Source organism: Rhinopithecus roxellana, chromosome 11 (genome assembly GCF_007565055.1).
Source record: "Rhinopithecus roxellana isolate Shanxi Qingling chromosome 11, ASM756505v1, whole genome shotgun sequence".
In the NCBI taxonomy this organism is placed as follows: domain Eukaryota; kingdom Metazoa; phylum Chordata; class Mammalia; order Primates; family Cercopithecidae; genus Rhinopithecus; species Rhinopithecus roxellana.
This window is the reverse complement of record NC_044559.1, coordinates 140,796,208-140,868,296: the sequence shown is the minus strand read 5'-3', so window position 1 is coordinate 140,868,296 and position 72,089 is coordinate 140,796,208. Positions and strand designations below refer to the sequence as shown.

The 72,089-nt window shown below is 39.8% G+C and overlaps 1 non-coding gene and 2 pseudogenes across 2 annotated transcripts; 2 read left to right on the top strand and 1 right to left on the bottom strand.

The window, feature by feature from the left end:
* Positions 1 to 308: 308 nt before the first annotated feature.
* On the top strand, positions 309 to 3,242 carry LOC104670849 (annotated as a pseudogene).
* Positions 3,243 to 26,817: 23,575 nt separating this feature from the next.
* Positions 26,818 to 68,297, bottom strand: LOC104670535 (annotated as a pseudogene). The gene is made up of 3 exons (XR_004060137.1): positions 68,180 to 68,297; positions 67,809 to 67,904; positions 26,818 to 30,085 (listed from the first exon to the last, which is right to left on the bottom strand). The product of XR_004060137.1 is annotated as a zinc finger protein 33A-like (transcript).
* LOC115900538 lies at positions 40,362 to 40,467 on the top strand. The gene has a single exon (XR_004060222.1). It is a non-coding gene; the product is annotated as a U6 spliceosomal RNA (small nuclear RNA).
* Positions 68,298 to 72,089: the final 3,792 nt, after the last annotated feature.

The window sequence follows — 72,089 nt, the reverse complement described above, 5'->3', positions numbered from 1 at the left end:
CTATTTTCTTTACATTCCCAAATCTTTTTTATTTTCTCCTCTAATTCAGCATTCACAGATGTGACTCTGTTTTCTAGTTTTTCTTGCGTTTCACCACTAAATCTTAAATTTCATATGAGACAGGCAATGATGAAATTCCTGAGTCACTGGACATGTATATATATATGTTTATGATGGTGCCTTACACACACACACATTTTTTAATCTAGCTATTAACCATTAAAATTCTATACTCAGAGAGAGGAAATATTACACGTTCCTTCCCATACCCTGTCAACCACCCCGTCAATTAAATAATCCCTGAAAAAATGGTAACATCTATATTAATGCAGTATTTATATCTAATCGATGACCCATTTGATAAAATAGTTCTAGAAACTTGCAACCAATCAGCAGTGATGCAAATTTGTACTGAACTATTTCATATCTAAAAGGCTATCTACTTGGTTTTAGACATGACAACTCTCTCATGTTTATTTTAGAAATTTTATTGTTGCGTGCTTAAAGGGCTTGTCAATTCCCTTCCCTTTCCTAATTCTCATAACCAGATCATAAGAATGTGTGTGATGAGGCTGACTGATGTGCCACAACACATATTTAATCCTGGAATTTAGGGTTATCAGAAGTCTCCATTTAAAAAAATATTAATTATATGTTTTCAAACAGCCGGCTGGTGAACAAATATTGCTTCATTTTTCTTAATGTCTCAGTGAATAGCCAGCCTTTTATGTATACATGAATAGAGAATCTCTCAATAACTTCAAAGAGATTCAGAAATAAGTACATAAACTTAGTTGCATAAAAAGTAGGTAATATACATAAGTGATAAAAGACCGTTTTATATAATTACTTTTTAAGCTAAATTTATAATAATGCTTTTTAAACTAAATCTGGAACAAATTTTAAATTATTTAATCTAGAAATGTCCAGTGATTCAGGAACAGCAGAAATGGGCGGGGAGGGCATTTCAACTCAAGCATGGAACTCCTTTTATTCTCAACATGTTACCTTTTTCTCTCTTCACTCTGAAATGTTCACTATCAAATATATTTGAGAGGTCCTTTTTCCTGATTTAACATTTATTTCATACACAGAGAATAATACTGTGGGTCTGGGATTCAGTTTTTGAAATGCAACATGTACTCTAAGCGACCCTTTTACCCATGTCAAAATAGCAGCAGTTGGACCCCATAATGTGGCGTGTATTCATTTGAAAATTCTGTGGTGACCTATCACTGTGATCATGTGATGAACCATATCTTGCCTTCCATTCTAATCATCACACTCTGTGAGCTTCGAGGTTCAAGTTTGACAGCATTTGTCAATTTTGGAATGTCATACAGAGAACGCTCAAATATGGGGAATTTTATGTACTGTTGCTGAGGTTTCACTTTCATCTTCTAATTGTGGTTTCTTTAAATAGGCCAGTTCACTTGTACTCAAAATGTCTTCCTCATTTTTTTGTTTTCCCCACTCCAATTTGTCTATGGATTTATGAGCATGTTTTATAGTATTATTACTGATTTGTACTTTTGATTCTTCCACCAAGCTTTTTGTCTTAAATATTTTCCTATTTTTAGAAAAATGTACTGTTTCCCCACACCACTTTTGTACACAATCTTTAATAGAATAGATACAGAAAAAAATACAACCACACTGCCTTCAGCAGATGAGGAGGATCTTGATACCAAATATAGCATAAGACATTCCATGAAAGGGAAATTATAGACCAAAGCCTTCTGAGTATAAATGTGAAAACCTGAAACCAAATATTAGAGTGGCCTAAATCTGGATATTTTTAGGAAAAAAAACCCTGAAATTTCATGGTGGGAAACATAATTTTGCTTAGTTTAGAGGTTTTGAGTGATTGTTTTAAAGAAAAATTTAAAAGATAAATAGCATTAAATGGATATAATAGTTATAAAATAAAAACATGAAAAGTCACAAAACTTAAAACATATTAATATATTAATATAAAATTATAAAAATATTATAAAAGGTTATAAAATTCTTTTGTAGTCAAGATTGGGATTAGATTTGTTTATAAGGTCTTATTAAAATTAGCCATAATATTAAAAATACAGCCAGGTGCGCTGGCTCATACCTGTAATCCCGCACTTTGGGAGGCCGAGGCGGGCGGATCGCGAGGTCAGAATGAGACCATCTTGGCTAACAAGGTGAAACCCCACCTCTACTAAAAATATAAAAAGGAGCCAGGCATGGTGGCAGGCGCCTGTAGTCCCAGCTACTCGGGAGGCTGAGGCAGGAGAATGGCGTGAACCTAGGAGGCGGAGCTTGCAGTGAGCCAAGATTGTGCCAGCCTGGGCAACAGAGTAAGACTCCGTCTCAAAAAAATTAATAAATAAAATAAAAATATTAAAAATACATTAACATTCAACTAAAAGTTTTTTTTTTAATAAGTTTAAGATTTGTTCTCCATCGAACTTAACAAAAAGAGTATGTATTCCCATGTGCCAGAGTGCCAGATCACCACATACTATTATGTTGGCTTTGCATATTTGATGATGTGTTGCTACCAGGATGCCATCTGGGTCTTTACCAGCATCCTCCTCTACATCCAGAGGACCAAGAGCATGTTCCAGAGGACCACATACAAGTATGAGATGATTAACAAGCAGAATGAGCAGATGCATGTGCTGCTGACCACTGCCCTCACGATGTACCCCATGAGTACCAATGAGAGTATTCACCTCCAGCTGCAGGAGAAATACAGGGACAAGATGCTGCACATGCAGAAAGGTGACCCACAAGTCTGTGAAGAACTTTTCAGTTACTCCTGACCCAAGTTCTGTCGTCTGTAGTGCCCAACTATGATAATGTGCACCCCAACTACCACAAAGAGCCCTTCCTGCAGCAACTGAAGGTGTTTTCTGATGAAGTACAGCAGCAGGCCCAGCTTTCAACCATCTGCAGCTTCCTCAAGCTACACCACCATGCCTGTGACCAAGGTGGCTGGCTTCCTGGACCTCACAGAGCAGGAGTTTAGGATCCAGCTTCTTGTCTTCAAACACAAGATGAAGAACCTGGTGTGGACCAGTGGCATCTCAATCCTGGATGGTGAATTTCAGTCAGCCTCAGAGGTTGACTTCTACATTGATAAGGACATGATCCACATCGCGTACACCAAGGTCACCAGGCACTATGGGAATTTCTTCATCTGTCAGATTCACAAATTCGAGGAGCTTAATCGAACCCTGAAGAAGATGGGACAGAGACCCTGACGACATTCACACACATTCAGGAACCTGTTTTGACATATTATAGGCAGGAAGTGTTTCTGCTACCATGAAACTTTTACCTAGATCAGCCATCAGCCTGTCAACTCAGTTAACAAGTTAAGGACCAAAGTGTTTCAAGTGGATATCAGTAAAGGATCTTTGGAGCCGGGGGAAAAAAAAATTGTTCTCAATGAGATTACACACAGTAATAATTTTTAATTCTCAAATCTGTTTCTTTTTAAAACTTCTGAGATTCATATCTCAGAAGTTAACCTTTACTATATTTTTTTACACATTATTTACAGATCACACGTCATTACCCTCTGTTTCTTTTCCCCTTCAAAAGGTGTATCTTTTTACTTGGCTAGAATGGTAACTTTGTCCTTCAACTTTTCCATCAGCTTTTAACTTTTCCCTCACATTCTATTTCTGCTTTTATAATATTAAAATATTGATCTCAAAGGTCAAAAAAATTTTTTCTCAGATGCAACATTTTATACTCTTAACTTTTTCATATGTCTGAATTGTTGCATGTAATCAGGAAACTTACCATGCTATTATTAGGTTGGTGCACAAGTAATTGTGGTTTTTGCCATTACTTTCAACGGTATTGTAATTGTAATCCCCATTACCTTCAATGGCAAAAACTGCAATTAATGCACCAACCTAATACTAGGAGCCATATATCCACCTGCTCAAGGTGCTAGTTTTCATGTTTACATTCCTCTATAATACAGTGTTCACTCATGACCTTGAATACATTGTGCCTGTGTCTAATTAAATTCAAGTATCTTTTTCATCAAGTTTGACTTCCAAATTATTTAAATAGACTTTATTTAGGCACTTCCCATTCTCAAGTATGCCTTAGTCCAGGTTGTTCAGATAGTTGTTCAATTAAGTCAGTGAGAGAGTTGGGGCCATAGATTTAATTCATTAAACCAATAAAGCATCAGCCCAGATAGCCGTATTTTCAGTTAATTTCAATTAGCTGCTCATGAAGGGTTGGCCAGTTGAATGGAAGTTCATTCTTGGCACAGCCTTCAAGTGGCAATTGGTTTAAAATGTCCTGAGTTCTGAGCCATCTTGGGGGCTGAAACAGTTTGGATATGTGTCCCTGCCTAAATCTTATGGTGAATTGTAATCCTCAGTATTGGAGATGACTGGGTGAGAGATGACTGGGTCACAAGAGTATATGTCTCATAAATGGTTTAGCATCATCCCCTTGTTGCTACTCTTGCAACAGTGAGTGAGATTTGGTTGTTTAAAAGTGTGTGACCCCTCCTCCCACCTTGCTCCTGCTCTGGCCTTATGATGTGCATGCTCCCACTTAGCCTTCTGTTATGATTCTAAGTTTCCTGAAGCCTCCCCAGAAGCCACGCAGATGTCAGTATCATGCTTCCTGTAAAGTTTTCAGAACACTGAGCCAATTAAATCTCTTTTCTATATAAATTACCCAGTCTCAGGAATTTTTGTTGTTGTTTTTTGTTTTTTTTTGGGGGGGGGTTGTTTGTTTTTAGACAGTCTTGCTCTGTCGCCCCAACTGAAGTGCAGTGGCATGATCTCAGCTCACTGCAACCTCCACCTCCTGGGTTCAAGCAATTCTCCTGCCTTGGCCTCCTGAGTAGCTGGGATTACAGGCGGGTGCTACCATGCCCAGCTAATTTTTGTGTTTTTAGTAGAGACAGGGTTTCACCATGTTGGTCAGGCTGGTCTTGAACTTTTGACCTCGTGATCTGCCCACCTTGGCTTCCCAAGGTGCTGGGATTACAGGCATGAGCCACCATGCCTGGCCAGGAATTTCTTTATAGCAATGTGAGAATGGACAAATACAGAAAATTGGTACCAAGGAGTGGGGTGTTACTATAAAGGTACCTGAAAACGTGGAAGCAGCTTTGGAACTGGGTAATGGGCAGAGGTTGAAAGAGTTTGGAGAACTTGGAAGAAGACAGGAAGATGAGGGAAAGTTTAGAACTTCTTAGAAACTGGTTAAATGATTGTGACCAAAATGCTGATAGTGATATGGAAAGTGAAGTCCAGGCTGATGAAGTCTCAGATGGAAACGAGGAACTTAGTGGAAACTAGAGCAAAGGTCACGCATGTTATGCCTTAGCGAAGAGCTTGGCTGGATTCCATCCATGTCCTAGGGATCTATGGAAGTTTGAACTTGAGAGTGATGTTGTAGAGTATCTGGCAAAAAAAATTTCTAAGCAACAAAGTGTTCAAGAAGTGGCATGGGCCAGGCATGGTGGCTCACACCAGTAATCCCAGCACTTTGAGAGGCCAAGGCAGGCAGATCGCTTGAGCCCAAGAGTTTAGCCTGGGAAACATGGCAAAATCCCATCTCTGACTAAAAATACATAAAAAAAAAATACCTGGTGTGGTGGCATGAGCCCATAGTGCCAGCTACTCAGGAGGCTAAGCCTGGGAAGTCTAGGGTGCAGTGAGCCATGATCATGCCATGGCACTTCAGCCTGGGTGACACAGTGAGACCTTGTCTCAAAAAAAAAACAAAACAAAACAAAAAAACTGGTGTGACTGCTTCTAACAGCCTATGCTTGGATGTGGAAGCAAATAAATCAGTTTGAACTCATATTTAAAAGGTAACCAGCACAAAAATTTGGAAAGTTTGCATCCTGCAGCCTGGCCATGGGGTAGGAAAACAACAAAAACAAAAACAAAAAAACAAAGCCCGTCTTCAGAAGAATTCAAGTGGGCTGCTGAGTAACCACCTGCTAGAGAAATTTGTATAACTAGAAAGAAGGCAAGTGCTGATAGCCCAGACAATAAAAAGCCTTGAAGGTATTTTAGAAATCTCAGAGGCAGCCAATCCAAACAGAGGATCAGAGGCCCAGGGAAGAATTGTTTTGGAGGTCAAGCCCAGGTCTGCACTGCCCTGCTCATCCTCAGGACACTGCTCCCTATCTCTTGGCAACTCCAGATCCAGCTGTGGCTTAAAGGGATACAGGGGTAACTTGAGCTGCTGCTCTGACAAGAGTTAAAGTCATAAGCATTGGTGGCTTCCACATGGTGTTAAGTCTGCTGGTGCACAGAATGCAAGAATGAATGAGGCTTGGCACCTCCACCTAGATTTCAGAGGATGTGTGGAAAAGCTCGGGTGTCCAGGCAGAAGCTTGCTGCAGGGTTGGAGCCCTCACAGAGAACCTCAACTAGGGTGCTGTAGAGGAAAAATGTGGGGTTGGAGCCCCCACAGAGTCTGTACTGGGGCATTGCTAGTGCCATCCTCCAGACCCCAGAATGGCAGATCTACTGGCAGTTTGCACCCTGCACATGGAAAAACTGCAAGCACTAAACTCCAGCCCATGAGAACAGCTTTGGGGGCTGAACCTTGCAAAGCCACAGAAGCAGAGGTGCCCATGACCTCAGGAGCCCATTGCTTGCACCAATGCCCTGGAGGTGGGACATGCAGTCAAAGGAGATTATTATGGAGCTTTAAGATTTAATGATTGCATTGCTGGGTTTTGAATATGCATTGAACCTGTAGCCCCTTTCTTTTGGCCTATTAATCTCTTTTGGAATAGGGTTTGTAACCCAATGCTTGTACTCCCATTGTATTTTGGAAGTAACTCTAACTTGTTTTTTATTTTACAGGTGGAAGAAATTTAAGACTTTGGACTTCAGACTTTTCAGACAATGCTGGAATGGGCTAAGACTTTGGGAGACTGTTGGGAAGGCATAACTGTATTCTGAAATGTGAGAAGGACATGAGATTTGGGAGTGGCAAGGGGTGGAATAATATAGTTTGGATATGTGTCCCTTCCCAAATCTCATGTTAAAATGTCATCCCCAGTATTGGAGGTGGGGCCTGATGGGAGGTGATTGGCTCATGGGGGTAGTTTTCTCATGAATGGTTTAGCACCAGTCCTTTGGTGTTGTCCTTGCAAAAGTGAGTTCTCATGAGATCTGGTTGCATAAAAGTATGGGGCATCTTGCTCTCACTCTCTCTTGCTTCTGCTGCTGCTATGTGAGATTCCTATTTCCCCTTCACATTCCACCATGATTGGAAGATTCTGGAAGTCTCCCAAGCAGCAGATGCCACTATGCTTCCTCTACAGCCTGCAGAACCATGAACCAATTAAACCTCTTTTCTTTATGAATTACCCATTCTCAAGTATTTCTTTACATCAATGCAAGGATGGACTAATACAGGGCCAAGCAGACCATGGTCTCTTAGGATGGTCAGCTGATTATAAGGTGGCTTATATTGCAAGGTGAGGTCAGGGATTAAAACCTAGAAATTGAAGAATTAAAACCTAGAAGCTGAAAACAGCATCTTTGTTCAGGGTTCAGGTAATTATTTCAAGGTCTCGGGTCTTCAGAGACCTCAGTCCCCAGAAAACCAATTACCTTCTTGTGCCAGATCCATCACTCATCAGTGCTGTGACTCTGGGCAGACTACTTCAAATCTTTCCATTTCACTTCCCTGGGCTGTCAAATATGGGTTGTAGTCCCTGCTCTGTGCATTCCTCCAGGCTGATGTAAGCATCACAAGAAATAACAGATACTCTCCATGAGCTGTAAAGCATCATACCCACGGAAAGAAAGAAAATTCCATCCTCCACTGCCCTGGAGCCACCCACATTTCTTATCTGTATTCAACCACTACCAAGGTTCTGGCATACTATTCTAGACATATAATCATTGAACACTTTAGGGCACTTATGAATCACCAGTCTTCTAAAGGCTTTACCTCCATTTCACTACTTTTAGCCTCATAACATAACATAGGCCATATTAACATTTCAGTACCTCAGAACAGGGAACTGAGGCACAGAGAGGTCTCTATAACTTTCTCAGGTTTGTACATCTTCTAAGTAGGACTTGAACCCACACCTTTATGCACCAGGCCCAGTGTTCCTGGTCACTCCAATATTTCTATATTGTCCCATCTCAATACAGATATTTGCATACACAGTCAGTCTGTTGGTTATTAGTGCAACTTGCACTGCAGGTTCTTGTTAAAATCCAACTGAGATTCAGGGGGCTTCGCTATGCAGATGGTGAATAATAGGTCAAATATTTAAACTGTCAATAAATGATTACTCATTTCTCTATGGTCCTTGGCAGGAAGATGTCAACAGCTGTCTTTTTCATAGTACATTTCCCAGCATCTTGCCTCCAGGATATGAGAGTAGATCTTGAGGGATCAAGACAACCTACTGTCCACACCAAGCTGAGGAAGAGAATAATCTGCCACTGACCTCATAGTTCGGTGCACCCTGGAAAGGAGTCAACTGAAAGTACTGTGGAAATTAAATTAAGTTCATTCGAGCATAACAATTCTAGATTATTCAGTGTCTCATATTTCAGACTACTCTAAAACTGCTATGCTATATTCTTTATTTCATGTGTGCAAATTTAAGTTTATTAAGTCAAATACTACTGCTACAACTACAGAAGATATATTTACAACTTCAAAATTGCTTCAGCTTTAATAGCATAGAATATCTCAATGTAGTATTTATATATTTTGCTGCTTGTTAACCATTAGCTAAAATGAAACAGTTGAACAATGCTGCCATATTTTTTAAATTAAAGGACATTATGTGAAACTGTTTTGAATTAACATAAAAACTGAAGCAGTGTATAAAGTTCTCATATACCCTTCCCCCACCTCAGCATCCTTTTTGTAATCACATCTTACATGAGTGTGGTAAATGTTACAATTACTGAACCAATATTGATACATTCTTATTAATGAAAGCCTATAGAGTTTGGCACAGAGGTAGAGATGGACAATCATGATGTCCAGTTTTTTCATAACTGTATGTATCCAGTGATTAATTTTCCATTTGGTAGAAGCGTAACAGTTGTATCTTCATCAATATTTGTATTGTATGTTAGTGTATGTAACATTACTTCTCCATTACATGCTGGCTTCATTTCTTGTTGTACTTGAAATTAGACTTCTCACAGACCAGCAAGGGGCCTGCAACCATTCACGGACTACTCAGTGTTGCCATGGTTATGCTGGCCCTACAGGAGCTTGAAAAACCATAGGTGGTCTTCTTATCAGGAGAAAGTTACTGAAATCAGTCTCTTGACCAATCAAAGCTGCAGTTACATCTTATGGAACAGGGGTTGGAGGTTAGTCAGTATCTGGTGGTGAGCTACAATTATTTTAATACTGCTAATCTTGAGGTCAGTGCTTGTTTAGATGCTAGAGAAAAATTAACTGTGGCAGTTAGAACACAGTTTATTCCTTAAGTTTAGGGTGCACTGACTTAATCCTTCCATGTTGTGGTCTTCAGTCCTGTTTATGATTTGGTATCTCATTGCCACAAAGAGTCCATTATGTCTTATGATCTCTAATTTCACATTAATGCTGGGCAGCTGTGTCTAAACCATAAACATGAGTGGGTATAATGAGATGTGTCTGAACCTCCTCCCATCTCATCATGGCCAGAAACTCAGTTTTAAGGTTTTCCTGGGGTCTCTTTGACCAAGGGAGGGCCTGTTCAGTCAGTGAGGGGTTAGAATTTTATTTTTAGTTTACAACTCTCACAAAGGCAAAGGCTGCTGATAAGCATCTGCACTTGTGCTTCAAAGCAACACACACACTTTTTTTTTTTTTTTTTTTGAGATGGAGTCGAACAATAGGGCACACAGAAGTCATGCAACATGGTGGTCCTACCACCACCTACAGCCTCTCCTCCTCATTAAAGTGGCCTGTGGAGGGCTTAGCCCAGCAGGCTTAGAGCTTCTACACAATGGGTATCTGCTCCCTGGGAAGGTGTTCTCAGGACAGCCTTCATTTGCCTGCAGGGATTTTGGGGGTTGTTTTCAAAGCACAAGTGTGGTCCCAGCTAAGAGCAGCCTCATCAGCACTCTCCTCAGATGTGTTGGTCTCCTTGATGGGCCAAAAGGAAGTGAGAAGCCACTGAAAACACATATACTTATTTGTCTTCCCTTTTTATGTTACCCACTCCACCATCACATTTCCTCTTCCTCTTTTTCTCCATCCTTCATATCTTCCATATCTTCTCCGAGATAGAGGACAGGAAGTAAGCAAGTTTGTGCCTCAGTGAGTTATTTCAAGGTACATACCACTCTCCCCTGAGGCTGATGACATCTGTAATAATATTTTAAAAGCACTGTGAGGATTATATTATGCTGTGCACTTCACACAGGTCTGTTTTTTCTCTTGATGACTTTAGGAACCCAGAAGGGTACAGTGGTTAAGTCAAAAATCAAAGGTCCCCAAAACTAGCACAGAGGATACCTGTGGAAAAGATAAGACCTTTTCCTGTCACATTTATCTTTCAAATTGATTTAGATTCACAGTGGCACAGTCCTTAATTCAAGGGGGAAAACTGGTGCTGAGGGAAATGCCTCTACATTACAGTTTATAATGGAAACTGTCAGTTGGTAAGAGATGCCCACCTAATACCACCTCAACCAAGGGTATTGTGTGTCTCCCGTAATGTACATTGTCAGATTTTTATCTCTAGATTTGATTGGAAAATAAATAAACCAGGAAAGCAAAATTTCTGTATAAGAAAGAAGCGTGGTCTTACATTGACAAAGTCTTCTTTATTTGGAGATGACTTGTCCAAAAGTTTCTCCAAAAGCTGGGAGGACACAGAGTGACTGTCGGTGCCCTGGAGGTTGGAGATTATGGATCACTCAGGGAGCTGTGCTTAATGTGGTGCGTAGAGGTGGTGGGTTCACATGCACGGACTGAGTTGACACAGGGCCATCCTCCTGGGTGGAGGAAGGATGGCAAAGAGGAGCAGCAGGAAAGAAATGAGAAACCACCAGGAGCCAGGAAGGACAGGTTTCCCCTAGAAGCATCAGAGGGAAGCTGGTCCTGCCTATGGATTTTACACTACTGGCTCCAAGAACTGAGACATTTCTGTTATTTTAACCCACTCAGTTTACGGTCATGTGATTTCAGGCCTAGGAAGCTAACATACCAACACAAATCAATATACCTATATTTTGAATTTGCATGCATTTCTTTCATGTATGTCCCTAATATTTACACAATTATGATTATTTTTATCTTTCTATATTTTATATGCCACTAGTGTCATTTTAGGTTAATTTAAATAATTTCCCTGGTCATGAAGACAATATAAGTATATAACGCCTGCATAATTATACACACACACACATAATTATACACACACACACACACACACATATATATATATATATATATATTTTTTTTTTTTTTTTTTTTTTTGAGACCGAGTCTCACTGTGTAGCCCAAGCTGGAGTGCAGTGGTGCAATCTCGGCTTACCGCAACAGCTGCCTCCAGGGCTCAAGCGATTCTTATGCCTCAGCCTCCCCAGTAGCTGGGACTACAGACATGCACCACCATGCCTGGCTAATTTTTTTTTTTTTTTTTTTTTTTTGAGACAAAGTCTCGCTCTTGTCCCCCAGACTGGAATGCAATGGCGCAATCTCAGCTCATGCAACCTAAGCCTCCGGGTTCAAGCGATTCTCCTGCCTCAGCCTTCCAAGTAGCTGAGATTACAGGTGTCTCCCACCATGCCCAGCTAATTTTTGTATTCTTAGTAGAGACAGAGTTTCACCATGTTGGCCAGGCTGGTCTCAAACTCCTGACCTCAGGTGATCTGCCCACCTCAGCCTCCCAATAATTTTTTGTATTTTAGTAAAGACAGGGTTTCACCATGTTTCCCAGGGTGTTCTCAAACTCCTGAGCTCAGGTGATCTGCCCACCTCAGCCTCCCAAAATGCTGAGATTACAGGTGTGAGCCACTGCGCCCAACCACAGTATGATTTTTAGCATAGGTTCTAACACATATTGATTTTTAGCTAATTCTAATTGCTTATTAATATCAATAAAAATGTGCAGATCATCTTGTTACTGAAGCTCTATGGATCTGTGAGCTCAGGGAGATGCCTCCGTGTGCAGTGGGAAGCCTCAGGTGCAGCATGACTGGCATCTCCTGCTCAAGATAAGAGTGCAGGCAGGGAGCTTGCTGGGCATGTTTGCAGGAAGGAGACTAGACTGAGGCATGAGAAACAGTCTGTCACCAACACCCACCAATGCTTTCATGCCTGAGTCAGACCAGAGCTTTTCAGATGTTACTGTGCATGCATACCATCTGAGATCATATAAAGTGTGAATTCTGATTCCATGGGCCTGGAATAGGACCTGACGTGGCATTTCTAAAGGGTCCTTCCCCCAAATTTTCCCATACATATTTTAATATCCTCAAATTCATAAGAACGGTGGAAAACAAGAAGGAAAGCCATGAGCAGACAGAAACTAAAGAGTAATCTCTTGCAGAGAGAACTAAAGACTTTTGACTTAAAATTTTCCCAGTCCAGGGCTGGGCGCTGTGGCTCATGCCTATATTCCCAGCACTTTGGGAGGCCGAGGCGGTTGGATCACCTGAAGTTAGGAGTTTGAGACCAGCCTGATCAACAAGGTGAAACCCCGTCTCTACTAAGAATACAAAAATTGGCCAGCTGTGGTGGCAGGCACCTGTAGTCCCAGCTACTCAGGAGGCTGAGACAGAAGAATTGCTTGAACCCGAGAGGCGGAGGTTGCAGTGAGCTGAGATCATGCCATTGCACTCTAGTCTGGGTGACAGAGCAAGACTCCGTCTCAGGAAAAAAATAAAAAAATTAAAAAATTAAATAAAAAAAAAAAATTCCCAGTCCAGGCCAGAAGATGGCTAGAGAGGACAGCTGAGAAGCTGACAGAGGTGCCACTTTAAGAAACACCAGAAATGAAAGTAAATACACTCCAAACCTCGACCTCCCCTCTGACTCCTGTTCAATCTCCCCACTGGCGCCTCCTCCAGTCTTTGCTAAAGTGTGGAACATCCTCACCCTCTCCCATTCCTCATCTCTGATTCACAATTTCCCATCTTGATTCTTCAGTCTCTCTTTCTTTCCTACCATCTCCTTCTCCCTTGTGATCTCCTCACTTAGTCAGCAAGTTCTCTACGTCCAAAAAGCCATGGGAAGTTTTTCAGATCTTGGAAGTTGTCACTCGCATCCCCTTCCTTTAGTGAATCTCTCTAACCCCTCACTTCGGAAAAAGCCCCAAGGCTTCTGATTCTCCAGTACTTTCTCTTTCTACTCCCGGGGTTCTCCTCACTTGACAGAGAATTCAGTGGATCTAACAATCCAGTGAATGTCTCCTCTCCAGCACTCACCAGACTGCTCGCTACGTGCTGATCTCCTGAGCAATCAAGTGGGGAGAGAGAAACCTGGCTTCATGAGTACCCTGGGAAGTGGATTCAGGGCTGAATCGCCCCTGCTTGTAGATAATGTATGCTTATTTCAGGTGCAGTTTGTATATGAGATAACCCTTCCCTTAAGAACTCTTTATAAAGTGAGAATTGTGCACCCTGTTCCCACTGAGGAGGCCTATATAGAAAACTAAAGACTGAGACAGCAGGAGCTGCCCTGAGGAAGAACCTCGCTCTGTCATTGGGCAGGGAGTGGACAGGGGTCCTGGCCTAGGTGGAAGCAGGAGCCTCTGTGAAAACCACCCCTCCTCTAGTCACAAAGAGGATAGCCTGTGGGCCTGCCCTGAGGGGACCTGTGGGGCTCTCAGCTGCGAAAATGGGGAAATAAGACACTGATCCTGGCCTCCACTCAGGACTCACTGGGCTAGCAGCTGAGTCCTCCCTGGGCCCCTGCAGAGCCTCAAGCCAGGCTGAGCACAGGCGCACACCTCCCAGAAATGACACCCAGCCACAGGGCAGCAGGAAAAACCCAGCGAGGGTTTGGTTGGCCAAGGATTTGCATGAAGGGCCCCTGTTTCTCCAGGGTCTGGAGGGTGGATAAGAGGCCTGCAGCAAGGCTGCCTCTGTAGAGCACTGGAGTATCTGGACTGGGGAATACACCCCACTCCTCCTCTTCATCCTCCTCCTTCAGGGGACAGGCCAAGATGGCCCTCAGCATCCTGATCCCTGGCTCATTCATGACGGAATTGTCCCCTCTTCTCCTTCCTCCAGGATATAATGAGTTTTTCAGTGTCCCTCTCCCAGCCTGGGAGCCTCAGTCAAGCTCACCTGCAAGCTGAGCAGTAAGCACAGCACCTACACCAGTGCATGGTAGCATAGTCAGGGAAGCCCCTTGGCACGTGATGTGCCTTAAGAGTGATGGAAACCACGGCAAGGGAGAGGGGATCTCTGATCATTTCTCAGGCTCCAGGTCTGAGGCTGACCACTCCTTAACCATCTCTAACATCCAGTCCCAGGACAAAGTTGACTCTATCTGTGGTATAGCTCACAGCACTGCAATGCCATGTGAGTGAAGCACAGTGACCCAGATGAATGGAGATGTGAGACAAAAACTGTTTTATCCACTACGAAGACAGCCACACAGCTCTCAGAAAATGTCTGGTGTCATAAATTTTAGGAAATGTTGGCGAGTTTTTGTTGTTCCTGTGGTTTCCTTTTCAATTTTACAAGGAGTGACATAGATGCATTCTGATTCCTGCCAAGAGTTCCCTGGGAATCAGTGTGCCACACAGATCTTCAGTAATGCTGCAAATATTACAACAGATCTTGACACCCCTGCTGGTCATTGTCCTTGCACGGGAGACGCAAGCCCATTCACTCTCCTCTCCAGATATAAACACTGGGACTCAGCTACATGCCTCCCTCCTACCACATCAAGGTTCAGCCTAATGACCACCCTTCGAAGATAACATCTTTTTTTTTTTTTGACAATTTAAAAAATAATTTCTATTTTTATCTTAGATTCAGGAGGTACATGTGTAGTTTTGTTATGTGGGTATACTGTGTGATGTGAGGGTTGGGGAACGATTGATTCTGTTACTCATGTAGAGAGCATAGACAGCAACAGGTAATTTTTCAACCCTTGCCCTATATATGTTTAACCCAGAAAGTCCATATTTGGTTTTCACATTTTGAAATTAAATGTTTCATTCATGTCCCCTTTTTCAACTGGTTTCTCAGTTGTTTGTGTGTAATGTTATGAATGGCATGAGGTTCAGTTTTGGTGTGGATCTCTGGATGAAGGCTATCACCCTTTCTAATCTGTGTAATGCCCTGCACCCAGTTAATCATGGAGTGTGTATCCAAAAAGTACAAACACAGAGTGACCACTGGGACTCAACACCTTCAACCTGGTATCAATAGAAGGCTTGTACCTGCATCACAGATATGAATCCACAACAAATCCTTCCCTTGCCTTTGACCCATTTCTCTATACCAGGCTGTCTCCCAAGAGAATCTCAACAAAGAACTGTTTTGAACTCAAGTCAAAAGGATGCCCTTCAAGCATTGTTTAAGCAGAACTCCTACCCTGGCATACCAACCAGAAAACAACTGGCCAAAGAAATCGGCAGTCTGGAGTCTAGGATACAGGTGGGCTTGTGTTTCCATTTCATTTCCTTGGGGTCAAAGAAAAGATAAGCTAGGCTAAGCAGTCTCCAATCATACCATGTTAAGAATGAACTGAAAGACTCCTATCTCTGCCTTTTACCAGTCATGGAACACATGGTCTGTTGTATTCATGGGGCGGGGGGAGTTCAATTGGGCCTTTTTCCTGATAGGAGACAATTAAATCATATTTGCATGCTCTAGAGAATATAGGTAATATCGTCACCATGATCATGATAGGTTGTCATTGATACCTGGAACCAATATTACAGAATGCTCAGAATGCTTGTTCTTTAATAGGTCATATTAAGGACAGTGAGGTCAGGGCTGCCATAAAGTCCCGTTTCTCATCCCATGGTTTTTGTTCCTTTCTACTGTTTTGTTCTGAGACAGAGTCTTACTCTGTCACCCAGGCTGGAGTGCAGTGATGCAATCTCAACTCACTGCAACCTCCACCTCCTGGGTTCAAGCCATTCTTATCCCTTACCCTCCCGAGTAGCTGGGATTACATGCGTGTGCCACACCTGGCTAATCTTCGTATTTTTAGTAGATATGGGGTTTTGCCACATTGGCCAGGCTGGTCTTGAACTCCTGGCCTCAAGTGATCCGCGCACCTTGGCCTCCCAAAGTGCTGGCGTTACAGGAGTAAGCCACTGTGCCTAGCCTCGTAGTGTTTTTATGTGGGCTTTACACACTGCAGAGTTTAATGCCTGATCCCTTTTTGGAATATTTTGAGTGGAATAATGATATAAAAATAAAACCGGCTGGGCGCGGTGGCTCATGCCTGTAATCCCAGCACTTTGGGAGGCCAAGGTGGGTGGATCACGAGGTCAGGAGTTCAAGACCAGCCTGGCCAAGATGGTGAGACTCCCGTCTCTACTAAAAATACAAAAATTAGCCAGGTATGGTAGCGGGCATCTGTGGCAGAGAACTGCTTGAACCCGGGAGGCAGAGGTTGCAGTGAGCTCAGATCATGCCACTGCACTCCAGCCTGGGTGACAGAGCGAGACTCTGTCTCAACAAATAAACAAAGTAAAACCATTCTGTTTCTCCAGTTAAGAAAGAAATAGATGGAATGATCACAATCACACAAGGAGAAGTGTATCCAGACTGTCAACAACTAAGTAAAAGGGACTGTTGAAGAAAAGCCTACAGTCATTGTTTTACATCAAATGCTATAATCCTGAGTAAGCCCTGAAATACAGGGATCTGAGCTTCAGGTAGGCCAGGTGAACACGCATTTCCTTCTCTTTATGCACCCAGTCCACGTGTCAGAGTGCTACATCAAATCCCAAAATGAAAGTGTGTCCCAGGCCGGGGGCAGTGGTTCACGTCGGTAATCCCAGCACTTTTGGAGGCCGAGGCAGGAGTTCGAGACCAGCCTGGCCAACATGGTGAAACCTCATCTTTACTAAAAATACAAAAATTAGCCAGGCCTGGTGGCATGTTCCTGTAATCCCAGCTACTCAGGAGGCTGAGACCTGAGAGAAAAGAATAGCTTGAACCTGGGAGGTGGAGGTTCAGGGAGCCCAGATTGCATCATTGCACTCCAGCCTGGGCAATAAGAGCGAAAATCTGTCTCAAAAAAAAAAAAAAAAGTGTGTCCCATGGGAAGACATGGAGATTGGCTGGACTACTGGCAACTAGCCCACTAGAATTGATGGTTCAGAAGGAAAGCACAAGAAACCATGTAGAATGAGGCTGGATCTGCCAGGGTGCTCACTAATGTATTTGTTGCCTCCACATTTCCAGCCGTGTTTAAGACTTCTTTCCTGATCGTGTTTGAAGTGACAAGGCGGAGGTTGCAGTGAGCCGAGATCCCACCATTGTACTCCAGCCTGGGCATTGCAGTGAGACTCTGTCTCAAAACAAATTCCTCTACGCCCTCCAGTAAGGAGAAGGCAGCCACAGGGTTTGATTATGGCAGTCACAACCTATTCAGAGTCAGCTATTTGATTCATAGGAGTCTCCTTATCTAGTATTGCACCTGGAATGAATGAACTCTGATGTATATATGAATGATTCCAGGCTCAGCAGTAAGTACTAGTAATTAGTGAGCTTCTCTTTAAATGAATTTTCATCAGATGTCCCTTCACATGGATTGTGTGTTATGAAATGCCTTTGACTCTGGGGAGATGACAGAGAGCCAAGGCAAGTCAGTCAGTCCTGAACCAAAGCCTTTGTGAGACCTAAAGAGGAGAGGGAGGCAGAGAGAGCAAGTGGGAGTGAGACAAAAACAAGTGTGGGGTGGGGAAGAGGTAAAGGAAGGGTGGACACACACTCGTTGGCCAGTTCTGGCTTTAGGATGCCAGTCAGTGCCTCCCTAACCCAGGAACTTTTCGTTTGGAGACCACAGATGGGACAGAGAAGGAAGTGATTCCTGGTATTGGGCTCAAATAGATACTTAAAATTATGTAGACTAAATCGGATAAAGCTGGAATCTTCTTTTCCCACTTAGATTTGGTTTCAAAACCAGAGAAGACACCTGAGGCTGAGCTGGCTGCAGTGAGGACACTCCTCGGGAGGACAGCAGCTCCAAGGACATGAGAAACCTCAGCCCTGGGCCCCAGGTGAGTCCAGCAGTGCCAGTGCACGTCCTCAGCGCAACTCTTTGAAGTAGAAACGTCTCTCCAGGCTGTTTCCAAATTTGTTGCAGAGAATGCTGATGTCTCTACCACAGCATGCTAGTGTTGGAGACGTGACCACCATCCCCATCTCATGGGAAGGTAGTTAGGAAGCAGGGAAGGCAGTTAGGAAGAAAGGAAGGCCATGGATCTTCCAGTCCTGGCAGGCAGTGCAGAGTCCTCTTCTTCCAGCACTGCAGGGGTTTAATCCAAAGGCCAGGATCAGAGCATGAGCACGTCAGGGGCCTGGGAGGGAGTAAGGGTGGTGAGAACAATATTTGAAAATGTCTGTCTTAGGGTTGATGTGAAGATGGCCTGAAAGCCCTTTTTCTTCTTCTGTTTTCCTACAGAATGCTTAACCAAAGGAGGGAGACAAAAGTGACGCCATCACGAAACCACAGACAGGTGTCCTTCAAATTTTTCAGAGGAACCAATTCCCTGGAAATGCCATCAAGGAAGAGCTGGCAAAACAAACAAGCATTCCAGAATCCAGAATCTAGGTAAGTTTTCTGTCTGTGGTGCACAATTTGTCTCATAATTTTGGAATTGGTATTGCCCGCTGAGATGGTACTAGAGAAATGGGAGCTGGTATCTTGAAAGAAGTTGAGAGTTTTGTTATGAGGGTGCTGTCTTACGTGTCTTATTCGTCTTATGTCATATTTGTCTTATGTCTTATGTGTTGTGACCTTTATCTCCATGCTAGGCTTCTAGGCACTAGACAACAGTGTAGACCTTGCCCCTCCACTAACCCCCAGGTGTAATAATCTAATCATCTAGGGTCCTCTCTTTTGTGGGAAAATCCTGACATTCTAGCAAATCAATGTGGAATCCATTCGTGGAATGGCAGTAATTCCCCTAACTCATCCATATTTTGCAGACTAAATGTTATATACAGAATCAGCAAGATAAAGCCCCACAGATGGTCACTTCTGCCTCACAGAAGAGGGAATGAAGCTGGAACCTCTTACATCTTCTGACATCTGTGTTTCCCTTTCTCTTAGATGTGGGCTCAGAACCGAAGAGCTCGGCACCCAGGCCAGAGCAGAGGCAGTCCCATGAATTCCCCGGCAGCCCCAGTCACAGACCTCGCCCTACTGCTCAGCTGCAGCACAGCAACCTGTGCAATGCCCAAGCAGCTTGCCGCACAGGCCTCCCTCCAACTCCCCCAGCAGCCATTGGTCATCTGCACCAGCCCATCCTCCACTAAGCAGGTCTGTGGAGGCTGTGTGAGCCAGGGACCAAGGGCCATGCTGCCCTAGTCTACCTGGGTTGTGCCAGGAGATCTCTCCTCTCAGGATCCATGTGTCAACAGGACCAGCTCTTGGAGGGGTGCTCTCACCCACTTGTCTCCTTTCTGGCACATGTACCAAGGAAATTGCCAGAATGACAAGGACAGTGACGGCACGAGCCTGGCAGTTCTGCCCTTCAAGGACACTACTCAGCCTCCATCTGGTCATCCTGAGAAAAGATCACAACAAGGTCAGCAAGACACAGCCCACCTTAGGCAATGGTGGCATGAGCAGCCCCAGGGCATGGTGATCAAATCGTCATCTGGGGACAGGGAGCTGCTCCAAAAAACATGCTCACATGGACACACCTGCAGCAGACTAGGGCATGGCCGAGCAAGGGGCCATCCCCTTCTTTTGAGCCTCTTTTTTTTCTTTTTTGAGACAGAGTTTCACTCTTGTCACCCAGGCTGGAGTGCAATGGTGCCATCTCGGTTCACTCCAAGCTCCGCCTCCCGGGTTCAAGGGATTTTCCTGCCTCAGCCTCCTAAATAGCTAGGAATACAGGCACTCGCCACCAAGCCCTGCTAAATTTTGTATTTTTAGTAGAGATGGGGTTTTGCCATGTTGGCCAGGCTGGTCTCGAACTCCTGACCTCAGGTGATCCACCCACCTTGGCCTCCCAAAGTGATGGGAGTACAGGCATGAGCCACTGTGCCCGGCCTCACCTCATGCCTTTTAGATGAACTCCTGACAACCTCAGAGTTTCAGAAATCAGCATCACCAGTTAGGATTAGGACAGGAGAACCCTCCATGGCCCGCAGTCAGGAAAAGTTTCAGGATCTGCTTGATGCCCTGCAGAGCTCACAAGGGCTTCGGGTTTAGGAGGGAGAAGGCGTCCTTCTCACCACCCCATCCTGCTCCTCCTCAGGATGAAGAACTAGCGTGATCCACAGGAGGATAAACAGGGGACACACCATGTCCTGGAACAAGACTAATGTAAGAGGAAACTGACCACTTGGAAACCCAAAAGGAGTATTTTTTCTCTGTCTTGTGGACACCGCTTAAGTCTCTGGCCTCCCTTCATGGCCTACGTGATTGTTTCTAAGCTCCACACTGTCCCGCAGGCACCACGGACACCAGGCAGTGGATACCTTTGCTGAATCCTAAGGAGCCAAAGAGTTTTTATAACACGACCTCCTCCCTGTGATCGTCACATCCTGGGCAGTCTGGACAATGCACAAACTAGAACTGAACTAAAGTGAAAATAGGTAAAAGAGACACATCCATACTTCACTCCCTTTGGTGAGTTCACAGGGCGAGCCTGAAGGCAGGCTGATGCAGAGAAAACGGGGGTGCTATATTTCATCTTGATATCAGTTCATCACAAAGGGTTTGCATCTTAGCTCTTACTGGGGAGATGGGAACTAGAAGTTCTCTCACTATCTATCTACCAATGATTGATAGCACAAGCTTAGATGCATAATACTGAATAGTGTTCACATGTAATCCTCCCTTTAAACATGTAGACAGAGAACATGACAAAGAAAGGCAAAACAGCAACTCCATGAAATCATTGAACAAAGCAGGATGTTCATCTTCTGACACTGTTAATATTTTGTATATATTTACATGCACCTCACTGCCCTTTTTGTTATAAATTAATTTTTGGCAAAATTTATTTTTGTCTGTGTCTCCTCTCTTCAAGTGGTACCTTCCGAGAATACATCACACATTACCAACCTATATCTGTTTCCACTGGTGCCTCAAAAATATTCTTAAAAAAGAAATGTGGTTTATCAAGATGCCTGTCTTTCCCACAGTTCCTTCATTCATTTGTGTTGTCTCTTTCCATGTGAACCTGTGGGACCAGAGTCAGGATGCCTTGCACTAGTTCACAGTTTGAATCTGCAAAGATGCCAGTCTGTTATTACTACACACAGACATAGATGCATTTTGCTTTAGGGTTTCTCTATGGTGTGCATATTCCAAACCCACTGTTTACTTCCAGATGATCGACACAGGATACTTTTCCTCAGATTTTTTTTTTTTTTTTTTTTGAGAAGGAGTCTCATTCTGTTGTCCAGGCTGGAATGCAGTGGCGTCATCTCAGCTCAGTGCAAGCTCTGCCTCCCATGTTCACACCATTCTCCTGCCTCGGCCTCCGCAGTAGCTGGGACTACAGGCGCCCGCCACAACACCCAGCTTTTTGTACTTTTAGTAGAGACGGGGTTTCGTCGTGTTAGCCAGGATGATCTTGATCTCCTGACCTCGCAATCTGCCCGCCTCAGCCTCCCAGAGTGCTGCGATTATAGGCGTGAGCCACCGCACCCAGCCTTTTGTTTTTCAAAGAGACGGAGTCTCACTCTGTCACCCAGGCTGGAGTGCAGTGGCACCACGGTAGCTCACTGCAGCCTTGAACTCCTGGGCTCAAGCAATCGTTCAGATTAACTATTAACTGGGGTATTATAAATCTCTCTCCCAGCCCCACCTCACACACACATAGGCTGCATGCACACACACACACTCATAATACTCTCACAGTTTCCCCTGAATATAATCTGATAAATGTCTTAGGCAGCATTGGGACCATGCTGTTAGGAGTTGAGTTTGATTTTTTTCAATAGTGTCCCAACATATTCCTCATGTGCAGAGATGAGACTGTAGCATGGCCAAATGCCAAATTTCCAAGAGACATTTTGTCTTCGTCCATTTGTGCTACCATAACAAACCAGCTGAGACTAGGTCATTTAAAACAATAGAACTTTACCTCTCACAGCTCTGGAGGCAGGGAAGTCCAAGATGAAAGCGCCAGAAAGGTGAGTATCTGGTGAGGACCAGATCTCGGCTTCCAAGGCAGCCCCTCCTTGCTGTTTCCTCTTGAGAGGAGTGACACTGGGCCCTCACATGTCAGAATGGGGGGGCAGGAGGCGGCAAAAAGAGGCCTAGTGTGTTCTATCCAGCCTGCTCCTAAGATCACTAATCATTCATGAGGTGGAGCTCTCATGATGACCTTACCACCTCCCAAAGGCCAAACCTTTGCAAGTTGTTGCACTGAGGATTCAGTTTCAACATGACTTGTTTTTTGTTTTGTTTTGTTGTGAGACGGAGTCTTGCTCTCTTGCCCAAGTTGGAGTGCAGTAGCGCCAACTCAACCCACTGCAATCTCTGCTTCCTGGGTTCAAGTGATTCTCCTGACTCAGCCTCCTGAGTAGTTGGGATTAAAGGCACGCACCACGTCCAGCTAATTTTTGTATTTTTAGTAGAGATGGGGTTTCACCATGTTGACCAGGCTGGCCTTGAACTCCTGACCTCAAGTGATCCTCCTGTCCCAGCCTCCCAAAGTGCTGGGATTTGTGCTTGGCCTCCCAAAGTGCTGGGATTTGTTGAGCCACTGCACCCAGGCCTCAACATGACTTTTGGAGAGGGGACAAACATTCAAAGCACAGTGGATGTCACAGTCACTCTCCCTATGCTCAGGGTAACGTCGTATAGCCTGTGGCCCAGGTGTAGGCCATCAGACCCCATGATTGCAAGGTTCACCCTGTGGCATGTTGGCAAGCAGCAGTGCCAGGCCATGCTCAGGCACACTGGCAAGGGGTTTTGCATTGGTAGAGCAGGAGAGCTACTTCCTCTGGTAATCTGGGAAGAACTGGTACCTTGTTCTCTTCTCATCAGTACCTGGACCTTGGGCCACCACGCATGTGCATCTTGACACTCTTAGGGGTCAGGAAAGCATGTGTGGTGGCAGCAAGTGAAGGAACAGCACAGGAGAGGGGTGTAGGTACTACCCTTCCTGAATGCCTCATTAGGCAACTGGAGTGCCACACTCACCTCCCTCAGTTGTCTCCTGCCTTTCCACAAACCTCACAATAGGCCATCTGCATGCACAACCCAGGCATGTTCAATAACAAACAATAGTCTGTAGGGATGCTCCATGCAGCCAGTGATGATAATCAGAGAGCTCCAGCCAGACCTTTGGAAAGTGGCGCTAAAGTGCTGATCACTTCGTGTGCAGTGTGGTCACCACTTTTACAGGTGGGAACCTTAGAGACCACCTGCCAAACAGGCTGAGCCCAAGTCAAGTCATGCAGGGACACAGTCAATGGGTGAGCACTCTTATCCTGCACACAGTGCATATTAGGATGGGAAGAGATGCGACACTCACCTTCCCCAAGAAAAGTGCATTACAGCACAGGCCAAGTGCAAACCTGCCAGCAACTGGTGGTTCTGTCCAAGAAGCCTTTGCCATGATATGGAACCTGTCAGTTAGCCAAGAGCAGTTAGTTAAAATTAGACTAGATGACACTGGCTTTGGATGGGCCATCCTGTTTATGTCAATGGTTGTAACTGCTTCCTATTCATCCTGATGGTTAAGGAAGGATCCTCACTCTGATGCTATAGAAAGATTGAACACTGAACACCTGACACTGGACAGATAAGATCTACGTGAGTTTGTCAGTCATACCAACTCTCAGAAAGGTGAGAAGTACACCACATACCGGACAGAGCCACACAGGGTTCTACTTGGGAGCAGAGTGGAAAAGGAGGAGTTGTGGTGAGCAGCTGTATTATCCAGAGAGTACAGTGACCACTGTTTGCTGTGGGAGGATGTGAGGGGTTTGGTGAATAATTCCAAAAGCTGGCAGGGAAGCAGATCTTACTACTTAGGAATAAGCAGGAACTGTGCCTGGCCCCCTTGACAGGGACGACTGTCTGCTAAGGTACCTCACCTGTGGAAGTAGAGTGGGGATGGAAATGAGGTTAGGTCATTTGAGGCCCTTTTGGCTTCAGATGTCAAGAGAACCAAGAATACTAGTCCTTAATTTCAGATCACAGTTACCATAATTTAAAATATATTAAGGATGTATAAAAGCAATTCAAATGTTCTTTAATGGTGATTTAGAGGTTCAGTCAGAAACACATGACTAACAAAAGAACACCTTAGTACAGAAACAAGATGTTCCTCAGGGTTGGTTGGTTATTTACTTATTTATTTACTTAATACACTTCATTTTTCAGAGCAGCTTTAGGGTTACAGAAAAATTGAGCAAAAAGTACAGAGAATTCTCATATAAACCTTTACCCCTCCCATCGTCCACAGGCTCCCCAATTATTAACATCTTGCATCATTATGGTTCTTTTGTTACAATTAATGAGCCAATAGTGATACAATATTATTAACTGAACTCCAGAGTTGACATTAGGGTTTACTCTGTTTTCCCTTCACTGTTTTCCATTCTCTGCATTTTGACAAATTACATTAAAAAATCACCTCTCTGCCTACCATCCCTCCTTTCCCCTCAACTCTCAGAACCACTGGTCCTTTCACTGGCTCGATAGTTTTGCCTCTCCCAGAATGTCATATAATTGCAATCATAAAAAATAGAAAGCCTTTTCAGATTGGTTTTCGCTTAAAAATAAGCATTTAGGGTTCCTCCATGTCATTTAATGACTTGACGTCTAATTCCTTTTTATCATCTACCTGAGGACTATATCCTGCCACCCTGCTATTATTGCTTATTAATGTCAGCAGGGGTTTTGTTGTTTATTTAGAATTCTCTACAAAGACAATCATGTTATTTGTGAACAAAGACAGTTGTATTTCCTTCTTCCAAATCTATGTGCATTTTATTTCCTTTTTTTTTCATCACTGCATTAGATAGCACTTCCAGTACAATGCTGAAAAGCAGTGGTGTTCCTTGCCATGTTCGTGATCTTAGTAGGAAAGTATCTAGTTGGAAACATCAAGAATGATGTTAGCTGTAGGGTTTTTTGTAGTAGTTCTTTATCAAATTGAGTAAGTTCTCCTGTATTCCTTCTGTGTTTGGAGATTTTATCATGAATGGGTATCGGATTTTGTAAAATGCTTTTTCTGTACCTATTGATATGATCATATTTCATCTTTGAGCTGCTAATGCATGCAATGGACTGCACTGAATATCAAACGTTGAACAAGCCTTGCATTCCTGATTTGCTAATATTTTGAGGATTTCTGCACCTGTGTTCACTGGAGATATTGATCTGTAGTTTTCCGTTCTTGTAATATCTTTGCCTGGTTTTGGTATTAGGGTAATACTGGGTGCAAAAAATGAGTTGGGAAGTGTTAGCTCTGCTTTTATTTTCTGAAAGAGATGGTAGAGACTTGATATCATTTCTACCTTAAGTATCTCAAAAAATGCACATCAGTGAAGCCATTTGGTCCTGGCACTTTGCTTTGGAAGGTTTTATTATTATTATTATTATTTTTGAGATGGAGTCTCACTCTGTCACCCAGGCTGGAGTACAGTGGCACAATCTTGGCTCACTACAACCTCCACTTCCCAGGTTCAAGCGATTCTTCTGCCTCAGCCTCCTGAGTAGCCTGAACTACACACATGTGCCAACTGCCCGGCTAATTTTTTGTATTTTTAGTAGAGACAGGGTTTCACCATGTTGACCAGGCTGGTCTTGAACTCCTGACCTTGTGATCTGCCCACCTCGGCCTCCCACAGTGCTGGGATTACAGGTGTGAGCCACCACACCCAGTCTTGGAAGGTTATTAATTACTGCTTAGATTTATTTAATAGATATATATGCCTACTGATGTCTACCTTGTGTGAGCTTTGAGAGAATGCATCTTGCAAGGAATTGGTCCATTTTAGCTAAGTTATCAAATTTATGGACAGAGTTGTCCATATTTCTTTCTAATCCTTTTGGTGATCATAGGATCAGCTGTGATGGCCTCTTTCCTTTTTGGTATTAGCAATATTTGTCTTCTGTTTTTTCTTAATCTAGCTAGAGGTTTATCAATGTTACTGACTTTTTCAAAGAACCAGTTTTGGGTTTTATTGATTTTCTCTTTTCAATGTCACTGATTTTTACTTTTTTTCCAGGTTACTTTGGATTTAATTTGCTCTTCTTTTTCTAGTTTCCTAAAGTGGAGCTTAGATTACTTGTGTAATCTAGGATCACCAGACTGTATAATCTTAGACTATTTGTATGATCTGATCACGTAATGTAGTGTACAATCTTCACACTGTCAATAAAAGCCCCATGCCAGCTTGATTCTGGCTCTGCTTCAGCCTCAACCCTCCTCTTCATATTCTCAAAAGTCTCTGAGGGCCGAGATCCCTGTCTGGGCACAATGAGCCTTGAAACGACAGTCCAAGGACCCTGGGCAGCAACTGGGCTGTATGTGTGGGCCTCTTTCCAGAGCCCTGTTTTGGAGATCAGCTGCTTAAAGAAAATTTGGAGTATCACTTACGCTGAAGGGAGTGTTCACATATGTACCCTAGGCACTTCATGGCATGGGATGAGCCACAGGTAGGAAGAGAAAGGGAGCAACGCAGAGGCAAGCCTAGATCTTCACATATACAGGATAGATTATTTTTTAGATAATTTGTTTTTTTGATTTATAACTTTTAAATGGATAAATATTAGCTCTGTGGTCTCCTTTTAAACTGTTTCAAGACATAACAAACATCTGGTATGGGCCTGATGATATAACAACCACTAAATTAGGATACCTACTTCCTATTCACAATTAGGTTAAATTCCACTATGCATATGAAACGATTTATATCACATACCACTTGTACATATGTAAGTCCTATGAACTTCAGGGATAATTCACAGATGTGTTTAATGCTATTGCCCTGATTATTCAATTTGTGCTTTAAAAGAAGCTTCATAGTCAAGTGGATGCAAGGGATAGGGTTGCAGAAAGGACGTGCTTATTAACACAAGAAGGGAACTACTTGAGGCTAAATTCTGATTCCTTTGTAATCCTGATACAATACAGATCTCAGATTCCTTTTCAGTTCTGTAAAGTAATTGTGCTGATGGTTACTCAAATGTAAAAGTGGTAAAAGTTTCACATAACCACACACACATACACACACACAGTGCACACAAACCATAGTAAAATCTGAGTTAAGTCTGTATCTACTAGCAAGGTAACATCGATTTCTTGGACTTGATCATATACCATGATTATATATTATCCTTAGAGGAAGTTTGGTGAAGTGTACATGGGAATTCTCTGTACTCATTACAACTTCTTGTGAGGTTATTTTAATTATTACTTTTTTTAAGTTCTTAAAGTTTTACATTCCACAATATACATCTATAAATTATTGTTAGATGCCCTAAAAACTATTATGGCATCAAACTCAAAACAGAATTTGTCATATTGTGTTTCTAAGCAAAATTTTCACTTTAGATTTCTTAAATTGACAATTTTCTCCTCGATGCAAACTCAAACATAATCTTGTTTGTATTTTTGCCAAAAACTTTCTCAAATTCAAAAAAATCTATGAGGTTTTATGCCAGTATTAATCATCTAATATTCAACAGAATATCACTTCCTAACAAAAGCTGTCCTATAATTGTTGTAGTCTTGGGTTTATCCCCTACTGTTACTTTGGAGTAACAAAAGGCGAGTTTGTGGATAGTTATTGTACATTCAGGATGTCAACAGGGCTTTCTCCACAGTGTGAATAATCTGAGGCATTATGGAGGCTCACTTGTGGCTGGAAATTTCTAATATCCATTTCATTCATAAGGCTTTTCTCCTATGTGTGTTCTCTGATGTACAATGAGATTTGACTTTTGAGAGAAAGTTTTCCTGCATGTGTTACATTCATAGGGCTTTTCCCCTGTTTGTGATCTCTGATGTTTAGCAAGGTCTGATTTACGGTAAAAGATTTTTCCACATTCATTACATTGACAAGATTCCTCTCCTGTGTGAGCCCTGTGATGTACTGTGAGTGACGATTTGTGACTGAAGGATTTCCCACATTCACTGCATTCATAGGGTTTCTCCCCTGTGTGCTTTCTCTCATGTAAAATAAGTCCTGACTTCACACAGAAAGATTTTCCACATTCGTTACATTTATAGGGCTTTTCTTGTGTATGGGTTCTCTGATGTACAATGAGAGCTGACTTATGGCAGAAAGCTTTTCCACACTCATTACATTCATAGGGTTTCTCCCCTATGTGAATTCTCTGATGCTGAGTGAGTTGTGACTTCTGGCAGAAGGTTTTCCCACATTCATTACATTCATAGGGTTTCTCCCCTGTATGTGTTCTATTATGTTTAGTTAGGTATGATTTATTGTAAAATATTTTTCCACGTTCATGACATTCATAGGGTTTCTCCCCTGTGTGTGTTCTATCATGTTGAGAGAGGGTTGACTTATGGCTAAAGAATTTCCCACATTCAGGACATGCAAAGAGTTTCTCACCTGTGTGTGTTCTCTGATGTACTGTTAGGTCTGACTTCAAGCAGAAGGTTTTCCCACATTCATAACATTCATAAGGTTTCAACCCTGTATGAATTATCTGATGCCTGGTGAGCACTGACTTGTGGTAGAAAGTTTTCCCACATGCATTACATTCATAAGGTTTATCTCCTATGTGAGTTCTCTGATGTTGTGTAAGATGTGACTTTTGACAAAAGGATTTCCCACACTCAAGACAGTCAAAATGTTTCTCACCTGTGTGAGTTCTCTGGTGTACCGTAAGGTGCAAATTCATACAGAAGGATTTTCCACATTCATAACATTCACAGGGGTTCAGCCCTGTATGTGTTCTCTGATGTTTAGTGAGATCAGATTTCTGGTAAAAAGTTTTCCCACACTCATTACACTGATAGGGTTTCTCCCCTGTATGTGTTCTCTGGCGTAATGTGAGAGCTGACTTATGGCTAAAGGCTTTCCCACATTCATTGCATTCAAAAGGTTTCTCCCCTGTGTGTGATCTCTGATGTTTAGTGAGGTTTGACTTATCCCAGAACGTTTTTCCACATTCATTACATTGGAAGCGTTTCTCTCCTGTGTGCATCCTCTGATGTCGAGTGAGATGTGACTTCTCCCAGAAAACTTTCCCACATTCATTACACTCAAAGTGTTTCTCTCCTTTATCACCTCCCCTTTATCACACAATTGTGTGACGGACACAATTTCCTCCTGAAATTATTCCCACTTTCACCACAATCATAGTGTTTCGTGGATACCCCATGATGTTTACAAAGGGTGGACTTCACACATAAGAACTTCTTACAATCACTAAATTCATAGTGATTGTCCTTTGATGGAGGTATCTGATGGAACAAGAGGGATGATCCATCACAGAAAGTTCTCCCAAATTCATTATATTCATAGTTATTCTCTTCTGCATTCTCTCTCTTTTGTGTATTGAATACTGCCTTTTCAATGAGGGTTTCCTGACATACACTGTATTCAAAATTGTGCTCTAAAGTTTGAATCTTCTCATGCTGCAAAGTGTTCTCATGATGACTCAAAGTGTTCCTATTTTTCAAAACTTCATTTTTCTCTCGAGTATAAGTTTCATCATGCTTACTTAATATTGAGTACCAACTTCCCAAAGGCATTAAATTCATCAGACTTTTTTCCTAAATAGTTCATCTTACTGTTAACCAATTGTGAAACAGTGTTGAAACTCATTCCACATGAGTCACACTGACAGAACATTATTCTGGAAGGAAAAGAACTTACGTCCACGTTAAATGGTATTCCTATTACATTACCTTGTTCCTTAGTCAGCATTTCATTATTGATGAATACAACTGCCCACAAATATTTAGATTGGTTTTCTTGGCTCCTCTCTTTCAGGTGACCAGCTGTCCAGACTTCTAGAAACAAGCAAAATTAATCTTACCATATAAATACCGAAACATTTCTTAGGGAATGAAATCTTTATACAAATGCCCTATGTTGTAGCTGACTCTGGTTTTTTGGCCAATTTCCAGAGATGAACATAACTGCAAGTGCATATTTTTTGTATGTCATGGGTTTGGGGTGAAAAAACAAAAACAAAAACCAGAAACAAAAGGCCTAGGCTAGTGGAAAAACAGAGGGGAATTTAACTATTTAAATGCACACATTTGGTTTCTAATGTAAGAAGAATAATAGCAACTAGTTACATCTGCATTTCCTCATGCATCCCCCCAAGAACTATAAACGTCAGCATAAGTGGAGCAAATAATATTATCTATAACAATCCATGACTTTAGCATAACTAGGAGATGGAGAATATTACTAATTTCAAATACCACTAAGATATTCAAATATAGCAAAAAGTGACAGCCCATGCCTACAAAGAGAGTCAGCCAGAGACTGTGGTGATCACATGGAATAGAGGGGACAGACAGCCCAGAGAGGATGAAACATGTCCCAGAAAGGGAAAGTTTCACTATGAGTGGGAAAATACTCAGAAGATGTATGAGTTCACGCAGATTAAAGCTCAGGCTACTGGGAAATCCAAGAGAAGAGACTTGGATTGCATGCAAACTAAAGAGGCAAAGGGTAATCAACCTCAGGAATGAAGTTGTAAAGAGGACAGAGTAATCACAGAAAATAAGACTTATAATTCAAGTCTTATTAAAGACTTATTAAAGACATTCCTAATCAAGGAATCTGTGATGGACTAAACTGTGCCCCCCAAAAAATGTGTATGTTAAAACCCCAACCTCCAGTGTGACTGTATTTGAAGATGGGGACTTTAAGGAGATTAACTAAGGTTAAATGAGGGCATAAGTGTAACACACTAATACAACAGCATTGGTGTCCTTATAAGAAGAGGGGGAGACTGGAAAGCACATACATGAGCTCTCTTTCTTCCCCACTCACCACCCCCAACCACTGGTCATATGCAGAGAAAAGGCTGTGTGAGGACACCAGAAGAAAATGCCATTTGCAAGCCAAGGAGTGAGACTTCACCAGAAACCAACTCTGCTAGTACCTTGACTTTAGACTTCCAGCCTCCACAACTGTGAGAAAATTTATTTAAGCTACCCAGTCTGTTGTATTTTGTTACAGCAGCCTGAGTAAACTAAAACAGAGCCAAAGGGGAAACTACATTTGACTGAAACTTGAATAAACAGCATTGTAAAGGAGAATGAAACAAGAAAAAAGAGAAGCAGCAATAATTTTTAAAGAGTAAGAAAAAAAGAAAATGGGATCAGAAAGTAAGTTCTGGACAAAGTTGGTCTACAATTAAATAAATAAAATTATAGTATTTATGTTATTACAGTCCTTAAAGAAGAAAAAAGAAAACAATGGAATAACTCTAATATTAAAAAGTATAATCTAAGAAAACTGTCCAAAAATAAAAGACCTGATCCACATATTCAAAGGAACCATCATGAACCTGGGAAAACTGTTCAGCAACAGTTTTCTCTAAAACATATCTTAATAAAACTACTAGATGTTGAAATTGAAGAAAAAGTACTCTGGACAAAAATACCAAGTCTCAGCAAACTTATACTTTGATAATGGGTCTTGAAATCAGGTAATACTATCCATACAACTCAGCTTTTATTTTTCAAAGTTTTAGTTATTCTGGTTCCCGTGTATTTCCACGTAAGGTTTAGAATTATGTACTCAATTACTACAAGAAATCCTGCTAATTACTACATGGAATTACATTATTTTAAATCTATAAATCATTTTAACAACAAAACATGTCAGCAATATTGAGCTTTCTGACATAAGCAGGGAGTTCCACTTGTTTAGGTCTTCAATTTCTCTCTGCAGTGGATTATTGTTTCAAGTGTGACCTTTCACATCTTTTGCCAGACATAGCTATTAAAAAAATATTTTTGACACTATTGCAAATAGAACTTTCAAAAGTTTCAATTTCCAATTGATCATTGCTAATATATAGAAGTAAAATTCATTTTTACATATTTTTCTCCTACCACCTAGCTACACTTAATAATTCTAGCCATTCTTTTTCCCATATCTTGGGAGATTCCATTAGATTTCCTACATAGATAATCATATCTTTTGTGAATAAAGACATTTCTACTTCTTTTCCACTCCAGTCTCCTTTCTTTTTCTTCCCTGGTTATACTAGGTAGTATGCATTACACTATCAAGTATGAGTGGACATCCTTGTCATGTTCCTGATATTGAAAAGAAATCATACCGTTTTTCACAATTATATACAATGTCAATTGTACATTTTCTACAGATGACTTTTATCAGATTAAAGAAAGTTATCTTCTATTCTTCATTTGAGAGTTTTAAGTAGAAATGGATGCCAAATTTTGTCAAATGTTTTCTCTGCTTACATTGAAATGGTCATATGGGCTTGACTTTTTTCCTATATTTTTCTTTTTAATACAGGACAGAGATGACTACATAATTGATGGGGCCAGTGGAAAATAAAAATGTGAGGTTACTCAGAATGTATAAAAAGAAGTATAGTAAAAGGTAAAATAAATTATGTTTTTTCTTTTAATATATTTTATTACTTGTAAAATGTAATAGGTATAATAGTAATCTAAAACAACATAAATTTATAATCACAAAAAAGTTTTGTTGTAATAACTTTAAATAATACAATAATTACTAATAGTTTGTTAATATATCTTGACTGATCATAAGATTTTCTGGCACTCTTTTTGCAAATTCATTTATTAAGTCATCAAAATTTATATTTTTAGCAACTTCATTTTCAATATGTAATAGAAAGTAATATGTATTCTTGGCAAATGCAAGATAAGTAATTTTTGCTATTTTGTATTTGAGAAGGTTGATTTTTTCAGCTGATGCAATCATTAGGGACCTGTTGGTTCTTTATACGTTGTGGCAATATGGGCTAAATTTCTGATTTCTGATACATTATTGTACAATAAAAGTTAAAAAAATACAAGTTTTGGTATATATAGACAAAGACTGGAGTAGCAGCTCTCTGAAATTCTTCGTGAATATTAGTTTTGTACAAAACTGAATTCAATTTTACATGTAAATTTATACAATGGCATTTTAATGTTTCCTCTGACATTTCCTACATCTTGTATAAGAAACCAAAAATGGCTTCATAATTTGCATATAATTGGAAACACCTGTTTGTGCAGTGTATTGCTATATTTTCAAATGCAAAAAAAAAAAAACAAAACTATTTTTAAAACTGATTTGTTTCAACCAGAATTTTATACGAAAATAATGTTCTCTCCCATCAAACGAAATTCCTATTTCTAAGCCCGTGGATATTTGCTTTGCAATGTTGCAGCAGCTCTTAAGACCAGAGAACCTGCACTCCAAAGAATTCTAGTAACTGCCTAGTGTCCCTTAACACAATGTCCACAAGTATGCTTTTATTTTCTAATACTTTACTGACAATGATGACTGCCTGAAAGCTGGAGGTTACTGTCCCAGTACTCAGCTCAGAAAATTAGTATTTCCTAAGAATGTCAGAGGGACAGACTTAGGAGAGAGACAAGCAAGCCAGCCTCACACTGTGGGTCCTCTTTGGGGTGCAACTGTTTGTGAGTTTGCTGCTGCTGCAACCAATGCAGACAAAGGTCATTGCCTTGGCCACCTACACACAATTCCAGGACACTCCCAGGCCATACTACACAGACCAACAGCTTAGTAGGGCACTGCCCCTCAAGTATCCTGTCTACTTGCACACATAGTCCAGTGTCCATCAAACTTCACATACAAATCACAAGTTCAAAAATAAAACTGTGAAGAACTTCAAGATGGCAACAACAGGGCACTAAGCGAAGTACAGGATCCCTTCTTACAAGAGTGTAGCAACATGTGACTGCACAGGTTACCTAACCATGAAGTTGGCTTAGACACAGGGAATTACACTGACTGTTTTTCAAATGTTGAAAAAGCCTGCCAGGGATTAACCACACTTGGTCATGAGGTATTAATAACCTTGTTATATGCCACTGGTTTCCAATCCCTAGAGTTTTTGAATTTATGTTCATGAAGGACACAGGTCTACAGCTTTCTTTCCTTGCAATGTCTCTGTCTGGTTTTGTTATTAGGGCAATGCTGGACTCAAAGAATGATTTAGGAAGTATTCCCTCTTCTTGGATTTTCTGGTGAAGTCTGTATAGAATTGGTACTGTTAATTGTTTGCTGGAATTCACTACTGAAGCATCTGGGGACCCGGAGTTTTCTTTGTGGAAAGGTTATCTATTTGTTTTGGAGTAAGCAGTAGTAGCTATTTATTTGGAGGAAACTGTTCATCTCATCAAAATCGTCAAATTGATAACTTACAGGTATAGTATTCCCTCACTTCCCTCATAATATCCATAGAATTTCAGTGATATATCATTCTTATTTTTGATATGGATAACCTGTTCCGCCTAGAAGTTTATCCATTTTATCGATCTTGATGAAACAGCTTTTGATTTCACTGATTTTCTCAATTGTTTTTCTGTTTTTACAGATTATATTGTTCTCCATTTTGTTTTTTGTTATTTCTTTTCTTCTACTACTACATGGATTTGTCTTCTTTTCTACATTCTCAAAGTGCAAGTAGCTGAGACCATTGATTTAGACCTTTCTTCTTATTCAACACAAGTTAAACTTCATAATATGTTTAATATATATTACACATAATACATTACATCCCATATATGAGAAACTTCATATATGCATTTAAATATTGTGGAAACTTCATATATGCATTTACAGATAGTGGATATATACGCACATAATACAAGCACACACAATGCTTATTTGTGTTGCGTAAGAAAGATCTCAAATTAATGACCTCAGGTGCTTCCACCTTAAAAAGTTAGAAAAAAATAAATTAAACTCAAAAGTAAGTAGAAAAAAGGAGTAAGGATCAAAATGGAAAACAATGAAATCAATGAGTATTATATGTATTTCATATTTCCTATATCTAAATTTCTTACAAGTACATTTCCCATAAATTCTGTTTTCATTAACCCAAAGTTCAAAATACTTTCTAATTTCCTCTTCTAACTCTTCTTTGAAGCATCCATTATGTAGAAGTATATTCAGTTTCCAACTATTAGGGATTTTTTAGATACTTCTGTTACTGATTTTTAATTTAACTAAATTTAAACCGCTTATGGTGGGAGAAAATATATGACTTCAATCCTTTTACATTTATTAAGGTTTGTTTTATAATCAAGAATGTGATTTACCTTTGTAAATATATTCATTCATCTGCCCTTGGAAAGAATGTATATTCCACTGTTTTATTTGGGGAGGAGGGTGCAGAAGATATTTTATAAATGTCAAGTTATTTAGGGTTAAGTCTATTATATCTTTGCTCCTTTTCCATTTCCTGTTTTATAAATTATTAAAAGGATGCTAAAACCTCTGATTATAACTGTGGTTCTATTTATCCTTCCACGTCTATCAGATTTTGCTTAAAATATTTTGCAAATCTGTAACTAACCTAAGTTTAGGATTGTTAAATCCTCTTGATAAACTGATCTCTATCAATAGGAAAAAAATCTTTATCACTGGTATTCCTGGCTCTGAAAGCTACTTCATCTGGCTGTCACAGCACTGCAGCCTTGTGAATAATTTTACCATTCTATATCTTTTCCCATTCTTTTTGTATATCTATTTGTCTCTGAATCTAACATGTTTCCTTTATAGGCAGCATGATTGGATCTTATTTTTATTTATCTTATCCAGAAATCTCTGCCTTTAAATGGGGTGTTTTAGATCATTTATATTTTCTGGGATCATCAATGTTTATAAAACCTTTAGTCAGTGCACTTTTCAGTAATAGTACATATAGGAATCTTCCAATAATATATACTTTACTTCCTTTTCATAGCCTTTTTAGGCTGTGATTGTCATATATTTTAAATATGTTATAAACCCCACAATACATTTGATGTTATTTTTGTATAAAGTCAATATCTTTTAGAGATTTACATAAAGAAAAATATCTTGTATACACATCCAAGTAGTCAACATTTCCTGTTCTTCATCCCCCTGGGTAGATCCAGATTTCCATCAGACATCAGAACACCTCTTGTGGTGCGGGTCTGCTGGAGAGGAAATCTTTCAGCTTTGTTTATCTGGAACATCCTTATTTCTTCACTGTTTCTTATAGCTACTTTTACCAAGTATACAACTCTACATTGAGTTTTTTGCTTTTAAAACTAAAATTAATATTCTACTATTTTCTCTGTTGCCTCATTTAAGGAGAAATCTGCTATCATCCTTACCTTTGTTCCTCCATAAAACGTCCTTTGTCTCTGACTGCTTTGAGGATTTCATTTTAACACTGATTTAGAGCATTCTGGTTATGATTCATGAGGCTTGGTGTAGTTTTCTTCATGCCTCCCTGTGCTCAGGGTTTGATGAGCTTCTTACATTGGTAGGTTCCCATCACATTTGGAAATTTTTTAATCATTCTTAAAATTGTTTTCTGTTCTTTTCCCACTTTCCTTTTAGAGACTCCAATTCCATGTGTGTTAGAGACTACTTGAAATTCTCCTAAAGCTCACAGGGGCTTGCTTTTTTCGTTGAGACAGAGTCTCACTCTGTCGCCAGGCTGGAGTGCAGTGGTGCAATCTCGGCTCACTGCAGCCTCCGCCTCCCGTGTTCAAGTGATTCTCCTGCCTCAGCCTCCCGAGTAGCTGGGACTACAGGTACCTGCCACCATGCCCAGCTAATTTTTGTATTTTTAGTACAGACGGGGTTTCACCATGTTGGCCAAGAAAATCTTGATCTCTAGACCTCGTGATCCACCCGCCTTGGCCTCCCAAAGTTTTGGGATTACAGGCATGAGCCACTGCACCCGGCACAAGGGCTTGCTTATTTTTCAAATATGCTTTTTCTCTGTTTCATTTGGATGGCTTCTATTACTATGTGTTCAAGTTCACTAAACTTTTTCTTCTGCAATGTTTAAACTGCCATCAGTTCTTGCCCTATGTGTTATTCTTTCTTCGGGAGTGGGGAGACAGGGTCTCACTCCGTCACCCCGGCTGCAGTGCAGAAGCGCAATCTTGGCTCACTGAAACATCCACCTCCCAAGCTCAAGTGATCCTCCCACCTCAGCCTCCCAAGTAGCTAGGACCACAGGCATGCACCAACACACCCAGCTAATTTTTTTGTTGTTGCATTTTTACTACAGACGAGGTTTCACCATGTTGCCCAGGCTGGTCTCAAACTCCTGAGCTCAGGAGATCCACCTGCCTTGGCCTCCCAAAGTGCAGGGATTACAGGTGTGAGACACCAAAGGCTGGCCATGTATTTTTCATCTCAAGCATTATAGTTTTCATTTCATTTCTAGAAATTTGACTTCTATCTTTTCTGTTATACTGAATTTTGATTTGGGTTCTTTTTTTAAATCTTTCGTGCCTCTAATTAAGTTTTAGAACATATGGAACCTAATTTTAATACTGTTTTCAGTGAACTTGTCAGTTAATTCTACTATCTATGGCAATTCTGAGTCCATTTCAATTTCCTGGTTAGTCTCTTTGAGAAAGCTCATGTTTTCCCATATGTCTGTAAGTCTGGTAATATTTCAATGGATGGAAGACTGAGAGTTTTACTTGGTTGGATGCTGGGTACTTTTGGCTTCCTACAAGCATTTTTGTGCTTTGCTCTAGAATGCACTTAAGTCTCTTGGAAACAATGTGACACTTTCAGGTCTTGCTTTTATGATTTGTTAGGCAAATCTGAAGCAGTGCTCAGTTTGGGGAACATTACTCCTCACTACGGAGAAAAGACCTTTCTGAACACTCTACCCAATACTCTGAACTATGAGTTTTTCCACTCTGGCTGGCAGGATCAGTCCTTTTCCCGGCCCTATGTGAGTACTGTGTACTGTTACCTCTGATTCTTTTTAAAAGTTATTTCACTCATTTCCTCATATACATGAGCTGATTAGTACTTTGCTGAACATTCATGGAGGCCCCTTTATAGATCTCCAGACCTCTCTCTGTGTGCATCTATCTCTTGCAAGCCAACAGCACCTCTCAATCCCCACAGCTTCAAGTTCTAAGAAAGAACTGCCAAAAGGCCTTGAGCCAGCTTCCTCCACCACCCCAATTAAAATATCCAGCCCAGTCATGGCAGTCTAGAATAGTGGAGTACAATGCCCACCTAGCTCATTGAGAACAGATTCCAAAATAAACCAAGAAGACCAGAGACTACTGCCCCAACCCAGATCCCTGATCATTAAGTACAGTGTCATCCATCCAGAGAAAAGCAAAACACTGCTGTAGCCTCCAGATCCCATATAATGGAGTAGGACTCTCACCTAGGGCCAGCTGTCAGGACAGGACAGAGAGTTCCAAAACTCTCCTCCAGAAAACTCACTTTGTTCAGAACAGAGTGTGGGTGAGTACAAGCCTGAGGTCACCCTCAAAAAGGATGGAAATTCAATGATAACCAATTAAGAAGAGGGTGGCAGTTCTATGACAGAAACAAGTTAATCCACAGACTAACTGAAAGTTTACTGGAGAGAGCAAGGGAAAGAGATGGCTAAGAAGAGACATCCAGGGCAATTAGATGTGTTCCCATCTACCAGAGACACTCATACAAATGCATACACAGATTCTCCACAGTAATGATTTTTAAATTTATGTTTTCTAGGAGGTGACTTTCAGAATGGCAACATAAAAAGCAAACTCAAAGCCTCAAAGACAACCCTCTAGAAAGAACCCAAATTTAACAACAGCAAACTAAGAGCAACATGTGGACCAGAACAGTGTTGAAAACAGCAGAGCAGTATGACAGCAATCAGTAGAGGCTAACACAGTCATCACAGAAAGAGACACTCAAAGACAGCAATGTTAACACCACTGCCATCCTAAAGACAGTGTGCATTTCTAAGGAGGAGCCATCTGACAAGCAACATCAATGAGAACCCAATGGGAGTGAAAAAGCTTCTCTCAAATAGTACAGTCAAGTCACCTAATAAGAAACAATAACAAGCCTAGAGAGAATAGAGGAACCACTATCTAGAGAAAGCACAAAGTATTCTCTAAAATGTCTATTCTTCAACAAAAAAATTACAAGACATACAAACAAATGGGAGACTGTCACCTATATACAGGAAAAACGGTAGGCAACAGCAACTGCCCTAGAGAAGATCTGGATATCAGACTTAGCTGACCTCAAAGCAGCTATTATAAATATGTTCAGGCCGGGCACAGTGGCTCACACCTGTAATCCCAGTACTTTGGGAGGTCGAGGCAGGTAGGTCACCTGAGGTCAGGAGTTCAAGACCAACCTGGCCAACGTGGTGAAACCCTGTCTCTACTAAAAATACAAAAATTAGCTGGGTGTGGTGGCAAGCACTTGTAATCCCAGTTACTCTGGAGGCTGAGGCAAGAGAATGGCTTGAACCTGGGAGGCGAAGGTTGCAGTGAGCTGAGATCATGCCTGTGAACTCCAGCCTGGGAGACAGAGTGAGACCATATCAAAATAAAAAATAAAAATAAAAATGAAAACAAATATGCTCGCAAAGAAACACTACTCAGAAAAGGAAGGTATGATGATGCCTCATCAAACAGAAAAATATCAGTAAGAAGACAGAAAAGAATACAATGAAAATTCTGGATTCAAATATTATAAATGCAATGGAAAACTCACTAGAATGACTCACCAAAAGATTGGGCTGGGTGGGGTGGCTCATGCCTGTAATCCCAGCACTTTGGGAGGCCGAGGCAGGCAAATCATCTGAGGTCAGGAGTTTGAGACCAGCCTGACCAACATGGTGAAACCCTGTCTCTACTAAAAATACAAAAAAAATTGAGCATGGTAGCTCACGTGCCTGTAATCCCAGCTACTCTGGAGATTGAGGCACGAGAATTGCTTGAACCCGGGAGGCGGAGGTTACAGTGAGCCAAGATAGTGCCACTGCACTGCAGCATGGGCAAAAAGAGCAAAACTTCATCTCAAAAAAAAAAAAAAAAAAGAAAAAGAAAAAGATAGAAAAAAAAGGTTGTAGCTGGCAAAATAATCAGTAAACTTGAAGATGGCTCAATAGAGATTAAGTAATCTAAAGAACAGAGAAATAAGAGTGATGAAAAATGAAGAAACCCTCAAAAAAATGAGGAACACCATTAACTACACCAATATATTCATAACAGAAGTACCAGAAGGAGTGGAAAAATAATCAAGTAGCAGAAAAAATATTCAAACAAATGAATGGCTATGCTCACTTTGCAACACATATACTAAAACTGGAACAATACAAAGAAGATTAGCATAGCAGCTACACAAGAATGACACACAAGTTCGTGAAGTTTTCCATTATTAAAAAAAAAAAAGACGCCAAAAACTTGCAAATCTGTTGACGAAGAGAAAATCTTGAAAGCATCAAGAGAAATACAATTCCTCACATGCAAGGGAATGTCCTAAGATTAACATATGGCTTGTCATCAGAGACAGTAGAGGTTAGAAGGAGGCAGGATGACATATTCAGTGTACTGAAAAAAAAATTTTTTAATAACCTGTCCCCTAAAATAGCAGAACTATTTGCAAAACAGAGGGTGAAAATTTAAAGTCCTCAAATTAAAAAACAAATAGAAACCAAAAAAACTTGAGAATCCACTGCTAGTAGATTAACCATAAAAGAAAGAAAAGAAGTTCTTTAGGGTGAAAACAAGAGATTCCAAACACTAGTTCAAATCCACAATTATTGTGGGTAAAGGCAGTGATACGAGAGAGTAAAAGAGGCACATTTTTCTTTCTTTTCCTACCCAATTTAATAAGCAAATATGTATAAGTCAATGTTTATAACTGTATTGTTGGACCTATAACATATAGAAACGCAATATATTTAACAATAAGGCAGGCCAGGCACGGTGGCTCACGCCAGTAATCCCAACACTTTGCGAGGCTGAAGCAGGAGATCAGTTAAGCCCAGGAGTTCAAGATCAGCTTAGGCAACATGCTGAGACCCCATCTCTAAAAAATAAAATTGGTTTAATTAGCCGGGCATAGTGGCACACACGTCTAGTCTCAGCTACTCAGGAGGCTGAGGTGGGAGTATTGTTTGAGTCCAGGAGGCTGAGGCTGCAATGAGCTGTGATCCTACCACTGCACCCAAGCCTCACAATGACTCAGAGAGACTCTGTTTCAAAAATAAATAAATACATTTATAAACAAGGAAACAAATAATAAAGCAAAAAAAAAAAAAAGAATAAAGCAAAAAAATAAACAGAGTGGCTGGGTGTGGTGGCTCACGCCTGTAATCTCAGCACTTTAGGAGGCCCAGGTAGGCAGCTCACCTGTGGTCAGGAGTTAGAGACCAGACCGGCTAACATGGCGAAACCACGTCTCTACTAAAAACACAAAAATGAGCTGGGTGTGTTGGCGCATGCCCGTAATCCCAGCTACTTGGGAGGCTGAGACAGGAGAATCGCCTGAACCCAGTAGACGGAGGTTACAGTGAACCCAGATCATGCCACTGCACTCCAGTCTGGGCGACAAAGCGAGACTCCATCTCAGGGGAAAAAAAAAAAAGACAGAGGAACAAATCTGTGCTGGAGTAAGGAAATTACACTAGATGGTAACTCAGAATCCACACAAACAAATGAATTAAAGCAGAAATGATGAATAAGAAGGTTAGTATAACAAACTCTATGAATAGATACTCCTATCTTTCTTTCAGCTTCTTTAAAAGGTATCAACACATGAACACAGGGAAGGGAACAATACACACTGGAGCCTGTTGAGGGGTGGGGGGCGAGGGGAGGAAACTTAAAGAGGTTGGGTCAACCACCATGGCACTCATATACCTATGCAACAAACCTCCACGTTCTGCACATGTATCACAGAACTTAAAGTTAAAAAAGAAAAAAAAAAAAGACATCAGATGACACAAAGTAACAATTACAGGTTGAGTATCCCTTATCTGAAATGCTTGGCATCAAAAGTGTTTCTGACTTTAGATTTTTTCCAAATTTTGGAATGTTTACATTATACTTACTGGTTGAGCTTCCCAAATCCAGAAATCTAAAATCTGAATTACTCCAACAAGCATTTCCTTTGAGCATGTTGAGCATGTTGGCACTCAGTTTCAGATTTTGGAGCATTTGAGATTTTCGGATTTGGGATGCTCAGTCTATATAAAAATATATTGTTGGATTTTAAATATATATGTACTATATATAAAAATAACAAATGGAGAAGATGAAATAGAGCTATATATAAGTAGTGTTTCTGTATTTTACTAGAGTTAAGGTAGTAGAAATCTGAAGTAGATTTTGGTAAGGTAAGATTTATTAGGTAAGTTCTAGAGCAACCACTACGTAAATAAATTTTCAAAGGGACACAGTAATTTTAAAAATTAAAACGTTATACTAAAATATATTCATTTCATGTTATGTACACATAAACATACAGAGTGGAATGAGAGACACTGGAGACTTGCAGGGGTGAGGAGGAGGGTGAAGGATAAGAAATTACTTGATGGGTGCAATGTATACTATTCTGCTGATGGCCACACTAAAAGCCCAGACTTCACCTCTATGCGACATGTCTGGGTAACCAAACTGCACTTGTACTCTCGAAACCTATAAAAATAATAAAATAAAATATACTCATGTCATGTAAAAGAAATCAGAAGTAAAAGGAATAGAGTATCAAAAAAGCACGAGACCAAAAACAAAGATGGCAGAAGTAAATCCAACTACAGATGCTCCTTGACTTACCATCAAGTTACATCCTGATACTAGTCAAATTAGTTAAAAATACTGTTTTTCCACTTAAAATGGGAATACATTCTAGTAACGTTAGAAAAAATAGTAAGTTGAACCTTCGTAAATCCTGAACATACACAACCCAATAAACTCATTGAAAAGTTAAAAAATCATAAGTCAAACCACTGTAAGTCAGGAACCATCTGTATAGCAATAACAACAGGAAAAAGGGAATGATTTGAAAATCCAATCAAAAAGCAACAATTCTCAGGTTGTCGAAAGTGTGAAAATCCAAACATGTGCTGTCTATAAGAGACTGAAAATTTGAAAACAGAAAAAGATATATCAGGCACATGGCACCTATAAGGCTGGAGTAGCTATCCTAATATCACACAAAATACACTTCAATACAAAAATTTTACTAGGGATAAAGAGGGGAATTTTATTAATATAACAATAAAAGGGTCAATCAATAAAGAAGACATAACAATTCTAAGCATATGTACTACTAACACAGCCTCAAAGCATGTGTAGCAAAAACTGACAGAATTAAAAGAAAAAATACACAAGTCTACGATACTAACTGCAAAACTGTAATACCCCATTTTCAATAATGGTTAGGACAACTGGGCACAATATAAACATGGCAACAGAAAATATAGAGGACACTCTAAAGCAACCACATCTATGAGATGCAGACAGAACATTCCACTCAAAAACAGTGGAATAAGGTATTCTTCAAAAGTACACATGAAACATTCCACAGAATAAATTTAAAATGATTCTCTGACCACAGTGGAAATTACCAATCAGTAAGACAAAGGAATTTTGAGAATGCGCAAATGTGCACAAATTATATAACACATTCCAAAGTTAAAAAAAAAAAGAGTCAAGCAATAAGAAGGGAAATTTTAAAAAATGCTTTGAGATAAAAATGAAGACATACTCAAGCTTCTGAAACACAGATAAAGCAATGCTTAGAGACAGATTTGTATCTGTAATTACCATGTTAAAAAAGATCTCAAATCAATAATTTTCCACCTTAAAACACTGGATAGGAGCAGCAATACAAACCCAAAGCAAGCAGAAGACAGGAAAGCATAAAGATTATAGAGTAAAAATTAATGAACTAGAGAACAGAAAAACAATAGCTGATTCCTGGAAAAGATCAATAAAATATACAAACCTCTAACTAGACTGACATTGAAAAAAAAAAAAAAAAAGAAGATTCAAATTGCTAAACGCAGAGATTAACGATGTATTTATTACTAGTACTCTTACAGAACTAAAAATAATTACAAAGAATGGTAGGAACAATGTATGCCAACAAATTAACTTCAACAAAATGGAAATATCCATAAAACAAAAACGACTAAAACCAACTCAAGAAGAAAAAGAAAAATCTGAAATGACTTATGCAAGTAAAAAGAGTGAAGTTGTAAATTTAAAACTCCCCATTACAAGTGGGATGCAGTGGCTCATGCCTGTAATCACACCACTTTGGGAGGCCAAGGCAGGTGGATCACTTGAACTCAGGAGTTTGAGACCAGCCCAGCAACATGGTGAAACCCCATCTCTACAAAAAAACATACAAAAAATTAGCTGGGTGTGGTGACATATGCCTGTAGTCCCAACTACTTGGGAGGCTGAGGTGGGAAAATTGCCTGAGCCTGGGAAGTCAGGCTGCAGTGAGCCATAACTGCACCACTGTACTCCAGCCTGGGCAATATAGTGAGACCCTGTCTCAAAAAAGACAAAAACAGACAAGAAAACTTTCCATTACAAAAACAGAAACAAAACACAGATCCATATGGGTTCACTGGAGAATTTTATCAAACATTTAAAAAGAATTATCAATTACTCAAAAACTCCAAAAAAAAAAAATAAGAAGAAACACTTGCCAGCTCATTCTATGATCCCAATACTACCCTGGTACCAAAACCAGACATGAAAAAAACTACAGATCCATGTGTCATGATTACAGACCTATAAATCCTCAACAAAATATAATAGTATATAAAAGGGATTACATATAGTGATCAAGTGGGATTTATCCTAGTAATGCAAGTTTGGTTTATCATTTGAAAATCAATTCATACACCACGTTAAGTAGAAAAGAAACAATAACCACGTGATCATCTCGGTATAGAGAAAAAGTATTTAACACAATCCAATGCCCGTCTTCTCTATGAAAACAATCAGCAAACCAGGAATAGAGTTAAACTTCCTCAGCCTGATTAAAGGCATCTACAAAAAGTCCACCACTAACATTACACTAAATAATGAAAGGTACAATGATTTTACTCTAAGAACAAAAAAAAGACAAGAATGTCCTCTTGCTGGTTACACATCACACAGGAGACTTCTAGTCAAGAAAAGCAAGGGGAAGAGGAATTCAGATTTAAAAAAAAAGTGAAACTATCTGTATTTGCAGTTGACTCCTCGTGCATATAGAAAATCTTAAATAATCTACTAAAACAATATTAAAACTAATAAAAGAGTTCAACAATGTTGCAGGGTGCAAGTTCACTAACAACAAACAAATCATAAATGAAATTTTAAACAGAATTCTGACGGGGCATAATGGCTCAAGCCGGTAATCCCAGCACTTTGGGATGCCGAGGTGGGTGGATCACCTGATGTCAGGAGGTTGAGACCAGCCTGGCCAACATGGTGAAACCCCATCTCTACTAAAAATACAAAAAAGTTAGCCAGGCATGGTGGCATGTGCCTATAGTCCCAGCTACTTGGAGGCTGAGACAGCAGAATCACTTGAATCCCAGAAGCAGAGGTTGCAGTGAGCCGAGATCGTGACAATGACCTCCACCCTGGGCAATAAGAGCAAAACTCTGTCTCAAAAAATAAATAAATAAATAAACAAACAAATAATAAATAAATAAATTCCATTTACAATAGCATCAAAAAGAATAAAATACTTATAACTGTAATCAAAGAAATGCAGAGATTATAGTCTGAAAACCACAAAACAATAATGGAAGAAATTAAAGACAGCCTAAGTAAATTGAAAGGCACTGAATAGTATTCATATGGTTAAGATGGCAATAACTGCCAAGTTAATATCTAAATTCAACACCATCCCTACCAAAATCCCATCTGCCTTTTTGAAGAAATTAACAAGCTGGTCTAAAATTTCATGTGGAAATTTAGGGAACTGAATATAATCACAACTATCTTAAAAAAAAAAAAAGTAGAAAGTTAGAAGACATACACTTCTCAATTCGAAAATTTGTTACAAAATTACAATAATCAAGATGGTATGATACTGGCATAGCGGTAAACATGTGAAATAAAATTGAGAATTCATAAATAAACACTACTATATATTATGTTCAGGTAGTTTTCAACAATGATGCCAAGACAAGACAATTTAATGTTGAAAAATCACCTTTTTGGCTGGGCATAGTAGCTCATGCCTGAATCCTAGCATGTTGGGAGGCTGAAGCGGGCAGATCACAAGGTCAGGAGTTCGAGACCAGCCTGGCCAATATGGTGAAACTCCATCTCTACTAAAAATATAAAAAAATTAGCCAAGTGTGGTGGTGCATGCCTGTAATCCCAGTTACTCAGGAGGCAGAGGCAGGAGAATTGCTTGAACCCAGAGGACGGAGGTTGCAATGAGCCAAGATCACACCACTGCACTCCAGCCTGGGCAACAGAGTGACATTCTGTCTCAAAAAAAAAAAAAAAAAAAAAAAAGGAAAAAGAAAACTCACCTTTTCAAGACATGATGCTGAGACAACTGAATATTTGTATGCAAAACAATCAAAATTATTCCTTTCCTCACAACATATACAAAAACTAATTGAAAAGGGATCACAGGTCTACATTTAAAAGCCATTACATAAAGAAAATACAGGAGTGGATCTTCATGCCCTGGAGATAGACAAAGCCCTTTTAGATAACATACCAAAAATACAAGCAACAAAAGAAAAAAACAAATTAGACTTCATGGAATGAAAAATTATTTTGCTATCAAGTACAAAGACAGTAAAATGACAACGCACAAATGGGAGAAAAACATTGGTTAATAACATATGTAATTAGCGACTGGTACACAGAGTATGTAAAAAACTCTTACAACTCAACAATAAAAAGACAAATAACACAACTACATAATGAAAAAAGGAACCGATTTTTCTATATTAAGCTTCTATCCTTCAACTTTGCTATAAAGACTTAATAGTTTTGGGAGTTCTTTAGAATTTCCTCCTTAGGCAATCATGGCTGCACGAACAAAGAAAGTTTTATTTCTTCCTTGTCCATCTGTATGCCTCTTACGTTGCTGTCTTATGGCATTACCTACAATTTCCAATGAGATGTTGAGTAAGAGTAAGGAGACAGGACATCTTGTTTCCTTATCCTAGGGAGAAAGTACCCAGTGTCTCACCATTACAATCTTAGTAATAGTTTTTTTGTAGATTTTTTTTTTTCCAGTTGAGGAAGTTCCTCTCTATTCCTATTGTGCTCAGTTTTATCGTGAATGGGTGTTGGATTTTATCAAATGCTTCTTGTCCATCAATTGATATGATATGGTTTTCTTCTGTAGCCTGTTGATGTGGCAGGTTACATAAATTGATTTTTTTTTTTTTTTTTTTTTTTGAGACAGTCTTGCTCTGTTGCCCATGCTTAAATGCAGTGGTGCAATCTCAGCTCACTGCAACCTCTGCATTCCAGGTTCTAAGCAATTCTCCTGCCTCAGCCTTCAGAGGAGCTGGGAATACAGGCACACTCTACCACGCCCAGCTTATTTGGTATTTTTAGTAGAGACAGAGTTTTACCACATTGGCCAGGCTGGTCTCCAACTCCTCACATTAGGTGATCAATCCGCCTCAGCATCCCAAAGTGCTGGGATTACAGGCGTAAGCCATCGCATCCGGCCACATTAATTGATTTTCAAACTGTGATCAGCCTTGAGTGGTCATGGCATCTAATTATTTTTATACAATGTTGGATTCTATTTGTATTTTTGCATCTATATTCATGAGTGATATTAGGGTGTGTTTTTTCTTCTTTGCAGGGTCTTCAAATGCTTTTAGGATAAGAGAAAAAGCAACCTTTTAAAAACCTGTTAGGAAGATTCCCTTTGCATCACTTTTCTGAAAGACACTGTGGGGAACTGGTATATTGCTTCCTTAAATGTTGCACAGAAATCACCAATGAAACCAAAAACGTCTGATAATTTATTTTCTTTCTTTCTTTTCTTTTCTCTCCTTTTCTGAAAGCTTTATGGATTCAATTTATTTAATGATATTGGTCTGTTTGAATGGTTTATTTATTCTATGTAAGTCTTGGTAGTTTGTGTATTTCAAGGAATTACCCATTTCACCTAAGTCATGGGTTCAGGAGAAGCCAGGAATAAAGGCATCCTGTACCAAAACTATCTAATTGCATTACAAATGCAAAAAAAATAGTATCAATGAAGGAACCCCTTCAATGCAGGAGGAAGTCTTGACCTTAATTACTTCGGAAAGAGATAGAAGTCTGTGAGACTAAAGGCAAATCTGCACATAAGTACTGTATCTTAGTTGATAAAATTATAAAATTATATTCCACGTGGGTATGATTAACAATTCTGACAGTGCTATACACGTATACAGGGAAAGAATAATGACAATAAATGGAATGCCAGGAGTGGTGGCTCACATCTTTAATCCCAGCACTTTGGGAGGCTGAGGTGGGTGGATTACCTAAGATCAGGAGTTCTAGACCAGCCTGTCAAACATGGCAAAATCTCATCTCTACTAAAAACACAAAAATTGGCTGGGCATGGTGGTAAGCACCTGTAGCCCCAGTCACTTGGGAAGCGGAAGCAGTACAAATACTTGAACTCAGGAGGTGGAGGTTGCCATGAGCTGAGATCACACCACTGCACTCCAACCTGGGTGACAGAGTGAGACTCCACCTCAAAAAAAAAAAAAAAAAAAAAAAAAAAGAAAAAGAAAAAGAAAAAAGAAAGTAAATGGATGATGGATGGTTAGAGCCAGATTTCTTACTGTTGGATATGGTAATTTACAGTGAAGCAAGGGAGGAAAGTTAGAATGATCCATGTAGTAATGAAGAGTTGAAGGTATAAGTACAAACACATGTTTAGCTTAAGAGAGATACAGATGGTTACATGTAGAACTATTTAAAAGTAAGTATATTACATGGATTCTACATGTGCATATTTCCCTGTTCTGTCAGCTGAGATGGCCACACCCTAGCACACCATTAGCCCCTATCTTTGTTTCTAACACCATTCTCAAATAATAGGAACCAGGATTACATGAAGAAATGGTGGCTGATTTCAGAAAGGGAATATATAAGATGAGCCTGGACTATCTTGTAGTGAAAGAAAGAAAGTGCTCTAAAAAACAACAGCAACAAAATTCATAAATCTCCACTTCTTACGTGTGAGTTGTGCAGAGTAACATTGTTCCAATGTGTACAATATGGAAAACAGGAAAAAGATGTAACTTTATAGTGGACAAACTGCATGTTTGCCGAGACATTTAAGGCCAACATCAAAAGTCACAAAACATGGTGACAGTATGCATGCTTGATATGTGACCAAAAAGGTACTTTACCACTGTGGCCTTTTTCCCCAAAACCTATAATCCCGGTCTTATCTTGAGAGAAACATAAGACATTCCAATAAATGGAATTTATATATACCTCACCAGGACTCCTCCAAACTGTCATGGTCATCCAAAACAAGGAAAGTCTGGGAAACCACCATAGCCAAGAGGAGCCTAAAGAGACATAACAACTAAATGTAATATGGTGCCCTGGAAAGGATCCTGGAACAAAGAAGGACATTAGGTAAAAATCAGCAGACCCTAAATAAAAATATGGACTTTAGTCAATAATCATGTACCAATGCTGTTTCAACAGCTGTTGCAAACGTACCATCCTAATATTTAGTAACAGCAGAAACTGGGTAAACGGCAATTCTTTCTACTATCTCCCCAACTTTTCTGTAAGTCATGAACTAAAGTAAATGTTTTAAATAGACAAAGGAGATACATGAATAGCCAATGAGTATGTAAAAAGATGTTCAACATCAGGCCAGGAGCAGTGGCTCTCACCTGTAATCCCAGCACTTTGGGAGGCCAAGGCAGGTGGATCACGAGGTCAGAGTTCAAAACCAGCCTGGCCAACATGGTGAAACTCCATCTCTACCAAAAATACAAAAATTAGCTGGGTGTGGTGGTGGGCACCTGTAATCCCAGCTACTCAGGAGGCTGAGGCAGAGAACTGCTTGAACCCAGGAGACAGAGGATGCAGTGAGCCGAGATTGCACCACTGCACTCCAGCCTGGGCGACACAGCGAGACTCCATCTCAAAAAGAAAAAAAAAGAAAAGATGTTCAACATTATTAGCCATTGGGAAATGCAAAAAACCACAATGAGATAACTCTTTACAACTACTGGATTGGTAAAATAAATAATAATAATAATATTATAATAATATTAATACAAAGTGTTGGCAAACTGGAGAAGCTGGAAAATTCATGCATTGCTGGCAGGATTGTAAAGTATTGTGGCTGCTATGAGAAATAATCGGGTAGTTCCCAAGAAAGCTAAACACAGAGACACCGTACAACCAGCACTCTACTTCTAGGTATATATCTGAAATGAATGAAAATACATGTCCATGTGAAAACGTAGACATGAACAATTACAGCAGAATTATTCATAATAGTCAAGAAGTAGAACTAAAACCAAATGTCCATCCACTGACAAATGGATACATAAAATGTAGTATATCTATACACCATGTTATATGGCCATAAAAAACAAATGAAATATTGATACATGCTACAACATGGATGAACCTTGAATATGTTATGCTAAGAAAAAGAAACCAGGCAGAAAAGGTCACATACAGTTCATTTTTATGAAACATCCAGATTAGGCAAATCTACAAAGACAGAAAATTCAATTTTGGTTGCCAAGGGCTACAGGAAAGGGGAAAGAGAAAGTAATTGCTAACGGATATTGGCTTTGTTTCAGGGATGATGACAATGTTCTAAGAAACACTGTCGGCTGGGCGTGGTGCCTCATGCCTATAATCCCAGCACTTTGGGAGGCCTATGCAGGCAGATCACTTGAGGTCAGGAGTTCCACACCAGCCTGGCCAACATGGTGAAACCCCATCTCTACTAAAAATACAAACAATTAGCTAGGCATAGTGGTGCATGCCTGCAATCCTAGCTACTCGGGAGGCTGAGGCAGGAGAATCGCTTGAACTCAGGAGGTGGAAGTTGCTGTGAGTGGAGATCGCACCACTGCACTCCAGCCTGAGCGACAGAGTAAGATTCTGTCTCAAAAAAACAGTTGTCACCCAGGTATGGTGGCACACATCTGTAATCTCAGCACTTTGGGAGGCTGAGGTGCATGGATAACCTGAGGTCAGGAGTTTGAGACCAGCCTGGCCGACATGGTGAAAATATAAAATCAGCTGGGTGTGGTGGCATGCGCCTGTAATCCCAGCTACTCAGGAGGCTGTGTAATCCCAGCTACTCAGGAGGCTGAGGCAGGAGAATTGGCTTAAACCTGGGAGGCAGAGGTTGCAGTGAGCTGAGACCACGCCACTGCACTCCAGCCTGGGCGACAAAGCAAGACTCCATCTCAAAAAAAGTTAAAAAAAAATTGTCAGGAAGTTTGCATAATCCTGCAAATACACTAACAATGATTGATTTATACACATAAAACTGGTGGAGTACAGTATGTGATTATATCTCATATAATTCTCAAGAAAATTGTTTCTTATATACTTGTTTCATGGTGTATAAATAACACACAACTGATATTATGCATTGTTCTTACAGCCAACCACTTCACTAAACTAACTGATTTTAGTAATTTAAATAACTTCTGTGTAACATTTACTTTTGCTTGTACAGATAATCAAATCGTCTGCACACAAAATGACAATTTGACTTCCCAACCTTTATGTTTTATTATTTTTTTCTTGTCTGTGTAATGGACAGTAGATCCTCTATGAGATTCAGTAAAACTGCCGATAGAAGAGATCCAGCATCTCTCATATAGAAAGTGTGCTGTGATTTTTCAACAAATAGTGTACAAAATGTTTTTGGCCGTTACCTTTATTTTATTTTATTTTATTTTATTTTATTTTATTTTATTTAATTTTATTTTATTTTATTTTATTTTACTTTACTTTTTGAGATGGAATCTTGCTCTGTTGCCAGGCTGGAGCACAGTGGTGCCATCTCGCAATTCTCCTGCCTCAGCCTCACGAGTAGCTGGAACTACAGGCGCGTACCATCATGCCCGCCTAAATTTTTTGTATTTTAGCTGAGACGGGGTTTCACCATGTTGGCCAGGACGGTCTCCATCTCCTTACCTCGTGATCTGCCCATCTCAGCCTCCCAAAGTGCTGGGATTACAGGCGTGAGCCACCACACCCGGCCTGTTACCTTTATTAAAGATTAAGAAGCTGAATTATTAATAGTTGGTAGGCAATTTACAAAACTTTTTATTTGAAGACAATTCTTTTTTATTTTTGAGGCAAGGTCTCACTGTGTCACCCAGGCTGGTGTGAAATGGTGCCATCACAGCTTACTGCAGCCTTGACCTCCTGGGCTCAAGCGATCCTCCCACCTGAGCCTCCCAAGTAGCTGGGACCACAGGCACACACCACCACACCTGGCTAACATCTTTACTTCTTGTAGAGATGGGGTTTCACCATGTTGTTCAGGTTGGTCTCAAACTCCTGAGTTCAAGTGATCCACCCACCTTGGCCTCCCAAAGTGCTGAGATTACAGGCATGTGCCACCGCACCCAGCCTGGACACAATTCTTAAACTGACATGCAGCTCGAAGAAATAATGAGAAGATTCTGTATATCCCTCACACAGTTTTCTCCATGGTAATAATTTGCAGAACTGCAGTTCAATATCAGCCAAGAACTGACATTAATTCATTCAATCAACCTTATTCAGATTTCACAAGTTTCACATGCATTAGTTGCATATATCTAGTTCTATAAATTTTGCCACATGTATAGATTTTTGTGAAAATCACAATGTTGGTGATACAGAACAGTCCCATCACAAGGATCCCACACATGGTAACTACAGCTATCTCCCACCCTCTCTGCCTTCCTAACACTGGCAACCACGAATCTGTTCTCCATCTCTATGCTGTCATTCAAAACTGTTACACAAATAAAATCATGAGGTATTATGATAAACAGCCTAACTGCATTTGTGATAATTGGCTGCTAATAGATTTCAAATCCCACCCATCTCCCCTATTACCCTACATTTGGGCAAGCCAGTAACAAAGCCTAGGTGGTCTCTCCCTCAATGCCCGTAGGAAACTCAAACCAAACAAACTCCATCCTTTCTGTGTGAGCTCACCCTACCCCAAATTCCTAATGACAAGCAGCCATTCTTTCTCCCTTCTTTTTCAATCCACATTTAGACCTGCTTAGGAGGCTTCTCTGGTCTCCCTAGAAACCTGTCTCTATAAGTAGTAAACTCTTTATTACACTCTTGATATCATTATCAGTTTTGATATCTAAACCAAACGTGGTGGGTAGGAGGGTTCATCCCAACTCTATGGGATGGATCAGAGCAAATATGTAAATTTTTGTGATTGGGTTTTTTAAAACTCAGCTTAATCTCTTGAGATTCATCCATAAGGTTATATGTATTGGTCATTCATTCCATTTTAATACCAGGTAATACTTCATGGTATGGACACACCACACATTATTTATCCATTCAAAAACATCTGGATTATTCAGGTTTGGGCTATTACCCATAAAATTGCTATGAAATTTTTTTGATGGAATGTAAGTTTTTATTTCTCAAGTATAAATGTCTAACAGTGCAACTAGTGGTTCACATGCTAAGTTTGTTTTTAGTTTTAAATGGAACTGACAAACTATTTTCTAGAATGACTGTAGCATTTTACATACCATCAAAAATGTACGAACAATTCAATTTCTCTAGATCTTCACCAGCACTTGTATTATCACTTTTATAAGGCAGGTCAAATAAGAGCATGATAAAAACATCTCTCATCATGACGTGTCTGGCTATAAATCTCTTTGCATTTATCCTCCTATGAGTTTGTTGAACTTCTTGGATGAATATATTAGTGTTCTTCAACAAAATGTGGGTGTTTCTGCGAATTCTTCAAAAAACTTTTCTTTCCCTGTCTGTTCTCTCATATTGATACTCCCATTTGTATATGCTGGTGCACCTAATGATATCTATTTCCCAAGGTTTTGTTCATTTTTCATTATTTTACTGGCTTTTCCTCAAATTACACAATATACATTGATCTGTACCAAACAACCCGGTTTCTGCCAACTTAAATGGCAGTGATTATTGTGTTGCCTGTTGATAGTCCCGTGCATGGGTCACATTTTTCCTATTTCTTTGCATATCTCATTTTGTTGTTGTTCTTGAACGGACAACAGGTCCACTCAGTTAACAGTGCTGCGTGACATAACCAAATGGTGGGGTACACAGCTCCAACCTGTCTCCTCACAGAAACGCCAAAAACCAAGAACTACAAAAATCAACCTTGTTAGAACTCTGGAAAACAATTAAAGGTTTACAGTAACCAAGTGAAAGCTAAATCAGGAAAAAGGCAACCTCAAATGGTGGCAAAGTTTTGTGGCATTTTTACTTTACAAGAGATCCTCATTAATATTATGAGCTGATATCTCCTCAGAGATCAGTTGAAGGCCTGAAGACAGAGGGATGACATATATAAATTGCTGAAAGAAAACAACTATCATCTGAGAATTCTCTAGCTGGTAAAACTATCCTTCAAAATGAAAGAGAAATGAAGATAATCCCAGATCAACAAATGCTGAGAGAGTTTGTTGTTACTAGGCCTGCTATACAGGAAACACTAAAGTGAGTCTTTCAAGATGAAATAAAAAGAAATGAGACTCAAATCTAGATGAAAAAATAAAGATTTCCAATAAAGTTAACTATATAGACAAATACAAAAGCCAGAGTCATTGTATGTTTGCTTTGTAACTCCATTTTTTTACTTCCTGCAGGACTTAAATGGATAAGAACTAAATATAAATGCACATTATGGGCACACAATGTATAAAGATGTAATCTGTGACAACAACATAAAGGGGATGAGAAAGGTGCTGGGTAGAAGCAAGGTTTTCATATGATATTGAAGTTACAAGGGAATCAGTTTAAACTAGATTGTCATGAACGTGAAAGTAATCCCCATGGTTAACTACAAAGACAATATCTAAAAAATATACACAAAAGGAAATGAGAAGGGAATAAATATAAAAATCAGGCCAAGCATGGTGGTCTCATGCCTGTAATCCCACCACTTTGGGAGGCCAAAAGGGGTGGATCACATGAGCCCAGGAGTTCAAGACCAGCCTGGCCGACATGGCAAAACTCCATCTCTACTAAAGACACAAAAATTAGCTGGGTGTGGTGGTACGTGCCTGTAGTCCCAGCTACTTGGGAGGCTGAGGCATGAGAATCGCTTGAACCCAGGAGGAGGAGGCTGCAGTGAGCCAAGATCATAACACTGCACTCCGGCCTGGGCAACAGAGCAAGACTTTGGTCTTGGAAAAAAAAAAAAAAGAAACATAAAAAAGGCAGTAATAAAGGGAATATGGGACCAAAGAAAGTATATAACATACAGAAAACAAAAATGCAATATGGCAGAAGTGCTTCCTTGTCAGTGATTACTTTAAATAATTGACTGAACTCACCAATCAGAAGGCAGAGGCTGGCAGAATGGATTTGATTTGATTTGACTGATTTTTTTTTTTTTTTTTTTTTTTTTTTTAAAGACAGGGTCTTGCTCTGTCACCCAGGCTGGAGTGCAGTGGCACAAACATGACTCACTGCAGCCTTGACTTCCTGGGCTCAAGAAATTCTCCTGCCTCAGCCTCCCAAGCAGCTGGAACCACAAGTGCACACCACCACGCCCAACTTTTTTTTTTTTTTTATAGAGACAGAGTCTCACTTTGTAGAGCAGGCTGGTCTCCAACTCCTGGTCTCAAGAGATCCTCCCAAAGTGCTGGGAATCACCTAGCTTCAGAATAGATTTTTTAAAAACATGATCAAACTACACGTTGCCCAAAACAAACTGACTTTAGATCCAAAGACACAAATAAATTAAAACTGAAAGGCTGATAAAAGATATTCCAAGAAAACAGCCACCAAAAGAGAACTGGGGTGGCTATACTAATTACACCCAAAATAGATTAAGTCATAAGCTGTTACAAGAGACAAAGAAGGATACTATATATGAATAAAGGGTCGTTCCATCAATAAGATATAAAAATTGTAACTACAGATGTACCAAACAGCATCTTGAAACATATAAAGCAAACACTGACAGAATGCAAGGGAGAAACTGACAGTTCTTACAGTTAATAGTTTTAGACTGTGGCGGGCATGGTGGATAGCACCTGTAATCCCTGAGGTTTGGGAGGCCAAGTGGATCACTTGATGCCAGGAGTCCAAGACCAGCATGAGCAACATAGTGAGACCGTTTCCACCAAAAAAATAAAAGATAGCTGGGCATAGTGGGCATGGTGGTGTACAGCTGTAGTCCCCTCAGGAGGCTGAGTGGGGAGGATCACTTAAGCCTGGGAGTTCGAGGCTGCAGTGAGTCATAATTGTGCCACTGCACTCCAGCCTGGGCAGCAGAGTGAGACTCTGTCTCTTAAAAAAAAAAAAATACAAATGCAAATGAATAAAATGAATGAATGATGCCTATGAATACAGATACAAAGCTACACACACACACACACGCACACACACATACACAAATACCAGTAAAATATATTTAATGGTATATCAAGAGGACTATACACCATGACCAAGTGAGCAAGGGGGATTTATCCTGGAAATGCCTGTGTTGTTCAACATAAGAAAATCAATGTTTAGAAAAAAAAAAGAAAGAAAGAAAATCAATGCAATATACTTCATTAATAAAACAAGTAAAAAAAGGACATGATTATCGCAGTTGATGCAGGAAAGGCAGTTGACAAAATCCAACCCCCTTTCAGGATAAATACATTCAGAAAACACAAAACAGAATAGAACTTCTTCAACATGATAAAGGGCGTTTATGGAAAATTCACAGCTTGGCCGGGCACGGTGGCTCACGCTTGTATTCCCAGCACTTTGGGAGGTCGAGGCGGGCAGATCACTTGAGGTCAGGAGATCGAGACCATCCTGGCTAACACCGTGAAAACCCGTCTCTACTAAAAACATAAAAAATTAGCCGGGCGTGGTGGCGGGCGCCTGTACTCCCAGGTACTCGGGAGGACTGAGGCAGGAGAAAGGTGTGAACCTGGGAGATGGAGCTTGCAGTAAGCTGAGATCATGCCACTGCATTCCAGACTGGACAAAAGAGCGAGACTCCGTCTCAAAAAAAAAAAAAAAAAAAAAAAAAGAAAATTCACAGCTTTACATCATATTCACTGATGAAAGAAAGCTTTCCTCTTAACATCAGGAAGAAGACAAAAATACCCACTTTTGCTAGTGCTATTTAACACTGCAGTAGAAGTTCCAGCCAAGCAAGAAAAAGAAAGAAAGGCATCCATCGCAAAGGAAGATGTAAAACTATGTCTACTCAAGTACAGGTGATACAATCCTAAAGATAGATTATAAAGAATCTACAAGAAAGATACTATAGCTAATGAATGAATTCTGCAAAGTTGCAGGATACATCAACACACAAAAATCAGTTGTGTTGCTACACACCTGCAAAGAACAATCTGAAAAGAAAATTAAGATAACAATTCTATCTATAGCACCATCTAAAATAAAATACTATCTAGAAATAAAGTTAACCAAGAAGGTGCAGACTTGTACACTGAAAACTACAAAATACTGATGAAAAATATTAAAGAAGGCATAAATAAAGGAAACAGTATCTCATGTTGATAGTCTGAGAGATGTCATATTGTTAAAAGGACAATACCATCCAAAATGATCTACAGATTTAACACAGTCCCTATCAAAATTCCATCAGCATTTTTACCAAAATAAACAGCTGATTCTTAAAGTCACATGGAATTATAAGGGCCCTGAACAGCCAAAACGATTTTTAAAAACAAGAACAAAGTCAGAGGGCTCAAAATGTCCAATTTCACAACTTATTAGAAAGCTACAGTAATCCAAACAGTGTGGTCATGGCATAGGTATAGACATACAGACAAACAGAATACAAGTGAGAGCCCAAAAATACACTACCTATGGCCAACTGATTTTTGACAAGGGTGTCTATTCTATTCACTGGGAGAAAGAAAAGCCTTTTCTTTCAGTTGATGCAGGCCAAATATTGTCACGCTACTGACATGATTTATTCACAACAGTCATACTCACAGAGACAAAATACATTAGAGGTTGCCACAGACTGGTGGGAAGGGGGAACGAGTAGTTACTGCTTAATGGCAATAGAGTTTCTGCTAGGAATGATGACAAATGACCAAAAAATGATGCCAGGTCAACTGGATTTCCACATGAAAATAAAGTTAGAAAATAAAGTTAGATCCCTACTTTGACTATATACAAAAATGAACTGAACATAAGAGCTAAAACAATAAAATGTTTAGAAGAAATGTTTAGAAGAAAACATAAGGAAAACTTTGGGTTTAGTGATGGATTCTTACCAATAACATAAAATACATGAGCAACACAAGAAAAAGTAGGTAAGGCTGGGTGTGGTGGCTCACGCCTGTAATCCCAGCACTTTGGGAAGTCAAAGCAGGTGGATCACCTGAGGTCAGGAGTTCAAGACAAGGCTGGCCAACAAGGTGAAACCCCGTCTCTACTAAAACCACAAAAACTAGCTGGGTGTGATGGCATGCGCCTATAGTCCCAGCTACTCAGGAAGCTAAGGGAGGAGAATCACTTGAACACAGGAGGCAGAGGTTGTGGTGAGCCAAGATAGCGCCACTGCACTCTAGCCTAGGTGACAGGGTGAGACACTGTCTCAAAAACAAGTGTCTGTGTATATATACACATTTAAAATAATTCAGTGGTACCCCAAAAAGCTAAAATACACTTTGATAAAACAAATCTACTCCTAGGTTTATATCCAATAAAACTGAAAACAGGAACTTGAGCAGATATGCCAGTGTTCACTGAAGCATTATTCACAACAGCCAAAAGGTGTATGACCCAAGTGTACATCAACAGATGAATGGATTAAACAGCCAGAAAAGAAAGTCTTGATACTTGTTACAATACAGATGAAAGCTGAAAGCATCATGCTAAGTGAAATAAGACAAGACACAAAAAGCCACATGTTGTCACACTACTGACATGAAATATTCACAACAGTCAAAACTCACAGAAACAAACTAGATAAGAGGTTACCATAGGCTGGTGGGAGGGAGGAATGAGTAGTTACTGCTTAATGGCAATAGAGCTTCTGTTTGCAGTAATGAAAATGTTTTCGAAATTATGATAATGGCTATACAACATTGTGATTATAATGCCACTGGACTGTACATTTAAAAATTGTTAAAATGGCAAATTTCATGTTATATATATTCTACCACACATAAAACAAGATATTGTTAAAATGCTTCAACATCTTTTGCTGAATACCTGACTGAATTTCTTCTGCATTTTTGTCAACAGTCTGTCAAATGTCTTAGCTTCAACTGCTATAACAAAATACCATAGACTGTGTGGCTCAAACAACAGAAGTTCATTTCCTCATGGTTCCAAATGCTGGAAGTCTGAGATCAGGATGCCAGCATGGCCAGGACCTGGTGAGGGCCTCTTCCCAGCTTGCAGACGGCCACTGCATGCTCACATTGCCTTTCCTCCGTGCACATGGACAGTGAGCAAGCTCTCACTTCCTCTTCCTGTAAGCCACTAACCTCATCGTGAGGGCCCCACACTCATAACCTAATCTAACCCTAATTACCTCCCAAGGGCTCCACATCTCCAAACACCACCACACTGGGGGTGAGGGCTCCAACTACATGAACATATAGTCTGTAACAGCATAATCAGTGTTGAGGTTTTCTATTCCATTGTTCTATGTGTATGTTCTACTAATGTGTATATTCTACTAACATCCTGTCCTCTTACTTATTATAGCCACTAATATATACATACAGTAGTCACTCCTTATCCAAGGGGGATACATTCCAAGACACCCAGTGGAAGCCTGAAACCTCAGACAGTATTGAGCCCTATAAATACTATGTTTTTTCCTAAATATACAAACCTATGATAAACTTTAATTTATAAATTAGGGACAGGGAGAGATTAACAACATCATAAAATAGAAAAGTTACAACAATATGCTAGCATCACTACTCTTGCACTTTAGGGCCATTATTAAGTAAAATAAGGGTTACTTGAACACATATCATGAGAGTAAATAATCAAGACAGTTATTAAGTAATTAATTCATGGGTAGCATACACAGCCTGGGTATGCTGGACACAGGGTTGACTCATGTCCTGGGACAGGACAGTGCAAAATTTCATCATGCTACTCACAACAGTGTGCAATTTAAAACTTAGGAATTTTTTATTTCTGAAGTTTCCTATTTAATATTTTTGAACCAGAGTTGACCTCAGGTAACTGAAACTGCAGAAAGCAAAACCACAGAAAAGGGGAGATTAATGTAATAAGCCTTAACATTGGATACAATAATTCCTCCTATTATACTTTTTCTCAAAACTTCTAAGAAAAATTTTCTCAAAATTGTTTAATTTATATATGTAGTTCCTTTGACTGTTTATGCAAATTTTGGAATAAGCTTAAAGCTGAGAAAAACCTTACTGGAATCTTGACAGGAACGCCATTAAACCTACAGATGTGGCTGGGTGCGGTGGCTCACGTCTGTAATCCCAGCACTTTGGGAGGCCGAGGTGGGCGGATCATGAGGTCAAGAGATCGAGACCATCCTGCTAACACTGTGAAACCCCGTCCCTACTAAAAATACAAAAAATTAGCCGGGCGTGGTGGCGGACTGCCTGTAGTCCCAGCTACTGGGACTGCAGGAGAATGGCATTAACCCAGGAGGTAGAACTTGCAGTGAGCCGAGATCAGGCCACTGAGTGAGTCTCACAGAGTGAGACTCTATCTCAAAAAAAACAAACAAATAAACAAACAAAAAAACCTACAGATCAATTTGGAGAGAACTAGCATACTTATCGAGTTTTCCAGTCTATCAAGAGACCATGTGTCTTCATTTATTTCAGTATTCTTTTATTTCTTTCATCACCATTTTGTAATTTTCAGCACAGAAGTCCTATACATATTTTGTTCAATTTATACCAAAGCATTTAATTTTCTATACAATAAGTGGTATTATGTTTTAATTTAGATTTGCATATGTTCATTGTTAGTGGAGATAAATTGATAATGTGTTCATCTTGGACACTGAAACTTTTTGGAAACCATTCATTCATTCTAGAAGGTCTTCATTTTCTTTTCTTTTTTTTTTTGTTTTTGTTTTTGTTTTTGAGACAGAGTTTCGCTCTTGTTGCCCAGGCTGGCATGCAATGGCGTGATCTCGGCTCATCGCAACCTCTGCCTCCCAGGTTCAAGCGATTCTCCTGCCTCCCGAGTAGCTGGGATTACTGCTATGCGCCACCACACCCAGCTAATTTTGTATTTTTAGTAGAGATGGGGTTTCTCCATATTGGTCAGGCTGCTCTTGAACTCCCAGCCCCAGGTGATCTACCCACCTCGGCCTCACAAAGTACTGGGATTATAGGCATGAGCCATGGCGGCTGGCCTGAGGTTTTTATTTTCTAAGATTCCTTGTAATATTCTACATATACAATCATGTCGTATGTAAATATAAAGTTTTATTTCTTCTCTATGCATATGCCTTCTATTTCATTTTCTTGCCTCATTGTGCTTGATAGAAGTTACAATACTGCAATGAATAAGAGTGGCAAGAGCAAACATCCTTGCCTTGTTCCCAATTTTACAGGGAAAGCATTCATCTTACCAGCAAATACATTTGCTATAGATATTTTGTACATGTTCATTTAACAAACTGAGGAAGATCCTCTTAATGTCTTGTATGGAGAGTTTTTATCATGGATGGATATTGCATTTTGTCAAATGTTTTCTCTACATTAACTAAGGTTATATAATTTTTCTTCTTTAGCCTATGGTAGGTTAATTACACTGATTGATTTCTGAATGTTGAACCAGTCTTGCTTACATAACTCAAGCAAATCCCACTTGGTTATGGTGTATACTTTTTACGTGCCTCTTTTCTGTTTGCTAATATTTTGTTAAAGATTTTCGCTACTAAATTTATGGGAGGTATAGGTCTGTAGTTTTATTATTTTTGTACTGTCTATATGGTTTTGACATCAAAATAATTTTTTAAATGTGTTAAGAAATGTTCCCACTTGGCTGGGCACAGTGGCTCACGCTTGTAATCCCAGCACTTTGGGAGGCCGATGTGGGTGGACCACGAGGTCAGGAGTTCAGGACCAGCCTGGCCAATATGGTGGAACCTCGTCTTTACTAAAAATACAAAAATTAGCCGAGCATGGTGGCATGCGCCTATAGTCCCAGCTACTCAGGAGGCTGAAGCAGGAGAAGCGCTTGAACCCAGAAGGCAGAGATTGCAGTGAGCCAAGATTGCACCACTGCACTCCAGCCTGGGTAACAGAGCAAGACTCTGTCTCAATAAATAAGTAAACAAACAAACAAACAAATAAATAAATAAATAAATAAATAAATAAATAAAATAAAATAAAATAATGTTCCCGTTTCTATTTTCTGAGGACATTGTGTAAAATCATCATTAATTCTTGTGTAAATGTTTGCTAGAATTCTCTAGTGAGGACTACAACTCTCTTGTACTCGGAAATTGTTTTTTTGGAGGTTTTCATTTAAAATTTAAATTATTTGATTCAAATTATGTCAACCTTTATGAATACCTATGCGTCATTCAAATTACCTATATCACCCTGATTTGAGTTATAATAGTCTGTGGTTTCTGAAGAACTGATACATTTCTTCCATGTTGTCATTTTGTTTTGTTTTGTTTTGCTTTGCTTTTTCGAGACAGAGTTTTGCTCTATTGCCCAGGCTAGAACTCAATGGCGCAATCTCAGCTCACTGCAACCTCCCACTCCCTGGGTTCAAGCCATTCTCCTACCTCCGCCTCCTGAGTAGATGGGATTACAGGCATGCGCCACCACGCCAGGCTAATTTTTGTATTTTTAGTAGAGATGGAGTTTCACCATGTTGGCCAGGGTGTTCAGGAACTCTTGACCTCAGGTGATCCACCCGCCTTGACCTCCCAAAGTGCTGGGATAACAGGCATGAGCCACCACACCTGGCCTATGTTGTCATATTTATGAGCATAAAGTTGTTGACAAGATTCCCTTATTATACTATTAAATGGATGGTGGAGTGATATTCCGTTTCATTCCAGATATTGATGATTTGTCATCTCATTTTATATTTTTAATCAATATTGCTAGACGCTTATCAATTTTATTGATTTTTTTTCCAAAGAACCCTCTTTTCACTAGTTTTCTCTACTTTTTCCTATTTTCAATTTTACTGATTTCTGCTTCCAGTGTTATTTTCTTCCCTCTACTTAACAGAGGTTTTATTTTGCTCTTTGCTAGTTTCTTAAGGTAGAAAGTCAAGTATGGGTTTGTGACCTATCATCCTCTCTAATGTTAGCATTTAGTGCTATATATTTCTCTACCAGCACTGCTTTAGCTACCTCCCACATATATTGATATGGTATGGTCTCATTTTCATTAAGTCTATGCGCTTCTACTACTGAATTTGAGGACTCTTCTTCACTCCAGACTTTATTTAGAAGTCTGAGGTTTAATTTCTAAATGACTAGATATTTTCCTATTGTCATTCTATTACTGATTTGTAGTTTGGTTTCATTATGGCCAGAAAACATACATACTCAGAATGATTTCAATTATTTTAAATCTGTCAAGGCTTATTTATGGCCCAGGATATGATCTATCTTTCTGAATATTCCATGGACACTTCAGAAAAAAATTGTATTTTGCTATTGTTGGGCACTATTCTTTTTCCTTTTTTTTTTTTTTTTTGAGACAGAGTCTCACTCTGCAACCCAAGCTAGAGTGTAGTAGCACAATCTCGGCTCACTGGAATCTTCGCCTCCCAGTTCAAGCGATTCTTGTGCCTCAGCTTCCTAAGTAGCTGGAACTACAGGCATGCGCCACCACGCCTGGCTAATTTTGGTATTTTTAGGAGAGACAGGATTTCACCATGTTATCCAGGCTACTCTTGAACTCTTGACCTCAAGCAACATGCCCACCTCAGCTTCCCAAAGTGTTGGAATTACAGGTGTGGGCCACCGCACCCAGCCCTGTTGAGCACTGTTCTACAATGTTGCTTCAGTCCTGTTGGTTGATGTTGCTGTCCTGTTCTTCTATATTTGCCAGTAATCATGGCTAGTAATTCTACCAACTGCTAAGGGTGAAGTGATGAATTTTCCAACTACAGTTAAAAATGTGCTTTTCTCTTTTCAGCTCAATCAGTTTTGTTTTATGTACTTTAAGGTTTGCTAGAGACACATTTAGGATCATTGCATTTTTGTTGGATTGATCCTTTTGTCATTACATAATGTTCTTTTTGTCTAATAATTTTCTTTGCTCTGGAGTCTACTGTATTTGATAATAATAGTGACACTCTTTGTTTTGATTAATGTTTGTACAGTTTATCTTTTTATATACTTTATCAACCTATGTTGTTCACTATGTTACGAGTTTCCTAAGAAAACATTTTTAGGATGGGTGGAGGAAGATGGTGGAATAGAAAACGCCACCGATCATACCCACTCTCCTGCAGGAAGACTAAGATTGGCAACTATACACAAAAGAAGCAGTTTTACGGGAACTAAAAGTCAGGTGAGCACTTACAGACCATGGTTTTCACTTCATGTGGCTAAAAGAGAACAGTTTGGAAGTTCCTAAAATAACTATAAATAGAGCTATCAAATGATCCAGCAATCCCACTCCTAGGTATATACCCAAAAGAAAAGAAATCAGTACATTAATGAGATATCTCCGCTCCCATGTTTACTGCAGCACTATTCACAAGAGCTAAGATTTGGAATCAACCCAAGTGTACATTCACAGATAAAGAAAATGTAATACATATACACAATGGAGTACCATTCAGCCATAAAAAATGAGAGCTCCTGTCATATGCAACAACCTAGACGGAAATGGAGGCACAGAATATTAAATTTTGCATGTTATCACTTATTTGTGAAAGCTAAAAATTAAAACAACTGAACTCATGGAGATGAGGTAGAAAGTAAAGGGACGGTTACCAGAGGCTGGGAAAGATAGTGGGGTGGGGTGGGGGGAAGGTGAGGATAGTTAAAGGGTACAAAAAAAATAGAAAGAATGAATAAGACCTAGTATTTGCTAGCGCAACAGGGTGACTATAGTCAAAAATAATTTAATTGTACATTTTAAAGTGACTAAAAGAGTATAACTGGATTGTTTATAACACAAAAGATAAATACTTGTGGGAATAGATACCCAGTTTACCCTAATGTGATTATTAGACATTGTGTGCCTGTATCAAAACACCTCCTGTACCCCAAAAATATATACACCTACTATGTACTCAAAAAATTAAATATTTTAGAATCATGTTTTATGTTTTTTCCATTCTGCCAATTTATATTTTAATTAGTGTACTTTTTACATTTAAGGTAAATATTGCTCTGTTAGGCTGCAATTTGTTTTGTTTTCTGTTTTCTATAAATATTTTTTATGGAATATAAATATTCCTAAATTTTAGATTCCGTCTTGGTTTATTTACAGTGTTTTTAAGTGTACCACATTTTATAGTTTTCTCACTAGTTGTTCCAGGTATAAAAATGTACATATGTAACTTATCACACTCTGTCAGGCATTTTACCACTTCAAGTGAAATGTACCAAGTTTCATTCCACTTAGGCCCCTTTACCCTCCCCACTTTTAAAATATAATTGTCTTAAGTGTTTTCCCTACATACAGAGCATTTTACTCCAACCATCAAAAATGATTCTAGAAACTCATGAGAAAAATATATTTATCCCCATTTTTGCCAACCTCCAATCTTCTTTCTTTCCTGCATTCCAAGCCTTCTTTTGTTATTTCCTATTTAGAGAACTTTTAGCCAATTTTTAAAGGTAGGTTTGCTAGCAACATTTTCTCTTAGCTTCCCTGTCTAATAATGCCTTTAGTGCCCCTTTATTCATGAATATAGTTTCAAAAGATACAGAATTTTTACTTGATAGTGCTTCTCTTTCAGTTCTTGAGAAAATATACTACTTCCTTCCAGCCACCACAGTTTCAGAAGAGAAACCCACCGTCATTCCCTGTAGGGAATGTGTTGCTTCTCCCTGGCTACCTTGAAAATGTTTTTTGTCTTTAGTTTTCAAAGATTTAATTACAGTGTGAGTTTGCCATGGACTTAACTTATTTGATGTTACTTCAGACTCGGAAATGTGTAGTTTTATATCTTTTGCTAAATTTGAGAAGGTCCAGCCGTTACTTCTTCAAATACTTTAAACACCTCTTTCCCTTCTTTCTGATGTTACAAATGTTAGTTCTTATGTTATTGCCCCACTTTCCAAATACTGAGAATCAAACCTCATCCCATTCCCTCCTGCCTTCTGGCTTTGTCTAAGCTACCACAATCACTCATAAGGAAAACTACCACAGGCCTTTAATGAGCTCTCTATGCCCTATGCCCTGCCCAACATTTTCTCTATACAGGTGAGAAACATCTTATAGAAATATAAATCAGATGTTGCTCATCTGCTGAAAATCTACCACTAAATTAAAAATAAAATTAACTGAGTAAGGCTTATGATAGGCTCACCTTTGGACTCTAGCTGCTTCCCTCACCTCACCTCCTGCCCTTCTTCCAATCAACTCCTCCCTTCAGTCTCTGTGACTTTTTGGTTATTCCTGAAAACCACCAAGCACATTCCTGTCCAAGGCTAGCAGCTACTATTACGCCTGCTAAAAAGGAGCAGAATCCTCATGGCTCACATAGTCATTTCATTCAAGTTTCTGCTCTAATGTTGACCTCATTAAGGTTTCCCCTGACTGTTCCTTAAAGTACCACATTCAGCCAATCTAACTTGCTGTAATTTCTTTCATAGTCTTCAAAACCACAGAACACTTAATACACATAAACATATAAGTATATATACTTAGAGACATAATTTTTTTACATACATATTTATTTACTTATTTTTGAGACAGAGTCTCGCTCTGTCACCCAGGCTGGAGTGCAGTGGCACAATCTCAGCTCACTGCAACCTCTGCCTCCCGGGTTCAAGTGATTCTCCTGCCTCGGCCTCCAAAGTAGCTGGGATTACAAGCACCTGCCACCATGCCCAGGTAATTTTGTATTTTTAGTACAGATGGGGTTTCATTATGTTGGTCAGGCTGTTCTCGAACTCCTGACCTCAAGTGATCTGCCCACCTCGACCTATGCTGGGATTATAGGTGTGAGCTACCACACCCAGACCAGCCTAATTTTTTTCATTGTCCTCAGCACACAGCAAGTACTCAAAACTTATTTGCTGAGATTAAAAATGAGTGTATAAAAAATTATGACCACAGAATAAACACAAAACAATGGAGGTTAAGATGGGATACTGAAAGTGCTTTGAGAAAAATAACCAAAAATAGTAAAGTTGAGGTGGGCAAAGACTGAACTATTGGCAGGTGTAAGAATAGTAAACATTCAAAAAATGATTCAAAAAGAATAAATTTTTTGTGAGTAGTATCTGGAGGTTTGATTTAGGAATCAGTATTCTCCATCACTTCCAGAAGTTAGGACCCCTATGGAAATGTTCTTGAAAAATGTTCCAAAGTTGCCAATCCCTGAATTAACTACTGGGAAACAACAAATCCCCTGATGTGACTCTGTGCAGTACATATTAACTCACCTGGAAACCTCTGGCTTGGGAATTCTTCCTCCAGTCTCCATGGCTCTTCTCCTTGTTCCAGCCTGAAGATCACCTCTGGTTTGTGAACACAATACCCTGTAAACAGGAAATAATTCAGCATTTGGACCAAGCAGTCTAGAACTCAGGCCTCTGAAGCAGGAAGAAGCTTCTGGGGCTGCTTCAAGTTGCCAGGGGAACATTTTCACTGGAGAGGTGAACACAAGTATCTTCTGGTGCTCAAAGGTGATCAATCAACACTGACTCCTGAAGCCTAACCTTAAATATCATTAAACTATACAGACTGCCCATATGCTTCACAATCAAAAGAATAAACAAATGCTATTTAGAATGATACAGTGAACAGACCTTACCCACTGAGACAAGGTTGCTGCAGTTCTCCAGCATCACATCTCTATACAGAGCCCTCTGACTAGGGTCCAGGTGCTGCCACTCCTCCTGGGTGAAGCCCACAGTCACATCTTTAAATGATACTGATCCCTGGAACTTCTGTTCTACCTGAAATGTTCAGAATTAGGTGGCATGAAAAAAGAACTATGGGCTAATCCTTACCATGATTATTATTCACAGAGTATTTGTTTTGCTTTATACTTTTAGGGAAAAAAGATCATAACAGAAACATTCTGCCATTAATGCATTAAGATATTAATTCACGTACAAAAAAAATCAAGTTCCTACAATGTACCTGGAACTATCATCACTGCTGAAAATACTAAGATTAATAAAAATCTTCCTGTGTTCAGAGAACACACAGAATGGTAAGAAAATATATGTGATAATATGTTATAAGTACTAAGGTGAAAGTACAAACCCAATAGACTAATGTTAGGAGCAAAGTTAGCTCTGCTTTGAGCTTCACTGAGGAAGTACAGCTGTTGGTTGAATTATGAAGAACACTCTGTTATGTTCTTTATAAGCATGGGGTGATGACACAAGCAAAAGTGAGGGCCTGCAACACACTGCAGACATCAACAAAAGGGCAGACAGCACAGGAGATGGCCTGGTGCTGTCTTGAGAAGAAAAGCCAAGCAAATGGGTTATAGAGCAATTTTAGACCAATGGTCTCCAAAGTATTTGATCATTTAACATTTTTAAGAATATTACTGTGAACTACAGATTTGTATTTACAAATCACAGAAATAAACTGTCAGTACATTTATTATGAATTCTAATTTAATTCTCATTTGGATTTAAAAATGTAGAAAAAGAGCCTGACATTTTCTTCATCACAATACATATTCTGGGTTCTAATCCTTTAATTCAGAGACAATAATAAGGATGTGTAGAAAATGGAAAGATTTTGGAACTACTATACTTGAAACATTTGTAGGGTACATAGGAGAAGACACCCAATTGGACTGTTCTGGATATCCTCTAGGGCGCATCTTTTAGGGATCACTGCTATGAAAAAGGGAGAGCCAAAGATGAGAAGTGAGCATATACTGAAATTACGTGACCAGGTTTTGTTTACAGAACCAATTCTACTGAGAACGACAAAGGACAAAACAACATTTACATAAACTACTGTAGAAGAAACCAGGATGCAAATAGGGCACAGATAATAGGAGACAGAGCAACAAAATGTGGTCACCAATTCATTAAGAAAAAAAATGCTTCCTCTGCCTATCCCCATGAACAGCTGCCCAGATATAAGAGCCACAATGTAAACCAGGAAAGTTAGGGCAAAATAGGTTGGACACAGTATTCTAGCAAGAAATGTCCTAAATATATTAAATTTGACGCATAGGTTGGGCACAGTGGCTCATGCCTGTAATCTCAGCACTTTGAGAGGCTGAGGCGGGTGGATCACCTGAGGTCAAGAGTTCGAGACCAGCCTGACCAAAATGGCAAAACTCCATCTCTACTAAGAATACAAAAAATTAGCCAGGCATGGTGGCCGGCACCTGTAATCCCAGCTACTCAGGAGGCTGAGACAGGAGAATCCCTTTAACCTGGGAGTCAGACATTGCAGTGAGCCGAGGTTGATGCCATTGCACTCCAGCCTGGGTAACAAAAGCAAAACTCCATCTCAAAAAAAAAAAAAAAAAAAAAAAAAAAAAAGAAGCATAATATGAAGATCAAGAATGAAATAAGGACTACAGAGACATTTATAATATAGTGGGTGTTCAAAGCCATCAAGAGAAAATCAGAAGGCTGTCAGAAAACTGGGGAAAGAAAATAATCAAGAATGGAATTGGAGGCCAGGCACGGTGGCTCGCATCTGTAATCCTAGTACTTTGGGAGGTCAAGGAGGTGGCTCACTTGAGGTCAGGAGTTCAAGACCAGCCTGGCCAACATGGCGAAACCCCATCTCTACTAAAAATACAAAAAAATTATCCAGGCATGGTTGCGGGTGCTTGTAATCCCAGTTCCTTGTCCTCTCAGGACAGACATGGCTGAGAACAAATCATTGTCTGTAATAGAACATGCAAATTCTTCCTTAGAATGTAGTAAAGGGACTCCTTTATTCATATGCAGCTCCTGCCACAATTCTGAATGCATAGATTCTTTTGACTTGACATAAATGCCACAGATTTGTTTTTATTTTTTTCTTTGTTTTTCTTTTTCTTTTTTTTAATTTATACTTTAAGTTCTAGGGTACATGTGCACAACATGCAGGTTTGTTACATATGTATACATGTGCCGTGTTGGTGTGCTGCACCCATCAACTCGTCAGCACCCATCAACTCATCATTTACGTCAGGTATAACTCCCAATGCCATCCCTCCCCCGTACCCCTCCCCAAAATAGGCCCCAGTGTGTGATGTTCCCCTTTCCATGTCCAAGTGATCTCATTGTTCAATTCCCACCTATGAGTGAGAACATGTGGTGTTTGGTTTTCTGTTCTTGAAAAACTTTGCTGAGAATGATGGTTTCCAGCTGCATCCATGTCCCTACAAAGGACACGAACTCATCCTTTTTTACGGCTGCATAGTATTCCATGGTGTATATGTGCCACATTTTCTTAATCCAGTCTGTCACTGATGGACATTTGGGTTGATTCCAAGTCTTTGCTATTGTGAATGGTGCCACAATAAACATACGTGTGCATGTGTCTTTATAGCAGCATGATTTATAACCCTTTGGGTATATACTCAGTAATGGGATGGCTGGGTCATATGGTATTTCTAGTTCTAGATCCTTGAGGAATCGCCATTCTGTTTTCCACATAGTTGAACTAGTTTGCAATCCCACCAACAGTGTAAAACTGTTCCTGTTTCTCCACATCCTCTCCAGCACCTGTTGTTTCCTGACTTTTTAATGATTGCCATTCTAACTGGTGTGAGATGGTATCTCATTGTAGTTTTGATTTGCATTTCTCTGATGGCCAGTGATGATGAGCATTTTTTCATGTGTCTGTTGGCTGTATGAATGTCTTCTTTTGAGAAATGTCTGTTCATATCCTTTGCCCACTTTTTGATGGGGTTGTTTGTTTCTTTCTTGTAAATTTGTTTGAGTTCTTTGTAGATTCTGGATATTAGCCCTTTGTCAGATGAGTAGATTGCAAAAATTTTCTCCCATTCTGTAGGTTGTCCATTCACTCTGAGGGTAGTTTCTTTTGCTGTGCAGAAGCTCTTTAGTTTAATTAGATCCCATTTGTCAATTTTTGCTTTTATTGCCATTGCTTTTGGTGTTTTAGACATGAAGTCCTTACCCATGTGTATGTCCTGAATAGTATTACCTAGGCTTTCTTCTAGGGTTTTTTATGATATTAGGTCTAACATTTAAGTCTCTAATCCATCTTGAATTAATTTTCATATAAGGAGTAAGGAAAGGATGCAGTTTCAGCTTTCTACTTATGGCTAGCCAGTTTTCCCAGCACCATTTATTAAATAGGGAATCCTTTCCCCGTTTCTTGTTTTTGTCAGATTTGTCAAAGATCAGATAGCTGTAGATGTATGGTATTATTTCTGAGGGCTCTGTTCTGTTCCATTGGTCTACAACTCTGTTTGGGTACTGGTATCATGCTGTTTTGGTTATTGTAGCCTTGTAGTATAGTTTGAAGTCAGGTAACGTGATGCCTCCAGCTTTGTTCTTTTGACTTAGGATTGTCTTGGCAATGTGGGCTCTTTTTTGGTTCCATATGAACTTTAAAGCAGTTTTTTCTATTCTGTGAAGAAAGTCATTGGTAGCTTGATGGGAATGGCATTGAATCTACTAATTACCTTGGGAAGTATGGCCATTTTCACAATATTGATTCTTCCTATCCATGAGCCTGGTAGGTTCTTCCATTTGTTCGTGTCCTCTTTTATTTCACTGAGC